At 41.1% G+C, this 53,732-nt stretch overlaps 3 protein-coding genes across 4 annotated transcripts in view; 1 reads left to right on the top strand and 2 right to left on the bottom strand.

The window, feature by feature from the left end:
• Positions 1–5,795: 5,795 nt before the first annotated feature.
• LOC133551884 (ATP-sensitive inward rectifier potassium channel 15-like) lies at positions 5,796–24,991 on the bottom strand. Its single transcript, XM_061899065.1, has 3 exons — positions 24,851–24,991; positions 24,698–24,781; positions 5,796–14,803 (listed from the first exon to the last, which is right to left on the bottom strand). The coding sequence occupies exon 3, from the start codon at positions 14,743–14,745 to the stop codon at positions 13,735–13,737; it is 1,011 nt and encodes a 336-aa protein (XP_061755049.1). The 5' UTR covers positions 14,746–14,803; positions 24,698–24,781; positions 24,851–24,991; the 3' UTR covers positions 5,796–13,734.
• Positions 24,992–30,502: 5,511 nt separating this feature from the next.
• Positions 30,503–45,093, bottom strand: LOC133551883 (nonsense-mediated mRNA decay factor SMG8-like). Its single transcript, XM_061899063.1, has 5 exons — positions 44,353–45,093; positions 35,934–36,837; positions 35,732–35,877; positions 33,537–34,421; positions 30,503–31,236 (listed from the first exon to the last, which is right to left on the bottom strand). Exons 1-5 carry the CDS (start codon positions 44,968–44,970, stop codon positions 31,030–31,032), a joined length of 2,760 nt encoding a protein of 919 aa, XP_061755047.1. The 5' UTR covers positions 44,971–45,093; the 3' UTR covers positions 30,503–31,029.
• Positions 45,094–52,043: 6,950 nt separating this feature from the next.
• The window catches only part of LOC133551882 (protein phosphatase 1E-like), a 291,522-nt gene continuing 289,833 nt past the window's right edge, over positions 52,044–53,732 (top strand). For both annotated transcript variants that reach the window (XR_009806578.1, XM_061899062.1), the window contains exons 1-2: positions 52,044–52,272; positions 52,400–52,593. Coding sequence is in view for 1 of the 2 variants with exons in the window: in XM_061899062.1 (XP_061755046.1) it covers positions 52,412–52,593 (182 nt within the window). In the remaining variant the exon portion in view is untranslated. The remainder of the gene's footprint in view (positions 52,273–52,399; positions 52,594–53,732) is intronic.

Below are 53,732 nucleotides of genomic sequence, written 5' to 3'. Positions count from 1 at the left end.
GACATATTCTCATTTAATCACATTAGATATTTTGCACGTATTCTTGTTTAATCTCATAGGAAAATCTGGACATATTCTCATTTAATCCCAAAGAACAGTTGAACATATTCTAATTTTATCACATAGAAACGTTTGGACATATTCTCATATAATCCCAAAGAAAAATCTGGACATATTCTCATTTATTCCCATAGAAAAGTTTGGACATATTTCCCTTTAATCACATAGGAACATTTGGACATTCTCATTTTATCCCATAGAAAAAATTGGACATCATTTAATCACATAGGAAAGTTTGGACATATTCTCATTTAATCCCTTGGAAAAGTTTGGACATATTTCCATTTAATCACATAGAAAAAAATGGACAGATTCTCATTTAATCACTTATGAAAGTTTGGACATATTCTATTTTAATCACATTAGAAATGTTGATTATATTCTTGTTTAATCACTTTAGAACGTTTGGACATATTGTCATTTAATCCCATAGAAAAAAATTGGACAGATTCTAATATATTCACATATGAAAGTTTGGACATATTCTCATTTAATCCCATTGAAAAAATTGGACAGATTCTCATTTAATCCCATAGGAAAGTGTCGACATATTCTCTTTTAATCACATTAGAAATTTTGCACGTATTCTTGTTTAATCGCATAGGAAAGTCTGGACATATTCTCATTTAATCCCAAGGAACAGTTGAACATATTCTAATTCAATCACATAGAAACGTTTGGACATATTCTCATGTAATCCCAAAGAAAAATCTGGACATATTCTCATTTATTCCCATAGACAAGTTTGGACATATTGCCCTTTAATCACATAGGAACATTTGGACATCCTCATTTTATCCCATAGAAAAGTTTGGACATATTTCCATTTAATCACATAGGGAAATTTGGACATATTCTCATATAATCCCATAGAAAAAATTGGACAGATTCTCATTTAATCACTTATGAAAGTTTGGATATATTCTCATTTAATCCCATAGAAAAAATTGGACATATTGCCCTTTAATCACAAAGGAACATTTGGACATCATTTAATCCCACAGAAAAAATTGGACAGATTCTCATTTATTCACATACAAAAGTTTGGACATATTCTCATTTAATCCTATAGAAAAATTTGGACAGATTCTCTTTTAATCTCATAGGAAAGTCTGGACATATTCTCATTTAATCCCAAAGAACAGTTGAACATATTCTAATTTTATCACATAGAAACATTTGGACATCCATCCATCCATCCATTTCCTACCGCTTATTCCCTTTTGGGGTTGCGGGGGGCGCTGGCGCCTATCTCAGCAACAATCGGGCGGAAGGCGGCGTACACCCTGGACAAGTCGCCACTTCATCGCAGGGCCAACACAGTTTGGACATATTCTCATTAAATCCCAAAGAACAGTTGAACATATTCTAATTATATCACATAGAAACGTTTGGACATATTCTCATGTAATCCCAAAGAAAAATCTGTACATATTCTTATTTAATCCCAAAGAAAAATCTGGACATATTCTCATTTATTCCTATAGAAAAGTTTGGACATATTACCATTTAATCACAGGAAAATTTGGATATATTCTCATTTAATCCCATTGAAGGATTTGGATATATTCTCATTTAATCCCATTGAAGAATTTGGATATATTCTCATTTAATCCCATTGAAGAATTTGGATATATTCTCATTTAATCACTTATGAAAGTTTGGACATGTTCTCATTTAATCGCACAGGAAAGTTTGGACATATTCTCATTAAATCCCAAAGAACAGTTGAACATATTCTAATTTAATCCCATAAAATGTTTTGGACATATTCTCATTTAATCCCAAATAAAAATTTGGACAGATTCTCATTTAATCACATAGGAAAGTGTGGACATATTCTCATTTAATCACATTAGAAATTTTGCACGTATTCTTGTTTAATCGCATAGGAAAGTCTGGACATATTCTCATTAAATCCCAAAAGAACAGTTGAACATATTCTTGTTTAATCACATCGAAACGTTTGGACATATTCTCATGTAATCCCAAAGAAAAGTCTGGACATTCTAATTTAATCCCAAAGAAAATTTGGGACATATTGCCATTTAATCACATAGGAAATTTGGACATGTTCTCATTTAATCCCATAGAAAAATATAGACATATTCTCATTTAATCACATAGGAAAGTGTGGACATATACTAATTTAATCACATTAGAAATGTTGATTATATTCTTGTTTAATCACGTTAGAACGTTTGGGCATTTTCTCATTTAATCCCATGGAAAAAAATGGACAGATTCTCATTTAATCACATTAGAAATTTTGATCATATTCTTGTTTAATCACGTAAGAACCCTTGGACATATTCTCATTTGATCACAAAGAAAAATTTTGGACATATTCTCATTTAATCCCAGGAAATTTTGGATATATTCTCATTTAATCCCATAGCAAATATGGACATATTCTCATTTAATCCCATAGAAAAATGTGGACATATTCTCATTTAATCCCTTAGAAAAATGTGGACATATTCTCATTTAATCCCATAGAAAAATGTGGACATATTCTCATTTAATCCCTTAGAAAAATGTGGACATATTCTCATTTAATCCCATAGAAAAATGTGGACAGATTCTCATTTAATCCCATAGAAAAATGTGGACAGATTCTCATTTAATCACATAGAAAAATGTGGACATATTCTCATTTAATCCCATAGAAAAATGTGGACATATTCTCATTTAATCCCATAGAAAAATGTGGACATATTCTCATTTAATCCCATAAAAAATGTGGACATATTCTCATTTAATCCATAGAAAAATGTGGACATATTCTCATTTAATCCCATAGAAAAATGTGGACATATTCTCATTTAATCCATAGAAAAATGTGGACATATTCTCATTTAATCCCATAAAAAATGTGGACATATTCTCATTTAATCCCATAGAAAAATGTGGACATATTCTCATTTAATCCCATAGAAAAATGTGGACATATTCTCATTTAATCCCATAGAAAAATGTGGACATATTCTCATTTAATCACATAGGAAAATGTGGACATATTCTCATTTAATCCCTTAGAAAAATGTGGACATATTCTCATTTAATCCCATAAAAAATGTGGACATATTCTCATTTAATCCCATAGAAAAATGTGGACATATTCTCATTTAATCCCATAGAAAAATGTGGACATATTCTCATTTAATCCCATAAAAAATGTGGACATATTCTCATTTAATCCCATAGAAAAATGTGGACATATTCTCATTTAGTCACATAGGAAAGTGTGGACATATTCTCATTTAATCCCATAGAAAAATGTGGACATATTCTCATTTAGTCACATAGGAAAGTGTGGACATATACTAATTTAATCACATTAGAAATGTTGATTATATTCTTGTTTAATCACGTTAGAACGTTTGGACATATTCTCATTTAATCCCATGGAAAAAAAATGGACAGATTCTCATTTAATCACATTAGAAATTTTGATCATATTCTTGTTTAATCACGTAAGAACCCTTGGACATTTTCTCATTTGATCACAAAGAAAAATTTTGGACATATTCTCATTTAATCCCGGGAAATTTTGGATATATTCTCATTTAATCCCATAGCAAATATGGACATATTCTCATTTAATCACATAGGAAAATGTGGACAGATTCTTATTTAATCCCTTATAAAAATGTGGACATATTCTCATTTAATCCCATAGAAAAATGTGGACATATTCTCATTTAATCCCTTAGAAAAATGTGGACATATTCTCATTTAATCCCATAGAAAAATGTGGACAGATTCTCATTTAATCCCATAGAAAAATGTGGACAGATTCTCATTTAATCACATAGAAAAATGTGGGCATATTCTCATTTAATCCCATAGAAAAATGTGGACAGATTCTCATTTAATCCCATAGAAAAATGTGGACAGATTCTCATTTAGTCACATAGAAAAATGTGGACATATTCTCATTTAATCACATAGGAAAATGTGGACATATTCTCATTTAATCCCTTATACAAATGTGGACATATTCTCATTTAATCCCATAAAAAATGTGGACATATTCTCATTTAATCCCATAGAAAAATGTGGACATATTCTCCTTTAATCCCATAGAAAAATGTGGACATATTCTCATTTAATCCCATAAAAAATGTGGACATATTCTCATTTAATCCCATAGAAAAATGTGGACATATTCTCATTTAATCACATAGGAAAGTGTGGACATATTCTCATTTAATCCCATAAAAAATGTGGACATATTCTCATTTAATCCCATAGAAAAATGTGGACATATTCTCATTTAATCACATAGGAAAGTGTGGACATATACTAATTTAATCACATTAGAAATGTTGATTATATTCTTGTTTAATCACGTTAGAACGTTTGGACATATTCTCATTTAATCCCATGGAAAAAAAATGGACAGATTCTCATTTAATCACATTAGAAATTTTGATCATATTCTTGTTTAATCACGTAAGAACCCTTGGACATTTTCTCATTTGATCACAAAGAAAAAATTTGGACATATTCTCATTTAATCCCAGGTAATTTTGGATATATTCTCATTTAATCCCATAAGAAATGTGGACATATTCTCATTTAATCCCATAGAAAAATGTGGACAGATTCTCATTTAATCACATAGGAAAATGTGGACAGATTCTTATTTAATCCCTTATAAAAATGTGGACATATTCTCATTTAATCACATAGAAAAATGTGGACATATTCTCATTTAATCCCATAGAAAAATGTGGACAGATTCTCATTTAATCCCATAGAAAAATGTGGACATATTCTCATTTAATCACATAGAAAAATGTGGACATATTCTCATTTAATCCCATAGGAAAATGTGGACAGATTCTCATTTAATCACATACGAAAATGTGGACAGATTCTCATTTAATCCCATAGAAAAATGTGGACAGATTCTCATTTAATCCCATAGAAAAATGTGGACATATTCTCATTTAATCACATAGAAAAATGTGGACAGATTCTCATTTAATCACATAGGAAAGTGTGGACATATGAGTTTTGTTGATGTTATTGACCTATGTGGAGTGTGCTAATCAGACATATATGGTCACGGCATGACTGCAAGCTAATCGATGCTAACATGTTATTTAGGCTAGCTGTATGTACATATTGCATCATTATGCTTCATTTGTAGGTATATTTGCATCCAGCCTTTCCCTCCTCCCTCATTTAATGCCAAACAAACACATACCAATCGTTGGTTGGAAGGTGATCACCAAATTCGTCCTCGCTTCCTCCCGTGCCGCTGTCTTCAATTTCGTTTTCGCTACCTGCCTCCACACTCCAACCATCCGTTTCAATACATGCGTGATTTGTTGAATCGCTTACGGCGCTGAAATCCGAGTCTGAATCCGAGCTAATATCGCTATACCTTTCTGTGCTATCCGCCATGTTTGTTTCTGTGTGATCACGCTGTGACGGGCGGATATAACGACGGTTAAAATCAGGCACTTTGAAGCCGTTTTTCGGGATACTGCGTGATGGGTAAAATTTTGAGAAAAACTTGGAAAAATAAAATAAGCCACTGGGAACTGATTCTTATTGGTTTTAACCCTTCAGAAATTGTGATAATGTTCCCCTTTAACACGATGAGTAATTAGTAATTCCGCTGGTAATCACAGTGTTAAAAATAACGTTCAAAATATAAAACATTCTCATGCATTTTAATCCATCCATTCGTTTCTATTGGACCTGTTCAAGAAGTCGCATTAATGGTCAAAAGTGTTTTATTTATTATTGGTTACCTTCAGAGTAAAAATGTTGTTCAAAAGAATAGGAGATGCACACATTTCTGATTCGCATTCTGATTTAGTTGTTGGAATCCGGGAAAGTCCAAATAAAAGAGGAGGCGTAGAATTCTCTTGTCAGAGCGTGGGACGACACTACAAGGGTACAGGTCTACTCGTTTTCTCCTCATTGAGCTAAATTGAATCCGGTCTCTGTTTGATTCCTTGCTTCTTGTCTGTTTAATAAATCTCATCAGTGGTTGAACACGGAAATACATTTTAAAATATTTGGCCATCATGGCTCTCTCAGTCAAAAAGGTTCCCGACCCCTGGTTTACTACAACCACGACCACACACAGGAAGTTCTCTCTTTGAGGAAGCTTATCCACCAGAGAATTGCAAGTCACACGCCAGCTCCGGCAGAAGAGCTATAAACAAACCACACAAGCTAAGTGATGCGAGAGTACATTCCAGCCTTTAGAGCAGTGGTTCTTAACCTGGGTGCGATCGAACCCTAGGTGTTCGATGAGTCGGCCTCGGGGGTTCGGCGGAGGTCAAAACACACCCGACTCATCGTATAAATACAAACTTCTCCCTATCGACGTATTACGGATACAGCAACAGCTGACTGATTTGCAGGTGTGTCATTTGTTGTGAGTTTATGCACTGTGTTGGTTTTGTTGTTTGAACAAGGTGATGTTCATGCACGGTTCATTTTGTGCACCAGTAAAAAAAAAACATGGTAACACTCTAGTACGGGGAACATATTCGCCATTAATTAGTTGATTATTAACACCCTCTAACCCTGACCCTAACCAAATAACTCTAAATTAAGTCTTTGTTACTTAGAATATGTTCCCCTAGTGTCCAAATAACTCTAAATTAAGTATTTTTAACTTAGAATATGTTCCCCTAGTGTCTAAATAACTCTAAATTAAGTATTTTTAACTTAGAATATGTTCCCCTAGTTTCCAAATAACTCTAAATTAAGTCTTTATTACTTAGAATATGTTCCCCTAGTGTCCAAATAACTCAAAAATTAAGTCTTTTTAACTTAGAATATGTTCCCCTAGTGTCTAAATAACTCTAAAATACGTCTTTGTTACTTTGACTATGTTCCCCTAGTGTCCAAATAACTCTAAATTAGGTCTTTGTTACTTAAATATGTTCCCCTAGTGTCCAAATAACTCTAAATTAAGTCTCTATTACTTAGAATATGTTCCCCTAGTGTCCAAATAACTCTAAAGTAAGTCTTTTTAACTTAGAATATGTTCCCCTAGTGTCCAAATAACTCTGAATTAAGTCTTTTTAACCTAGAATATGTTCCCCTAGTGTCCAAATAACTCTAAATTAAGTCTTTTTAACTTTGAATATGTTCCCCTAGTGTCTAAATAACTCTAAATTAAGTCTTTGTTACTTAGAATATGTTCCCCTAGTGTCCAAATAACTCTAAATTAGGTCTTTATTACTTAGACTATTTTCCCCTAGTGTCCAAATAACTCTAAATTAAGTCTTTGTTACTTTGAATATGTTCCCCTAGTGTCCAAATAACTCTAAATTAAGTCTCTGTTACTTAGAATATGTTCCCCTAGTGTCTAAATAACTCTAAATTAAGTATTTGTTACATAGAATATGTTCCCCTAGTGTCCAAATAACTCAAAATTAATTCTTTTAAACTTAGAATATGTTCCCCTGGTGTCCAAATAACTCTAAATTAATTCTTTTTAACTTAGAATATGTTCCCCTAGTGTTCAAATAACTCTAAATTAAGTCTTTGTTACTTAGAATATGTTCCCCTAGTGTCTAAATAACTCTAAATTAAGTGTTTGTTACAAAGAATATGTTCCCCTAGTGTCCAAATAACTCTAAATTAAGTCTTTTTAACTTACAATATGTTCCCCTAGTGTCTAAATAACTCTAAATTAAATCTTTTTAACTTAGAATATGTTCCCCTAGTTTCCAAATAACTCTAAATTAAGTCTTTATTACTTAGAATATGTTCCCCTAGTGTCCAATTAACTCTATATTAGGTCTTTGTTACTTAGAATATGTTCCCCTAGTGTCCAAAAAACTCTATATTAGGTCTTTGTTACTTAGAATATGTTCCCCTAGTGTCCAAATAACTCTAAATTAAGTCTTTTTAACTTAGAATATGTTCCCCTAGTGTCTAAATAACTCTAAATTAAATATTTTTAACTTAGAATATGTTCCCTTAGTGTCCAAATAACTCTATATGAGGTATTTGTTAATTACAATATGTTCCCCTAGTGTCTAAATAACTCTAAATTAAGTCTTTTTAACTTAGAATATGTTCCTCTAGTGCCTAAATGACTCTAAATAAAGTATTTTTAACTTAGAATATGTTCCCCTAGTGTCCAAATAACTCTAAATTAAGTCTTTGTTACTTAGAATATGTTCCCCTGATTTCCAAATATTTTTAAATTAAGTCTTTATTACTTAGAATATGTTCCCTTAGTGTCCAAATAACTCTAAATTAAGTCTTTTTAACTTAGAATATGTTCCCTAACTTAGAATATGTTCCCCTAGTGTCTAAATAACTCTAAAATACGTCTTTGTTACTTTGACTATGTTCCCCTAGTGTCCAAATAACTCTAAATTAGGTCTTTGTTACTTAAATATGTTCCCCTAGTGTCCAAATAACTCTAAATTAAGTCTCTATTACTTAGAATATGTTCCCCTAGTGTCCAAATAACTCTAAAGTAAGTCTTTTTAACTTAGAATATGTTCCCCTAGTGTCCAAATAACTCTAAATTAAGTCGCTATTACTTAGAATATGTTCCCCTAGTGTCCAAATAACTCTAAAGTAAGTCTTTTTAACTTAGAATATGTTCCCCTAGTGTCCAAATAACTCTGAATTAAGTCTTTGTTACTTAAAATATGTTCCCCTAGTGTCCAAATAACTCTACATTAAGTCTTTTTAACCTAGAATATGTTCCCCTAGTGTCCAAATAACTCTAAATTAAGTCTTTTTAACTTTGAATATGTTCCCCTAGTGTCTAAATAACTCTAAATTAAGTCTTTTTTACTTAGAATATGTTCCCCTAGTGTCCAAATAACTCTAAATTAGGTCTTTATTACTTAGACTATTTTCCCCTAGTGTCCAAATAACTCTAAATTAAGTCTTTGTTACTTAGAATATGTTCCCCTAGTGTCCAAATAAGTCTAAATTAAATCTCTGTTACTTAGAATATGTTCCCCTAGTGTCTAAATAACTCTAAATTAAGGGTTTGTTACATAGAATATGTTCCCCTAGTGTCCAAATAACTCAAAATTAATTCTTTTTAACTTAGAATATGTTCCCCTGGTGTCCAAATAACTCTAAATTAATTCTTTTTAACTTAGAATATGTTCCCCTAGTGTCCAAATAACTCTAAATTAAGTCTCTGTTACTTAGAATATGTTCCCCTAGTGTCTAAATAACTCTAAATTAAGTGTTTGTTACAAAGAATATGTTCCCCTAGTGTCCAAATAACTCTAAATTAAGTATTTTTAACTTAGAATATGTTCCCCTAGTGTCTAAATAACTCTAAATTAAATCTTTTTAACTTAGAATATGTTCCCCTAGTTTCCAAATAACTCTAAATTAAGTCTTTATTACTTAGAATATGTTCCCCTAGTGTCCAAATAACTCTATATTAGGTCTTTGTTACTTAGAATATGTTCCCCTAGTGTGCAAAAAACTCTATATTAGGTCTTTGTTACTTAGAATATGTTCCCCTAGTGTCCAAATAACTCTAAATTAAGTCTTTTTAACTTAGAATATGTTCCCCTAGTGTCCAAATAACTCTGAATTAAGTCTTTGTTACTTAAAATATGTTCCCCTAGTGTCCAAATAACTCTACATTAAGTCTTTTTAACCTAGAATATGTTCCCCTAGTGTCCAAATAACTCTAAATTAAGTCTTTTTAACTTTGAATATGTTCCCCTAGTGTCTAAATAACTCTAAATTAAGTCTTTGTTACTTAGAATATGTTCCCCTAGTGTCCAAATAACTCTAAATTAGGTCTTTATTACTTAGACTATTTTCCCCTAGTGTCCAAATAACTCTAAATTAAGTCTTTGTTACTTAGAATATGTTCCCCTAGTGTCCAAATAACTCTAAATTAAATCTATGTTACTTAGAATATGTTCCCCTAGTGTCTAAATAACTCTAAATTAAGTATTTGTTACATAGAATATGTTCCCCTAGTGTCCAAATAACTCAAAATTAATTCTTTTTAACTTAGAATATGTTCCCCTGGTGTCCAAATAACTCTAAATTAATTCTTTTTAACTTAGAATATGTTCCCCTAGTGTCCAAATAACTCTAAATTAAGTCTCTGTTACTTAGAATATGTTCCCCTAGTGTCTAAATAACTCTAAATTAAGTGTTTGTTACAAAGAATATGTTCCCCTAGTGTCCAAATAACTCTAAATTAAGTCTTTTTAACTTAGAATATGTTCCCCTAGTGTCTAAATTACTCTAAATTAAATCTTTTTAACTTAGAATATGTTCCCCTAGTTTCCAAATAACTCTAAATTAAGTCTTTATTACTTAGAATATGTTCCCCTAGTGTCCAAATAACTCTATATTAGGTCTTTGTTACTTAGAATATGTTCCCCTAGTGTCCAAAAAACTCTATATTAGGTCTTTGTTACTTAGAATATGTTCCCCTAGTGTCCAAATAACTCTAAATTAAGTCTTTTTAACTTAGAATATGTTCCCCTAGTGTCTAAATAACTCTAAATTAAATATTTTTAACTTAGAATATGTTCCCTTAGTGTCCAAATAACTCTATATTAGGTCTTTGTTAATTACAATATGTTCCCCTAGTGTCTAAATAACTCTAAATTAAGTCTTTTTAACTTAGAATATGTTCCTCTAGTGCCTAAATAACTCTAAATAAAGTATTTTTAACTTAGAATATGTTCCCCTAGTGTCCAAATAACTCTAAATTAAGTCTTTGTTACTTAGAATATGTTCCCCTGATTTCCAAATATTTTTAAATTAAGTCTTTATTACTTAGAATATGTTCCCCTAGTGTCCAAATAACTCTATATTAGGTCTTTGTTAATTACAATATGTTCCCTTAGTGTCCAAATAACTCTAAATTAAGTCTTTTTAACTTAGAATATGTTCCCCTAGTGTCTAAATAACTCTAAAATACGTCTTTGTTACTTTGACTATGTTCCCCTAGTGTCCAAATAACTCTAAATTAGGTCTTTGTTACTTAAATATGTTCCCCTAGTGTCCAAATAACTCTAAACTAAGTCTCTATTACTTAGAATATGTTCCCCTAGTGTCCAAATAACTCTAAAGTAAGTCTTTTTAACTTAGAATATGTTCCCCTAGTGTCCAAATAACTCTGAATCAAGTCTTTGTTACTTAAAAGATGTTCCCCTAGTGTCCAAATAACTCTACATTAAGTCTTTTTAACCTAGAATATGTTCCCCTAGTGTCCAAATAACTCTAAATTAGGTCTTTATTACTTAGACTATTTTCCCCTAGAGTCCAAATAACTCTAAATTAAGTCTTTTTTACTTAGAATATGTTCCCCTAGTGTCCAAATAACTCTAAATTAAGTCTCTGTTACTTAGAATATGTTCCCCTAGTGTCTAAATAACTCTAAATTAAGTGTTTGTTACATATAATATGTTCCCCTAGTGTCCAAATAACTCAAAATTAATTCTTTTTAACTTAGAATATGTTCCCCTGGTGTCCAAATAACTCTAAATTAATTCTTTTTAACTTAGAATATGTTCCCCTAGTGTCCAAATAACTCTAAATTAAGTCTCTGTTACTTAGAATATGTTCCCCTAGTGTCTAAATAACTCTAAATTAAGTGTTTGTTACAAAGAATATGTTCCCCTAGTGTCTAAATAACTCTAAATTAAGTGTTTGTTACAAAGAATATGTTCCCCTAGTGTCCAAATAACTCAAAATTAATTCTTTTTAACTTAGAATATGTTCCCCTAGTGTCCAAATAACTCTAAATTAAGTCTTTGTTACTTAGAATATGTTCCCCTAGTGTCCAAATAACTCTAAATTAAGTCTTTGTTACTTATATGTTCCCCTAGTGTCCAAATAACTCTAAATTAAGTCTTTGTTACTTAGAATATGTTCCCCTAGTGTCCAAATAACTCTAAATTAAGTCTTTGTTACTTATATGTTCCCCTAGTGTCCAAATAACTCTAAATTAAGTATTTTTAACTTAGAATATGTTCCCCTAGTGTCCAAATAACTCTAAATTAAGTCTTTGTTATTAAGAATATGTTCCCCTAGTGTCCAAATAACTCTAAATTAAGTCTTTTTTAACTTAAAATATGATCCCCTAGTGTTCAAATAACTCTAAATTAAGTCTTTGTTACTTAGAATATGTTCCCCTAGTTTCCAAATATTTTTAAATTAAGTCTTTATTACTTAGAATATGTTCCCCTAGTCTCCAAATAACTCTATATTAGGTCTTTGTTAATTACAATATGTTCCCCTAGTGTCCAAATAACGCTAAATTAAGTCTTTATTACTTAGAATATGTTCCCCTAGTGTCCAAATAACTCTAAATTAAGTGTTTGTAACTTAAAATATGTTCCCCTGGTGTCCAAATAACTCTAAATTAAGTCTTTGTTACTTAGAATATGTTCCCCTAGTGTCCAAATATTTTTAAATTAAGTCTTTATTACTTAGAATATGTTCCCCTAGTGTCCAAATAACTCTATATTAGGTGTTTGTTACTTAGAATATGTTCCCCTAGTGTCCAAATAACTCTAAATTAAGTCTTTGTTATTAAGAATATGTTCCCCTAGTGTCCAAATAACTCTAAATTAAGTCTTTTTTAACTTAAAATATGATCCCCTAGTGTTCAAATAACTCTAAATTAAGTCTTTGTTACTTAGAATATGTTCCCCTAGTTTCCAAATATTTTTAAATTAAGTCTTTATTACTTAGAATATGTTCCCCTAGTTTCCAAATATTTTTAAATTAAGTCTTTATTACTTAGAATATGTTCCCCTAGTGTCCAAATAACTCTATATTAGGTGTTTGTTACTTAGAATATGTTCCCCTAGTGTCCAAATAACTCTAAATTAAGTCTTTGTTATTAAGAATATGTTCCCCTAGTGTCCAAATAACTCTAAATTAAGTCTTTTTTAACTTAAAATATGATCCCCTAGTGTTCAAATAACTCTAAATTAAGTCTTTGTTACTTAGAATATGTTCCCCTAGTTTCCAAATATTTTTAAATTAAGTCTTTATTACTTAGAATATGTTCCCCTAGTCTCCAAATAACTCTATATTAGGTCTTTGTTAATTACAATATGTTCCCCTAGTGTCCAAATAACGCTAAATTAAGTCTTTATTACTTAGAATATGTTCCCCTAGTGTCCAAATAACTCTAAATTAAGTGTTTGTAACTTAAAATATGTTCCCCTGGTGTCCAAATAACTCTAAATTAAGTCTTTGTTACTTAGAATATGTTCCCCTAGTGTCCAAATATTTTTAAATTAAGTCTTTATTACTTAGAATATGTTCCCCTAGTGTCCAAATAACTCTATATTAGGTCTTTGTTACTTAGAATATGTTCCCCTAGTGTCCAAATAACTCTATATTAGGTCTTTGTTAATTACAATATGTTCCCCTAGTGTCCAAATAACGCTAAATTAAGTCTTTATTACTTTGAATATGTTCCCCTAGTGTCCAAATAACTCTAAATTCAGTCTTTGTTACTTAGAATTTGTTTCCCATAATAAAGTATAACCAAAAACATATAACTTTGTCTTGAATTTGAAAAAAAAAACATTTTATTTTTCACAAAAGAAGGGTTCGGTGAATGTGAATATGAAACTGGTGTGGTTCGGTACCTCCAACAAGGTTAAGAACCACTGCCTTAGACCTCAACTGGCGTAGCATTTCCCGATTCAGTCCCTATCTCTTGTAGTCCTCCTCCAGTTTTAGCTTCTCGCCGTTGTTGGGGAAGGTGGCGTCGGCGCTCGCTTGCACTTTATCGAAGAAGTTGAAATCGGCCACGTAGCGGCCACTGGGGGTGCTGAAGAGCACGGGCTTGAACTCGTAGCCCCACAGGATCTCCTGGGGGATGTAGGACGTGCGGCTCTGGCACGTGGCGGCGGTGGACTCCATGGTGCCGTTGAGGGTCACCAGCAGCTCGAAGTCTCGACTCTGCAGGTTGTCGGCGGTCAAGTCCGCCAGCGGGCTGCGCTCGTCCAGAATGTGGTAGAAGGTGAGCGGCAGGATGAGGAAGGGGCACTCGCTGCTGGAGTCCATGAAGAAGTCCAGCGAGGTTTGGTGCACCTGGGTCTTCTCGCCCTCCTGGGTGACGTAGGAGTGCAGGATCTTCCCTGTGAGCTGGCACTGGATCAGCAGGCTCTTCCTCATGTTGGCCACCCTCACCATCAGGCACAGCTGGCCCTGGCGGCGGCAGACCACCGCCGACTGGCTGAACTTGATGGTCTCCGCCCGCTTCTTGGGCCGGGCCAGCTTGGCCAGGAAGGCTCCGGTGACGAAGATCTCGGCCAGACCCGTGATGACCAGCTGGGCCACCAGCGTGAAGATGGCCAGCGGGCACTCCTCCGTGATGTAGCGGAAGCCGTACCCTATGGTGGTCTGCGATTCCAGCGAGAAGAGGAAGGCGCCGGTGAAGGTCTTGACGTTCTCCAGACACGGCGTGTGGTTGGAGGGCAGCGTGGCCTCCAGGTCCCCATTGCCCATGCTGATGAAGTAGAAGAGCACGCCGAAGATGAACCAGGTGATGACGAAGGTGGAGGCGAACAGAGTGAGCTTGTAGCGCCACTTCATGTCCACCACCGTGGTCCAGATGTCGTGGAGGTACAGCTTGACCATGCCCTCCACGTTGTCGATGTGGACCTGGTTGCGTCCGTCTTTGGACACGATCCTCCGCCGCACCTTCTTGACCGCCATCACGCTGCTTGTCTCAGAGGGACCTCCCGCTTTCACTTCCGCATCGTCCGAGCACTGACTGACCAACAAGAAGACCACGTGAGTCCACACCACACACACTGCAAAAAGTGAAATCTAAGTACAAACCCCGTTTCCATATGAGTCGGGAAATATAAACGGAATACAATGATTTGCAAATCCTTTTCAGCCCATATTCAGTTGAATGCACTACAAAGACAAAGATATTTGATGTTCAAACTCATACTTTTTTTTTTTTTTTGCAAATAATAATTAACTTAGAATATCATGGCTGCAACACGTGCCAAAGTAGTTGGGAAAGGGCATGTTCACCACTGTGTTACATCACCTTTTCTCTTAACAACACTCAATAAACCTTTGGGAACTGAGGAAACTAATTGTTGAAGCTTTGAAAGTGGAATTCTTTCCCATTCTTGTTTTATGTAGAGCTTCAGTCGTTCAACAGTCTGGGGTGTCCGCTGTCGTATTTTACGCTTCATAATGCGCCACGGTGGCAGAGGGGTTAGTGCGTCTGCCTCAATACGAAGGTCCTGCAGTCCTGGGTTCAAATCCAGGCTCTGGATCTTTCTGTGTGGAGTTTGCATGTTCTCCCCGTGAATACGTGTGTTCCCTCCGGGTACTCCGGCTTCCTCCCACTTCCAAAGACATGCACCTGGGGATAGGTTGATTGGCAACACTAAATTGGCCCTAGTGTGTGAATGTGAGTGTGAATGTTGTCCGTCTATCTGTGTTGGCCCTGCGATGAGGTGGCGACTTGTCCAGGGTGTACCCCGCCTTCCGCCCGATTGTAGCTGAGATAGGCGCCAGCGCCCCCCGCGACCCCGAAAGGGAATAAGCGGTAGAAAATGGATGGATAATGCGCCACACATTTTCGATGGGAGACAGGTCTGGACTGCAGGCAGGCCAGGAAAGTACCCGCACTCTTTTCAATCAATCAATGTTTATTTATATAGCCCCAAATCACAAATGTCTCAAAGGACTGCACAAATCATTACGACTACAACATCCTCGGAAGAACCCACAAAAGGGCAAGGAAAACTCACACCCAGTGGGCAGGGAGAATTCACATTCAGTGGGACGCCAGCGACAATGCTGACTATGAGAAACCTTGGAGAGGACCTCAGATGTGGGCAACCCCCCCCCTCTAGGGGACCGAAAGCAATGGATGTCGAGCGGGTCTAACATGATACTGTGAAAGTTCAATCCATAGTGGCTCCAAGACAGCAGTGAGAGTCCCGTCCACAGGAAACCATCTCAAGCGGATCAGCAGCGTAGAGATGTCCCCAACCGATACAGGCGAGCGGTCCATCCTGGGTCCCGACGAGCGGTCCATCCTGGGTCTCGACTCTGGACAGTCAGTACTTCATCCATGGTCATCGGACCGGACCCCCTCCACAAGGGAGGGGGGGACATAGGAGAAAGAAAAGAAGCGGCAGATCAACTGGTCTAAAAAGGAGGTCTATTTAAAGGCTAGAGTATACAGATGAGTTTTAAGATGAGACTTAAATGCTTCTACTGAGGTAGCATCTCGAACTGTTACCGGGAGGGCATTCCAGAGTACTGGAGCCCGAACGGAAAACGCTCTATAGCCCGCAGACTTTTTTTGAGCTCTAGGAATCACTAATAAGCCGGAGTCTTTTGAACGCAGATTTCTTGCCGGGACATACGGTACAATACAATCGGCAAGATAGGCTGGAGCTAGACCGTGTAGTATTTTATACGTAAGTAGTAAAACCTTAAAGTCACATCTTAAGTGCACAGGAAGCCAGTGCAGGTGAGCCAGTACAGGCGTAATATGATCAAACTTTCTTGTTCTTGTCAAAAGTCTAGCAGCCGCATTTTGTACCAACTGTAATCTTTTAATGCTAGACATTGGGAGACCCGAAAATAATACGTTACAGTAATCGAGACGAGACGTAACAAACGCATGGATAATGATCTCGGCGTCTTTAGTGGACAAAATGGAGCGAATTTTAGCGATATTACGGAGATGAAAGAAGGCCGTTTTAGTAACGCTTTTAATGTGTGACTCAAAGGAGAGAGTTGGGTCGAAGATAATACCCAGATTTTTTACAGAGTCACCTTGTTTTATTATTTGGTTGTCAAATGTTAAAGTTGTATTATTAAATAGAGGTCGGTGTCTAGCAGGACCGATAATCAGCATTTCCGTTTTTTTGGCATTAAGTTGCAAAAAGTTAGCGGACATCCATTGTTTAATTTCATTAAGACACGCTTCCAACTGACTACAGTCCGGCGTGTTGGTCAGCTTTAGGGGCATGTAAAGTTGGGTGTCATCAGCATAACAGTGAAAGCTAATACCGTATTTGCGTATGACGTCACCTAGCGGCAGCATGTAGATGCTGAAGAGTACAGGGCCAAGGACCGAACCCTGGGGAACTCCACACGTTACCTTAACATAGTCCGAGGTCACACTGTTATAGGAGACGCACTGCATCCTATCAGTAAGATAAGAGTTAAACCATGACAGGGCTGAGTCTGAAATACCAATTCGTATTTTGATACGCTCTAATAAAATATTATGATCGACGGTATCGAAAGCAGCGCTAAGATCGAGGAGCAGCAACATAGATGACGCATCAGAGTCCATCGTTAGCAATAGATCATTAGTCAGTTTTGCGAGGGCTGTCTCAGTCGAGTGATTTGCCCTGAAACCGGATTGAAAGGTTTCACATAGATTGTTAAACGCTAAGTGCTCATTTAGCTGCTCTGCAACAATTTTTTCGAGGATTTTCGAAATAAAGGGAAGGTGAGACACCGGTCGGTAGTTTACCATGAGGTCTGGATCGAGGTTAGGTCTTTTAAGGAGAGGATGAATAACCGCTTTTTTGAATGCAACGGGAACAGTGCCCGAGGAAAGTGATAAGTTTATAATATTTAGCACTGATGGACCTAATAATACAAAAAGTTCCTTGATAAGTTTCCCAGGAAGTGGGTCAAGTAAACATGTTGTTTGTTTTATTCCATTTACACGTTGTAACAATCCTTCTAATGTTATTTCATCAAAACGAGAGAAACTATTTTGGATATTTGCAGTATCCGCCGTATATACAATCGTATCTGTGTTACTATAACCCCGTTGTAGCTGGGACGCATTGTCTTTAATCTCCTTTCTAATAAGTTCAATTTTCTTATTAAAGAACTTCATAAAGTCATCTGCCGAATGGGTGGAGCTACTGGAAGGAGTCCCTTGTTGGGTTAGCGATGCTACTGTACTAAACAAAAATTTTGGATCGTTTTTATTAATGCGGATGAGATTTGAGTAATAATTAGTTTTAGCTAAGGTAAGCATGCGTTTATAAGTTATTAAACTATCACTCCATGCTTGATGGTGCACCTCAAGTTTAGTCGTGCGCCATTTGCGTTCCAGCTTTCTACATAATAATTTCTGAGCTCTAGTTTCTTCAGTAAACCATGGCGTACGCCTTTTTGGAGCCTTTTTTAACTTCAGCGGTGCTATACTATCAATGGTTTCGCGCAGGGCGTTGTTAAAGTTGTTAGTGAGGTTATCAATAGAGCCCACATACTTTGGGAACGGTGCCATTACCGAGGGCAGTAGGTCCGCAAGAGTCGTCGTTGTGGCAGCATTAATGTTGCGGCTGCTATAGCAGTTATTATTATTATTAGCTTGCCGAACATGAGTCTGAACTTCGAATTTTATAAGGTAATGATCGGACATTACTTTAGTATAAGGGAGTATCGTAACTTTTGAGACGGTGATACCTCTGACAAGCACTAGGTCTATCGTATTACCGCTGCGATGCGTCGGTTCATTTATTATTTGTGTAAGACCACAGCTATCAATTATAGTCTGGAGCGCCACGCACGGTGGGTCCAATGGGGTATTCATATGGATATTAAAGTCCCCCATTATAATTATATTATCGGCGTGCGTCACTAGATCAGCAACAAACTCTGAGAATTCACTAATAAAGTCCGAATAGGGCCCTGGGGGGCGGTAGATAACGGCCAGGCACAGAGGCAGAGGTGTGGCAGACTTCATAGAAAGCACCTCAAACGATTTATATTTATTATTTAAGTTAGGACTAAAGTTAAAGTTTTCGTTGTATATTAGTGCGACACCCCCTCCCCTTTTGAGGTGACGGGCAATATGCGCATTCGTATAGTTAGGAGGGGATGCCTCATTTATCGCAAAAAAGTCGTCTGGTTTAAGCCAGGTTTCGCTAAGACCGATGACGTTAAGGTTGTTGTCTCTAATGACCTCATTGACTAATAACGTTTTGGGAGACAAAGATCTGATGTTTAGAAAGCCCATATTATAGGTAGTGGGCTGTTTTAAGGAGTTGTTGATAAAATTATCCGTAGTAGCAATATTAATAATGTTGCGTTTATTATGCGCAGTGTACTTAAAATAATTACGACCATATCTAGGAATTGATATGACGGGAATTTTCAGATTATCTACTTGGCGCTGCGATAAACTGAACGCATCATAATTTGCCACCTCAGTAGAACGCATGTCTAACTCTGACGAAGTCATAGACACAGTAGAAAAAACATTTTGTGAGTTGTGTATTATTCTACGAAAATTGCTATGTGTACAGGGATCATCCAGCCTGGCGCTGGCTAGTTCTAACTTAACTGACTCCATACCCAGGCTAGCAGGCTCTGTAATTGCCTGTGACCGGGCTTGCTCTAGTGCAGTTAGTCAAATGTGGCTCAATGCGAAGTCTATGTTCCGAGACAAGAGGATAGCGCCTTCCTGGTTAGGGTGAAGGCCGTCTCTCCTCAGCAAGCCAGGTTTGCCCCAGAAAGAGGGCCAATTATCAATAAACGTAAATCCCTGTTGTCTGCAGAAGCTATCCAGCCACCTGTTAAGAGAGACTAATCTGCTATATCTCTCATCATTGCCTCTCCCAGGCAGGGGGCCAGAGACAATTACTCGATGCCTGGACATCTTTCTGGCGAGATTACAAGCCCTGGCTATGTTTCTCTTTGTAATCTCTGATTGTCTCATCCTAACGTCATTGGAGCCAACGTGTATTACTATATTCGCATAACTAGTGGTGCGGTTAGCCTGCCGTACGTGTTTACTAGACCTGCTGCGAGTTAGCTCCCTAAGATTAGCTTCAATGTCAGGTGCTCTGCCCCCGGGAATACACTTAATTGTGGCTGGTTTGCTAAGCTTTATGTTTCGGGTGATGGAGTCCCCTATAACTAAAGTGTGGTGCCCGGTAGACTGGGGTGTAGGACTAGCTAAAGGGCTAAATCTATTATGCGTCTCAACCGGTACACCGTAGCTTGTAGGCCGGTTAGGGCTGCTACAAGCTGGGCTAGTTAGCTCGCTACAGCTAACGCTAGCAGATGTGTCCGCAACATCTAAAGTTACGAAATTACACTGCTCTAACTGGCGGACACGGCTCTCTAGCAAAGCCAACCTATCCATGAGTAAAGTGCACGAAGCGCAGGAAGCCATACTCACAGAAACTTTCCGTCGCCGAGTGGAGTGCCAGCTGTCTTACTACGAAGCCACGCTGATGTAACACTTGTCTTGCTGAAATAATCAGGGGCGTCCATGATAAAGTTGCTTGGATGACAACATATGTTGCTCCAAAACCTGTATGGACCTTTCAGCATTAATGGTGCCTTCACAGATGTGTAAGTTACCCATGCCTTGGGCACTAATACACCCCCATACCATCACAGATGCTGGCTTTTGAACATTGCGCCTATAACAATCCAAATGGTTATTTTCCTCTTTGTTCCAGAGGACACCACGTCCTCTGTTTCCAATTATAATTTGAAATGTGGACTCGTCAGACCATAGAACACCTTTCCACTTTGCATCAGTCCATCTTAGATGAGCTTGGGCCCAGCCAAGCCGGCGGCGTTTCAGGATATTGTTGATAGATGGGTTTGGCTTTGCAAAGTAGAGTTTTAACTTGCACTTACAGATGTTGCAACCAACTGTAGTTACTGACAGTGGTTTTATGAAGTGTTACTGAGCACATGTGGTGATATTGTTTACACACTGATGTGGGGTTTTGATGCAGTACCGCCTGAGGGATCAAAAGTCTGTAATATCATCGCTTACGTGCAGTGATTTCTCCAGATTCTCTGAACTTTTTGACCGTAGATGGTAAAATCCCTAAATTCCTTGCAATAGCTCGTTGAGAAATGTTGTTCTAAAACTGTTCGACAATTTGCTCACAAATTGGTGACCCTCACCCCATCCTTGTTTGTGAATGACTTAGCATTTCATGGAAGCTGCTTTTATACCCAATCATGGCACCCACCTGTTCCCAATTAGCCTGCACACCTGTGGGATTTTCCATATAAGTGTTTGATGAGCATTCTTCAACTTTATCAGTATTTATTGCCACCTTTCCCAACTTCTTAGTCACGTGTTGTTGGCATCAAATTCTAAAGTTAATGATTATTTGCAAAAAAAAAATGTTTATGAGTTTGAACATCAAATATGTTGTCTTTGTAGCGTATTCAACTGAATATGGGTTGAAAAGGATTTGCACATCTTTGTATTCCGTTTATATTTACATCTAACACAATTTCCCAACTCATATGGAAACAGGGTTTGTAAGATGAAATAGCTCAAATAAGGGGGATATTTGCTTATTTTCTGTCCGGTAAGATCATTCTTCTCACTAAGCAGATTTTATGTTAGAGTTTTACTCGTTTTAAGCGTTTAGGTCCTAAATGATCTCAGTAAGATATTACAGCTTGTTGCTGAGATTTGATGACCTATATTGAGTATAAAACATGCTTGAAAATAGAATATCAACTGTAGCAAAGCTGTGTCGTCAACACTCCCGAGTATAAAACTGCTTTTTCAAAGTAAAATTTCTTAATTTCAAGCATGAAATAAAATAAAAAAAATCATGATTTTGACACAATTGTGTCTCATAATTAAAACCGATGCGAGCCAAATGGACTTTGCGGTTTTATTTTCAATTAACAATAGAAAATACGTACTCATAGTACAGTTGGCACAGTACAGTAAACTGACGGTTAATATCTAAACATTTAACATGTGTCATTTCAAACTATTGTGAACAGAAATAGTTCATGCACATTTAAGTAAATTATTCAAATATGTGCCACACTCTGAAACCCACACCAAACAAGAATGACAAACACATTTCGGGAGAACATCCGCATTGTAACACAACATAAAAACCAGTTCAAATCCCGGCTGAGTCATACCAAAGACCATAAAAAAATGGGACCCATTACTTCCCTGCTTGGCACTCGGCATCAAGGGTTGGAATTGGGGGTTAAATCACCAAAAATGATTCCCGGGCGTGGCCACCGCTGCTGCTCACTGCTCCCCTCACCTCCCAGGGGGTGATCAAGAGAATAATTTCGCCACATTTAGTGTGTGTGTGACAATCATTGGTACTTTAACTTTAAGTACTTTAACTACAAAATACTTTTACTGTCATATTTACCTTTTTGTGCTTTTTAAATTGTCAATTGGATTTGAAAATGTATGTTTGCATACAGTACAAAAAATATATTGTATATGTATATAAGTATACACTGTATATGTTTACAGTGTATCACAGCTTATAGTATGATTATTTTTAACGCTACAAGAATAATTTCTGTCGATCACTGACAAGGTCTTTAGAGCAGTGGTCCCCAATAATAATAATAATAATAATAAAAAAATAATAAAAATATTTTATTTTTTATTAAATCAACATAAAAAACAATATACACTTACAATTAGTGCACCAACCACAAAAACCTCCCTTTTTCATGACAAAGAAGAAAAAAAAAAATAGAACAGAATAGAATAAAAACACGTACAAAATACACTATGTCTACAATATACTAGCATGAAAGCACCTATAAAAGATACTGTCTAGAATATAATATAATAAAAGCACCTATAAAAGACACTGTCTAAAATATAATAGAATAAAAGCACCTATAAAAGACACTATAGAACAGAATAGAATAAAAACACCTATAAAATACACTGTCTAGAATAGAGTAAAAGCACCTATAAAAGACACTATAGAACAGAATAGAATAAAAACACAAAATACACTGTCTAGAATATAATAGAATGAAAGCACCTATAAAATGCACTAATAAAAGCACCTATAAAAGACACTATGTCTAGAATAGAATAGAATAAAAGCACCTATAAAAGACACTTATGTCTAGGATATAATAGAATAAAAACACCTATAAAAGACACTATAGAACAGAATAGAATAAAAACACTTATAAACGACATTATGTCTCAAATAGAATAGAAGCACCTCTAAAAGACACTAATAAAATCACGTATAAAAGACACTATAGAACAGAATAAAAACACATATAAAAGACACTATGTTTAGAATAGAATAAAAGCACCTATAAAAGACAATATAGAACAGAACTATAAAAGACACTATAGAACTGAATAGAATAATAACACATATAAAAGACACTATGTCTCGAATAGAATAGAATAAAAGCACCTATTAAAGACACTTATGTCTAGGATATAATAGAATAAAAACACCTATAAAAGACACTTGTGTCTAGAATATAATAGAATAAAAGCACCTATAAAAGACACTATAGAACAGAATAGAATAAAAACACTTATAAACGACATTATGTCTCGAATAGAATAGAAGCACCTCTAAAAGACACTAATAAAATCACGTATAAAAGACACTATAGAACAGAATAGAATACAAACACATATAAAAGACACTATGTTTAGAATAGAATAAAAGCACCTATAAAAGACAATATAGAACAGAACTATAAAAGACACTATAGAACTGAATAGAATAATAACACATATAAAAGACACTATGTCTCGAATAGAATAGAATAAAAGCACCTATAAAAGACACTTATGTCTAGGATATAATAGAATAAAAACACCTATAAAAGACACTTGTGTCTAGAATATAATAGAATAAAAACACCTATAAAAGACACTATAGAACAGAATAGAATAAAAACACTTATAAATGACATTATGTCTCGAATAGAATAGAAGCACCTCTAAAAGACACTAATAAAATCACTTATAAAAGACACTATAGAACAGAATAGAATAAAAACACATATAAAAGACACTATGTTTAGAATAGAATAAAAGCACCTATAAAAGACAATATAGAACAGAACTATAAAAGACACTATAGAACTGAATAGAATAATAACACATATAAAAGACACTATGTCTCGAATAGAATAGAATAAAAGCACCTATAAAAGACACTTATGTCTAGGATATAATAGAATAAAAACACCTATAAAAGACACTTGTGTCTAGAATATAATAGAATAAAAGCACCTATAAAAGACACTATAGAACAGAATAGAATAAAAACACTTATAAACGACATTATGTCTCGAATAGAATAGAAGCACCTCTAAAAGACACTAATAAAATCACTTATAAAAGACACTATAGAACAGAATAGAATAAAAACACATATAAAAGACACTATGTTTAGAATAGAATAGAATAAAAGCACCTATAAAAGACACTATAGAACTGAATAGAATAATAACACATATAAAAGACACTGTCTCGAATAGAATAGAATAAAAGCACCTACAAAATACACTATGTCTAGAAAATATAATAGAACAAAAGACACTAATACAAGCACCTATAAAAGACACTATAGAACAGAATAGAATAAAAACACATATAAAAGACACTATTTCTAGAATTGAATAAAAGCACATATAAAAGACATGATAAAATAGAATACAAACACCTATAAAAGACACTGTCTGGAATAGAATAGAATAAAAGCGCCTATAAAATACACTGTAGAATAGGAAAATATAAAAACACCTTTAGAATACACTAGTTTATCTAGAATTTAAAAAAAATATATAAAATGTATATATGTGTATATATACATATATAAAATGTATATATGTATGTGTGTGTGTGTCATCTTACCTACTGTCAGGTGTTTTTTTTTTTTGCTCTTGTCCACCACAGTGCACCCGTAGACGACTTCAGGTCTTGTTTGTGTTAAGTGAACTTTAGCACAGGAGAATTGGATGTGTTGAATATGAGGACAGACTCATCGAAGCCCTGCCCCTCGCTCACCTGTCCACTAGTCCGCCGGTGCCTCAAGTCTTGTTGCTGCTTCTTTTAAAGTCTGTTGTGGCTTGACACACTCGCCCAGATTTATGGAGCCAATTGTTCTCTGAAGGTCACCTGTGTTCAGTTTGGCACTGGCGAAGAAGAAGGTTGCACAGAAAGACCACATTCACACACTAGTGTTAGTCACAAAGTCACAGTGAGAACATGCAAACGCCACACAGAAAGACCCAGAGCCCGGGGATCGAACCCGGGATCTTCTTATCGCGAGGCACGTGCACACTAACCCCTGTTTCACCGGGATAACCATAGAACGTTTCAGTTTGACTTTGACCTGGTTGCCTTATAAAGGGGGAGAACATTCTCTCAGAGACAAGAGAATATGTTACAATGTTATGGAATGGTGGCGGCATTTTCACCCCGGAACAGACGGTTTGTGGTCCCGTTTCTTTTCTATATTTCCAAAAAGTCTTAAGAAGCGATACTAGACTTCAGATGGGGCTCGGTATGCAGGAAGTTGTTACTTAATCACTTTCAGGCTTTGTTATTAACTGTATTGTTATTGCACACATTCCTTTAGGCTAGGTGTGTGTGTGTGTGTGTGTGTGTGTGTGTGTGTGTGTGTGTGTTTGTGTGTGTGTGTGTGTGTTCTGGCAATGCTGACTTAATGGGGACATCGCTCTGTTTAAACAGTCACCTTTAGGGGACCTCTGACGGTATGAGGACAAAAAAACAGGTCCCCTAAAGCAGTGTTTTTCAACCACTGCGCCGCGGCACACAATCAATCAATCAATCAATGTTTACTTATATAGCCCTAAATCACTAGTGTCTCAAAGGGCTGCACAGACCACTACGACATCCTCGGTAGGCCCACATAAGGGCAAGGAAAACTCACACCCAGTGGGACGTCGGTGACAATGATGACTATGAGAACCTTGGAGAGGAGGAAAGCAATGGATGTCGAGCGGGTCTAACATGATACTGTGAAAGTTCAATCCATAATGGATCCAACACAGTCGCGAGAGTCCAGTCCAAAGCGGATCCAACACAGCAGCGAGAGTCCCGTTCACAGCGGAGCCAGCAGGAAACCATCCCAAGTGGAGGCGGATCAGCAGCGCAGAGATGTCCCCAGCCGATACACAGGCAAGCAGTACATGGCCACCGGATCGGACCGGACCCCCTCCACGAGGGAGAGTGGGACATAGAAGAAAAAGAAAAGAAACGGCAGATCAACTGGTCTAAAAAGGGAGTCTATTTAAAGGCTAGTGTGCCGTGGGATACAGTCTTGTGTGCCGTGGGAGATGATCTAAATTCACCTATTTGGGTTGAAAATATTTTTTGCAAACCAGTAATTATAGTCAGCAAATATTCAATCAATCAATCAATGTTTACTTATATAGCCCTAAATCACTAGTGTCTCAAAGGGCTGCACAAACCACGACACAAACCACTACGACATCCTCGGTAGGCCTACATAATGCGTTGTTGTTGTTGAGTGTCAGTAACCGTGTAATACTTTTCCATATCAGTAGGTGGCAGCCGGTAGCTAATGTCTTTGTAGATGCCGGGAACCGCGGGAGGCAGTGTGCAGGTAAAAAGGTGTCTAATGCTTAAACCAAAAATAAACAAAAGGTGATTGCCCATAAAAAATGGCATTGAAGCTTAAGGAAGGCTATGCAGAACCAAACTAAAACTGAACTGGCTACCAGGTAAACAAAAACAGAATGCTGGACGACAGCAAAGACTTGCTGTGGAGCAAAGACAAAGCGTGTCTAGACATGACATGACAGTCAACAATGTCCACTCAAAGAAGGATAAAAACAACTGAAATATTCTTGATTGTGAATTGTGAATTATATTTATATAGCGCTTTTTCTCTAGTGACTCAAAGCGCTTTGCATAGTGAAACCCAATATCTAATTTACATTTCAACCAGTGTGGGTGGCACTGGGAGCAGGTGGGTAAAGTGTCTTGCCCAAGGACACAACGGCAGTGACTAGGATTGCTAAAACAAAGTAGATGCGGGGAATATCGCTCAAAGGAAGACATGAAAATACCATACAGGAAAATACCAAAAAAAAAGAGAAAAAGACACCAAAATCTGAGCGCAAGACAAGACGTAAAACAGGAAAAGAGCAAAAAAGTGCAATTAAGTCAGGGTGTGATGTGACAGGTGGTGCCAGTACACCTACTTTGAGACAAGAGCTATAGTCATGCATGCTTGCTTATGCTCTAAAGTCATATCCAACAATTGCAACGACGACTTTTTACTGTCAACTCAGTTTCTTTTTTTAATGATTTCTACTGGTGGTGTGCCTCCGCATTTTTTGAATCACAAAACATGTGCTTTAGCTCAAAAAAGGTTGAAAAACACTGCCCCTTTTTAAATGAGTGCTGTATTCTGAGGATCATGTCATATTTAATTTGAACTTTTTTTTTTTTTAAATGGTCCTCAGTAGTCGCGTAGAAATTTGTGTGACTTGTGCCAAATTATTTTCACCAAACTTGGCACACACAACAGGACTGGCAGAAATTGTGATCTAGTGAAAAAACCAAACCTTAAAACTCAAAATTGCGCTCTATTGCAATTTTTGAAAGAAACACAGAAAAAACTGCTCCTAGGAAGAGGAAACGGATAAAACTGCTTGTAACTTCTGGTAGGAACGTTGGACAGACATGAAACAAAAACCTATATGTAGGTCTCACTTAGACCTACATTTTGATAGGTGGCATCTTTCAGTTAAAATCAACAGGAAGTTGGCAATTACCTCTTCAAAATAAAAGTTTTGTAAAAAGCCGTCACCTTTTTCCAGACAAAACTGCTTGTAACTTCTGTTAGGAATGTCGTAGAGACATGAAACAAAGACCTCTATGTTGGTCTGACTAAGATCGGGACTCGGGACACGGCGGCGGCGGCCAACGGCGGACCCGACCAACGCTGCTTGCAGCTTTAATTTAAATTTGGTCCCCATGAACCATATAAACTCTTTTTTCCCCCAGGCTCCCCACTGAGTCTGATCAGCACATTACTTCAGACGTGTATGAGCTAACTAATTTTACCTCATTTTTTTATGCCTCCACAACCTGTAAAAGAAAGAAGAAATTCTTTATTTGTCCATTCCAACATGTACAAGACACATCAGAACTGAAATTACATTTTCGGCAAGGGTGGTCCCCACCAGTCATGATCAAAAACTTGGTCTCCATTTCAAATGATAACCAGTGTGTGTGTGTGTGTGTGTGTGTGTGTGTGTCACGATGCTTTTAGATTGACCCATTTCCTTGTTGCTTATCACATCCACTGGAACAAGGTGCCCTGTAACATTTTAACACAACAATATATTCACAGGAAAGTACATGAAACGAGGCAAGTGAGTGTTTTGATATGCACCACGTTAAAAAAGTTAAAGTACCACTGATAGCACACACACACACACACACACACACTAGGTGTGGTGAAATTACCCTCTGCATTTGACCCCTCCCCTTGACATCTAATACGTTGTTGTATGTGACATACAACAACATAATAGCTGTCATATATTACATTGTTGTATGTGATATATCACATACAACAACTTAAGATATGTCATGACATCTATTACGTTGTTGTAATAGATGTCAACAACGTAATACAACATCATCAATCAATCAATGTTTATTTATATAGCCCCAAATCACAAATGTCTCAAAGGACTGCACAAACCATTACGACTACAACATCCTCGGAAGAACCCACAAAAGGGCAAGGAAAACTCACACCCAGTGGGCAGGGAGAATTCACATCCAGTGGGACGCCAGTGACAATGCTGACTATGAGAAACCTTGGAGAGGACCTCAGATGTGGGCAACCCCCTCACCCCCCTCTAGGGGACCGAAAGCAATGGATGTCGAGCGGGTCTAACATGATACTGTGAAAGTTCAATCCATAGTGGCTCCAACACAGCCGCGAGAGTTCAGTTCAAAGCGGATCCAAGACAGCAGCGAGAGTCCCGTCCACAGGAGACCATCTCAAGCGGAGGCGGATCAGCAGCGTAGAGATGTCCCCAACCGATACAGGCGAGCGGTCCATCCTGGGTCTCGACTCTGGACAGCCAGTACTTCATCCATGGTCATTGGACCGGACCCCCTCCACAAGGGAGGGGGGGACATAGGAGAAAGAAAAGAAGCGGCAGATCAACTGGTCTAAAAAGGAGGTCTATTTAAAGGCTAGAGTATACAGATGAGTTTTAAGGTGAGACTTAAATGCTTCTACTGAGGTAGCATCTCGAACTGTTACCGGGAGGGCATTCCAGAGTACTGGAGCCCGAACGGAAAACGCTCTATAGCTCGCAGACTTTTTTTGGGCTCTAGGAATCACTAATAAGCCGGAGTCCTTTGAACGCAGATTTCTTGCCGGGACATATGGTACAATACAATCGGCAAGATAGGATGGAGCTAGACCGTGTAGTATTTTATACGTAAGTAGTAAAACCTTAAAGTCACATCTTAAGTGCACAGGAAGCCAGTGCAGGTGAGCCAGTACAGGCGTAATGTGATCAAACTTTCTTGTTCTTGTCAAAAGTCTAGCAGCCGCATTTTGTACCAACTGTAATCTTTTAATGCTAGACATGGGAGACCCGAAAATAATACGTTACAGTAATCGAGACGAGACGTAACAAACGCATGGATAATGATCTCAGCGTCTTTAGTGGACAAAATGGAGCGAATTTTAGCGATATTACGGAGATGAAAGAAGGCCGTTTTAGTAACGCTTTTAATGTGTGACTCAAAGGAGAGAGTTGGGTCGAAGATAATACCCAGATTCTTTACCGAGTCACCTTGTTTTATTATTTGGTTGTCATCTATGATGTTGTTGTACGTGATAGGACATACATTACATTGTTGTATGTGATATATGGCATTGATTACATTAGATAGTACTTTATTTATTCCGTCAGGAGAGTTCCTTCAGGAAAATTACAATTTTCAGCACAATCCCATTCAAGATCAGACAAACATTACAGGGAGACAGAACAGGATCGCTGACGGGTCTGCCGGCTTCCAGCGCCCCTTACAAAAAAGATGACATACAGGTAAACAGGGGGGGGTGGGGGGGGGGAGGGGGGATGGGAGAAAAGAATAGAAGATTAAAATAAAATTTAAAAAAAAATCGGTCTTAGCCTGGGCCCTGGAGTGGGGGTGCAGACTGAGGCCAAGGGGGAAAAAAAAAAAAACGACTCATAGCCATAGTACACATCCCTCTCACATGTGTGTAAGAGGGAAACATCAAACATCAAAGAACACAGAGGACATTAAAGATTGTGATATGACATATATTACATTGTTGTATGTGATAAATGACATCTATTACGTTGCTATAATAACATTGATTGGAATATGACATCTATTACAGTATATTGTTGTATGTGATGTATGACATCTATTGTTGTGATATATGACATCTATTGTTGTATGTGATATATGACATCTATTGTTGTGATATATGACATCTATTGTTGTATGTGATATATGACATCTATTGTTGTGATATATGACATCTATTGTTGTATGTGATATATGACATCTATTTGTTGGACAAATGCACAATTAGTGCACTATAGTGTTTGTAAAAAGGGGATCTAGTGGACAGTAAAGATACAGACACACTAAATGGTGTGTAATTGTTCATAGAAGGGTTTATTATCTACATTTCAAAACAATTCTAGGACCAATATTTAGAATGTACGAAATATAGTGTAATATTGGAAAGAAAAAAACACGCACATGGTTGGAATCCTGGCAAAAAAAAACAGAGTACTTTGATGTACCTTCTTAAACTGGCTGAGTTTCCTGAGCTTCTTCTTGAGGGCTCACGTCATTAACCGCCCTCTGCTGGCCGTTTGTAAGAACGCATGGCAGGCTACAAATTTCGATCTGAAGTCAGACTGTGTGTCCTTCTAAAGAGTCGTATACACACACGTCAAATATTGTAATACTGTGGTACCTCAACTTATGAGTACCTTGCGATACGAGTGGTTATGCTTTAAATTGCGAACATTTCCACCGTTGGTCGGAGGAATATTTCTAACGGGACCGTTTGAGCATTGAAGAGTTGACATGTTGTTGTTCCTAACTAACTGACAGGAGGTTCTTGGAGTTGCCAACGATCAAAACTCCTGCTCGAAAACTGCAGGGGAGTTTTGTCATTGAGGGTTGGCCGTGGTGGCTTTAAGGATCCCTCGCAGCACCTTGTAGTTGTTGAGGGGCTGGTTCTCCTTGGGGGGGTAGCAGGGTCCCAGCTCGGTGGCGTAGGCGAAAGGGAAGCGCAGCACCCAGAAGCTGTCGGGTGGCAACACCAGATCGGTCTGCTCGGGATGGAAAAGCGGACAGGGGGACGGACCTGGCTGGACCTGCAAAGAGTTTAGGATGAATACTGATGAGTTGTTCTTTAAAGGCCTACTGAAACCCACTACTACGCAGTCTGATAGTTTATATATCAATGATGAAATATTAACATTGCAACACATGCCAATACGGCCTTTTTAGTTTACTAAATTGCAATTTTGAATTTCGCGCAAAGTATTCTGTTGAAAACGTCGCGGTATGATGACGCGTGCGCGTGACGTCACGGATTGTAGCGGACATTTTGATCCGGCACCGATACCAGCTATAAATCGGCTGCTTTAATCGCATAATTCCACAGTATTCTGGACATCTGTGTTGCTGAATCTTTTGCAATTTGTTCAATTAATAACGGAGACGTCAAAGAAGAAAGATGTAGGTGGGAAACGGTGAATTGCGGCCGACTTTAGCAACACAAACACAGCCGGTGTTTCCTTGTTTACATTATATTATATTGTATTGTACCATATGTCCCGGCAAGAAATCTGCGTTCAAAAGACTCCGGCTTATTAGTGATTCCTAGAGCCCCAAAAAAAGTCTGCGGGCTATAGAGCGTTTTCCGTTTGGGCTCCAGTACTCTGGAATGCCCTCCCGGTAACAGTTCGAGATGCTACCTCATTTAAGTCTCACCTTAAAACTCACCTGTATACTCTAGCCTTTAAATAGACCTCCTTTTTAGACAAGTTGATCTGCCGCTTCTTTTCTTTTTTCTCCTATGTCCCCCCCTCCCTTGTGGAGGGGGTCCGGTCCGATGACCAAGTACTGGCTGTCCAGATTCGAGACCCAGGATGGACCGCTCGTCGGGACCCAGGATGGACCGCTCGCCTGTGTATCGGTTGGGGACATCTCTACGCTGCTGATCCCCTCCGCTTGGGATGGTTTCCTGTGGACGGGACTCTCGCTGCTGTCTTGGATCCGCTTTGAACTGAACTCTCACGGCTGTGTTGGAGCCACTATGGATTGAACTTTCACAGCATCATGTTAGACCCGCTCGACATCCATTGCTTTCGGTCCCCTAGAGGGGGGTGGGGGGGTTGCCCACATCTGAGGTCCTCTCCAAGGTTTCTCATAGTCAGCATTGTCACTGGCGTCCCACTGGATGTGAATTCTCCCTGCCCACTGGGTGTGAGTTTTCCTTGCCCTTTTGTGGGTTCTTCCGAGGATGTCGTAGTCGTAATGGTTTGTGCAGTCCTTTGAGACATTTGTGATTTAGGGCTATATGAATAAACATTGATTGATTGATTGATTCCCAAAAGCTGACGGTGAAGCTTTACTATGGAACAGAGCGGTCAAGCGAACATGGTTTCCCTACCACATGTCAACCGGCAGGTTTCGGTAAGAAAATGGTGGTAATAAGTCGGCTTTTATTGTAGACATGAGCGGAGAGTTTGCGTCGTTCTTCCTGCAGCTGCTTACTCTCTTGCCTCCTCCCACCAGCCGCCCCCGATCGTCGGATGCTTACACCGTGGAGGAGGGGGAAAAAAAAAAATCTCACCCCGGCTGCCTTGCCTCGTCGAGAAACATGGCTTCCCTCTGAGACACTGGCGGTCACCACACCCGACTTTCAGGTATAACTATATAATCTCACTAAAACACTAGTAACACAATGTTTTAATCGCATAATTAGCTCGGTTGGTAGCGCGGCCGTGCCAGCAACTTGAGGGTTCCAGGTTTGATTCCCGCTTCCGCCATCCTAGTCACTGCCGTTGTGTCCTTGGGCAAGACACTTTACCCACCCGCTTCCAGTGCCACCCACACTGGTTTGAATGTAACTTAGATATTGGGTTTCACTATGTAAAGCGCTTTGAGTCACTAGAGAAAAAGCGCTATATAAATATAATTCACTTCACAATAAGCAGATAAGGGATTTTCCGGAATTATCTTAGTAAATGTGTCTAATAACATTTGAACCGCTCCCACTGCCCTCGTCTTTTTATTTATTTATTTTCTAGTCCTTCACTCTCACTTTCCTCATCCACGAATCTTTCATCCTCGCTCAAATAATGGGGAAATCATCGCTTTCTCGGTCCGAACCGCTCTCGCTGCTGGTGGCCATGATTGTGAACAACCCGTTTACAACCCGTGACGTCACGCGCACATCAGGCAAGGCTTTTTTATTAGCGACCAAAAGTTGCGAACTTTATCGTGGATGTTCTCTACTAAATCCTTTCAGCAAAAATATGGCAATATCGAGAAATGATCAAGTATGACACACAGAATGGACCTGCTATCCCCGTTTGAATAAGAACATCTCCTTTCAGTAGGCCTTTAAATGTGTTGACAACTGAGGAGTGTTGGTTTGTGTTACCTGAGGATTGAGGGTCACTTCCAGCGGAGCCTCTGGTACCACGATAAAAAGGCGCATCAGCTGAGAAAAGTGAGGCTTCACGCCGCGGCCCTGAGAGGGCGACGGGATGTACAGCGGCATGTCGGTGTTCAGCACCCTGCTGGCAGGGTCCTTGGCGCCACCCGGCCCGAGCACCTTCACAACCTTATCAGGACCCGAGCTGATGAAGCGTCTCCCCCTGCCATCTTCGTACTCGAACCCCATGAAGGCCCGCGCTGTGTCATCCCTCCTGCGGCCCCTACCGAGGCTCCCGACGTTCCCCCGCTTGCTTACGAGGGTCTTGTTGGGGACCGGCCATGAGGAGGCGCCCCCGTCCAAAGCCTCCAGGACGGCCTCCTCGTCAGTGCGGGAGCGGATCACCAAGTCCCACGGCAGGAGGAAGGAAGAGCCGGGGAGGAAGCCCGGTTGCTCCAGACCCGTGTGGCAGTTGTAGAACTTGGCCGGGCCCAGCTTGACCAGGGACCAGCTGGAGAACTTGGGCAGCAGGCCCTTAGGGCAACCCGAGTGCATCATACCTGGGAGGTACTCCACAGTGGAGGGCTGGCGGTCCGCCAGGCTCGGACGCTTCTGCTGGACTTGGCTTTCAGCTGCTGCCTCCCCGTCGCCGTAAGGACCCAGACTGTCTGTGGACTGGCCCAGGCTGAGGGCCAAGCTCAGGCTGGTGTCCCCGGGAGTGTGGCTCTGGGCGGTGCTGGGCTCCCTCAGCCGGTCTGCGTCACCTGCCGCGGACGCTTCGTTAGCGGGGCACTGGACCTGGTTGCTGGCCGGGGCCGGGTCGGGAGTACTCGGCTGGAAGATGGGAAAGTTGATCCTCTCCAGCTTACTGCAACATTTGTCCTCCAGCAGCTACAAAAGGGAGCCAGGGTTAGACGTACAGATGCAAGTACAGTGGGGCAAAAAAGTATTTAGTCAGCCAAAGATTGTGCAAGTTCTCCCACTTAAAATGATGACAGAGGTCTGTAATTTTCATCATAGGTACACTTCTACTGTGAGAGACAGAATGTGAAAAAAAAAATCCAGGAATTCACATTGTAGGAATTTTAAAGAAATTTTTTTGTGGTGGAAAATAAGTATTTGGTGAACCATTCAAAGCTCTCACTGATGGAAGGAGGTTTTGGCTCAAAATCTCACGATACATGGCCCCATTCATTCTTTCCTTAACACGGATCAATCGTCCTGTCCTCTTAGCAGAAAAACAGCCCCAAAGCATGATGTTTCCACCCCCATGCTTCACAGTAGGTATGGTGTTCTTGGGATACAACTCAGTATTCTTCTTCCTCCAAACACGACAAGTTGAGGTTATACCAAAAAGTTCTATTTTTGTTTCATCTGACCACACGACATTCTCCCAATCCTCTGCTGTATCATCCATGTGCTCTCTGGCAAACTTCAGACGGGCCTGGACATGCACTGGCTTAAGCAGGGGGACACGTCTGGCACTGCAGGATTTGACTCCCTGTCGGCGTAGTGTGTTTCTGATGGTAACCTTTGTTACTTTGGTCCCAGCTCTCTGCAGGTCATTCACCTATTCCCCCCTCATGATCATTTTGACCCCACAGGATGAGATCTTGGGTGGAGCCCCAGATCGAGGGAGATTATCAGTGGTCTTGTATGTCATCCATTTTCTGATAATTGCTCCCACAGTTGATTTTTTCACACCAAGCTGCTTGCCTATTGTAGATTCCCTCTTCCCAGTCTGGTGCAGGTCTACAATTCTTTTCCTGGTGTCCTTCAGCAGCTCTTTGGTCTTGGCCATTGTGGAGTTTGGAGTCTGACTGTTTGAGGCTGTGGACAGGTGTCTTTTATACAGATAACAAGTTCAAACAAGTGTTATTAATACAGGTAACGAGTGGAGGACAGAAGAGCTTCTTAAAGAAGTTGTTACAGGTCTGTGAGAGCCAAAGATCTTCCTTGTTTGAAGTGACCAAATACTTTTTTTCCACCATAATTGACAAATAAATTCTTTAAAATTCCTACAATGTGAATTCCTGGATTTTTTTTCCAAATTCTGTCTCTCACAGTTGAAGTGTTCCTTTGATGAAAATTACAGACCTCTGTCATCATTTTAAGTGGGAGAACTTGCACTATCGGTGGCTGACTAAATACTTTTTTTGCCCCACTGTAGATCTTCAAGTCCTGGAAGAAGGATTCCAGACCTGGTAGAAGTCATAATTCGCTGCCTGTATGTCAAATGGATCCTCGCGTGGCACCTGCTTCCTCCCACAGTTGCAGGAGCTGGTGTAGCGCCCCCTGCTGTTGTGGCTAAGAATGGGCGGGTTGTGATCCACGTCCGTCTTCTCCCCTGCAGACATCACAGGTAAATAAAAGAAAAATGTGTCCTCGGTCTAAGATGCTCACCTGGCTGCGGCAGAAGGTGGAACTTATGTACGCAGTGTTGGTCGGAGAGGCTGCGCTCCTCGCACAGTTGGTGTCCGTTGCTCCAGAACTTATAGCAGTCCTCGTGAAGCTGCAGGGCGTAGCGCTGGAACGCCACGCCGCGGGCGTGCTGGCTGTAGACCCGCAGCGCCTGCGTCAGCTGGTTCTTGTGTACGGTGGTGGTGTAGTTGTGGGGTAGGTTGGACTGGTAGGCGCTGTGGGCCAAAGGCAGCGCCTTCTGGCATCGGTTCTCTGAGAACTTGGTGTCGGCGTCCAGGAAGGCGTCCAGCACCTTCAGCTGGCTCTGCACTTTCGCCGCCGTCTCCACGTCGTCCTCCTCCTCGGCGCCGCCCACGAGGACTTGGTGGAGTCTTAAGGCGACCTGGGCCCACTTGCGGTAGGTCGGCAGCTCAAAGTGCGAGGGCTGAGGGTTGCGTCCGACGCTGTCGTCAAAGCCCTTCTTGGTCAGCACCAGCTCCACGTGCTGCCACAGGAACTCCTTCAGGCTACAGTCCACCAGCTGACCGCCCGCCGACGCCCCAAACAGGTCCACGCCGGTGCCAGATTGGCGGACCGAGCGCCGCATCTGCTGGTACCGCCTAGGCCCGCTCAGCTGCATGCTGGAATCCTGCTCGCACAGCATGCAGTTGGACCGCAGCTGGCCCAACAGGGAGCCCACAGGGTCCTCGTCGGCGCCCGGCACCACGTAGACGAACGCCTGGTTGGCGGGCACGGTGAACAGGCAGTTGCTGCTCTGATTGGTCAGGACTCGACTTTTGCGGAAGATGCGGTAGATTTGGTCCTCCAGGGCGTGCTGCAGGCGCCTCCTGGGGGAGTGCTTCTTAAGCTTGTCAGAACTAGAACCTGACTCGGAACCGTTTGACACCTTTAAAGAAACAAAGTCATAACAGGTTTGTTTGATGTATACCAGGGGTCAGCAACCTTTACCACTCAAAGAGCCATTTTGATCCGTTTCACAAAATAAAGAAGACAACGGGAGCCACAATACTCTTTTGACATTTAAAATGAAATAACACAGCATAAAGAGTTTTTTTGTTGTTGGTCTGTGCTATGTGTATACCAGAGGTCTTAGACACGTGGTCCGCACCTTGATAAGAAGATTTAATGTTAGTGCGGCCCGCGACTTTTAGTATGAATGCCGCTTGACCGCATTACGCTTGTCAACCCTCCCAAGTTTTTCGGGAAAATCCCGAATTCTCAAAGCAACTATTCTCGCTATTATCTGCTGATGGTCACCCAGAAATCAAAACTAAGGGCGAGATATGAAGCCACTGTTTTAGAATCCTTCTACAACATGTACAAATGGCTTGCCAGCCCAGTAGCATGTTGTATGTGGCTTCCGCAGATACACATACTCGTCTGCAAGGCATAGTTGCTCAACGGTCATACAGGTTACACTGAAAGTTGTGATATAAACAACTTTAACACTCTTACAAATATGCGCCACACTGTGAACCCACACCAAACCAGAATGACAAACACATTTCAGGAGAACATCCTCACAGTAAGACAACATAAACAGAACAGAACAAATACCCACAATCCCATGCTTCCGTGACTCGTCCTGGCTATATTATACATCCCGCTAGCACCAAACCCCGCCCCACCATCCCCCCCGTCTAATGATAATGTCAATGAGGGATTTTTAATCACTACTATGCTGAAATTATAACCAATATTGATACTGTTGTTGATAATATTCATTTTTTGTTTCACTACTTTTGGTTTGTTCCGTGTCATGTTTGTGTATCCTCCAAATTGCTCTGTTTATTGCAGTTCTGAGTGTTGCTGGGTCAGGTTTGGTTTTGGAATTGGATTGCATTGTTATGGTATTGCTGTGTATTGTTTTGCTGGATTGACAAAAAAAAAAAAAAAATTGATTTTTTTTTTTTTTTTTTAATATGAGAATTGATTTTTTACCACACCCCTACGCTGAGGTTCTTACTAGAGATGTCAGATAATGGCTTTTTTGCCGATATCCGATATTCCGATATTGTCCAACTCTTAATTCCGATATCAACCGATACCGATATATACAGTCGTTGAATTAACACATTACTATGCCTAATTTTGTTGTGATGCCCCGCTGGATGCATTAAACAATGTAACAAGGTTTTCCAAAATAAATCAAATCAAGTTATTGAAAAAAAGTTGAGGTGGGGGGTTAGGGGGTAGCGGTGGGTGTATATTGTAGCGTCCCAGAAGAGTTAGTGCTGCAAGGGGTTCTGGGTATTTGTTGTGTTGTCAAAGTTAAAGTTAAAGTACCAATGATTGTCACACACACATTCGGTGTGGTGAAATATGTCCTCTGCATTTGACCCATCCCCTTGTTCACCCCCTGGGAGGTGAGGGGAGCAGTGGGCAGCAGCGGTGGTGCGCCCGGGAATCATTTTTGGTGATTTAACCCCCAATTCCAACCCTTGATGCTGAGTGCCAAGCAGGGAGGTAATGAGTCCCATTTTTATGGTCTTTGGTATGACTCTGCTGGAGTTTGAACTCCCAACCTACCGATCTCCAGGCTGACACTCTAACCACTAGGCCACTGAGTTGGTGTTTGTGTTGTGTTACGGTGCGGATGTTCTCCCGAAATGTGTTTGTCATTCTTGTTTGGTGTCGGTTCACAGTATATTTGTAACAGTGTTAAAGTTGTTTATACGGCCACCCTCAGTGTGACCTGTATGGCTGTTGACCAAGTATGCATGCATTCACTTGTGTGAGAAAAGTTGTAGATATTATGTGGGCCGGCATGCAAAGGCAGTGCCTTTATGGTTTATTAGCGCTCTGTACTTCTCCCTACGTCCGTGTACACAGCGGCATTTTAAAAAGTCATAAATTGATTTTTTGAAACTGATACCGATGATTTTTAAACTGATAATTTCCAATATTAAATTTTAAAGCACTTATCGGCCGATAATATCAGCAGCCCGTAATTATATACATGCACCTGGGGATAAGTTGGTTGGCAACACTAAATTGGCCTTAGTGTATGATTGTGAGTGTGAATGTTGTCTGTCTATCTGTGTTGGCCCTGCGATGAGGTGGCGACTTGTCCCGGGTGTACCCCGCCTTCCGCCTGATTGTAGCTGAGATAGGCTCCCGCGCCACCCGCGACGCCAAAGGGAATAAGCGGTAGAAAATAGATGGATGAAAAGATGTATATATATATATCAGTGGTTCTTAACCTTGTTGAAGGTACCTTAATTTAGAGTTATTTGGACACGAGGGGAACATAATCTAAGTAACAAAGACTTATATTAGAGTTATTTGGACACTAGGGGAACATATTCTAAGTAATAAAGACTTATATTAGAGTTATTTGGACACTAGGGGAACATATTCTAAGTAATAAAGACTTAATTTAGAGTTATTTGGACACTAGGGGAACATATTCTAAGTAATAAAGACTTAATTTAGAGTTATTTGGTAAGGGTTAGAGGGTTAGGGTTATAACAAGGCCATGTCGAATAAGGCATTAATAAGTACTTAATAATGACTAGTTAAGAGCCATTATGCTACTAATTTGCATGTTAACAAGCAACTAATTAATGGCGAATATGTTCCCCGTACTAGAGTGTTACCATGTTTTTTTTTTACTGGTGCACAAAATGAACCGTGCATGAACATCACCTTGTTCAAACAACAAAACCAACACAGTGCATAAACTCACAACAAATGACACACCTGCAAATCAGTCAGCTGTTGCTGTATCCGTAATACGCCGATAGGGAGAAGTTTGTATTTATACGATGAGTCGGGTGTGTTTTGACCGCCGACGAACCCCTGAGGCCGACTCACCGAACCCCTAGGGTTCGATCGAACCCAGGTTAAGAACCACGGCTGTGTGTGTATATATATATATATATATATATATATATATATATATATATATATATATATATATATATATATATATACATACACACACACACACACACACACACACACACACACACACACAGTGGGGCATAAAAGTATTTAGTCAGCCACAGATTGTGCAAGTTCCATCCATCCATCCATCATCTTCCGCTTATCCGAGGTCGGGTCGCGGGGGCAGCAGCCTAAGCAGGGAAGCCCAGACTTCCCTATCTCCAGCCACTTCGTCTAGCTCTTCCCGGGGGATCCAGAGGCGTTCCCAGGCCAGCCGGGAGACATAGTCTTTCCAACGTGTCCTGGGTCTTCCCCGTGGCCTCCTACCAGCTGGACGTGCCCTAAACACCTCCCTAGGGAGGCGTTCGGGTGGCATCCTGACCAGATGCCCGAACCACCTCATCTGGCTCCTCTCGATGTGGAGGAGCAGCGGCTTTACGTTGAGCTCCTCCCGGATGGCAGAGCTTCTCACCCTATCTCTAAGGGAGAGCCCCGCCACCCGGCGGAGGAAACTCATTTCGGCCGCTTGTACCCGTGATCTTATCCTTTCGGTCATGACCCAAAGCTCATGACCATAGGTGAGGATGGGAACGTAGATCGACCGGTAAATTGAGAGCTTTGCCTTCCGGCTCAGCTCCTTCTTCACCACAACGGATCGATACAACGTCCGCATTACTGAAGACTCCGCACCGATCCGCCTGTCGATCTCACGATCCACTCTTCCCCCACTCGTGAACAAGACTCCTAGGTACTTGAACTCCTCCACTTGGGGCAGGGTCTCTTCCCCAACCCGGAGATGGCACTCCACCCTTTTCCGGGCGAGAACCATGGACTCGGACTTGGAGGTGCTGATTCTCATTCCGGTCGCTTCACACTCGGCTGCGAACCGATCCAGTGAGAGCTGAAGATCCCGGCCAGATGAAGCCATCAGGACTACATCATCTGCAAAAAGCAGAGACCTAATCCCGTGGCCACCAAACCGGAACCCCTCAACGCCTTGACTGCGCCTAGAAATTCTGTCCATAAAAGTTATGAACAGAATCGGTGACAAAGGACAGCCTTGGCGGAGTCCAACCTTCACTGGAAACGTGTCCGACTTACTGCCAGCAATGCGGACCAAGCTCTGGCACTGATCATACAGGGAGCGGACTGCCACAATAAGACAGTCCGATACCCCATACTCTCTGAGCACTCCCCACAGGACTTCCCGAGGGACACGGTCGAATGCCTTCTCCAAGTCCACAAAGCACATGTAGACTGGTTGGGCAAACTCCCATGCACCCTCAAGAACCCTGCCGAGAGTATAGAGCTGGTCCACAGTTCCACGACCAGGACGAAAACCACACTGTTCCTCCTGAATCCGAGGTTCGACTATCCGGCGAAGCCTCCTCTCCAGTACACCTGAATAAACCTTACCGGGAAGGCTGAGGAGTGTGATCCCACGATAGTTGGAACACACCCTCCGGTCCCCCTTCTTAAAGAGAGGGACCACCACCCCGGTCTGCCAATCCAGAGGTACCGCCCCCGATGTCCACGCGATGCTGCAGAGTCTTGTCAACCAAGACAGCCCCACAGCATCCAGAGCCTTAAGGAACTCCGGGCGGATCTCATCCACCCCCGGGGCCTTGCCGCCGAGGAGCTTTTTAACTACCTCAGCGACCTCAGCCCCAGAAATAGGAGAGTCCACTACAGATTCCCCAGGCACCGCTTCCTCAAAGAAAGACGTGTTGGTGGGATTGAGGAGGTCTTTGAAGTATTCCCTCCACCGATCCACAACATCCGCAGTCGAAGTCAGCAGAACACCATCCGCACCATACACGGTGTTGATAGTGCACTGCTTCCCCTTCCTGAGGCGCCGTATGGTGGTCCAGAATCGCTTCGAAGCCGTCCGGAAGTCGTTTTCCATGGCTTCCCCGAACTCTTCCCATGTCCGAGTTTTTGCCTCCGCGACCGCTAAAGCTGCACACCGCTTGGCCCGTCGGTACCCGTCCACTGCCTCCGGAGTCCTATGAGCCAAAAGAACCCGATAGGACTCCTTCTTCAGCTTGACGGCATCCCTCACTGCTGGTGTCCACCAACGGGTTCTGGGATTACCGCCACGACAGGCACCAACAACCTTGCGGCCACAGCTCCAATCAGCCGCCTCGACAATAGAGGTTCGGAACATGGTCCACTCGGACTCAATGTCCCGCACCTCCCTCGTGACATGTTCAAAGTTCTCCCGGAGGTGTGAATTGAAACTCTCTCTGACAGGAGACTCTGCCAGACGCTCCCAGCAGACCCTCACAATGCGCTTGGGCCTGCCAGGTCTGTCCGGCATCCTCCCCCACCATCGCAGCCAACTCACCACCAGGTGGTGATCGGTAGAAAGCTCCGCCCCTCTCTTCACCCGAGTGTCCAAAACATAAGGCCGCAAATCCGATGACACAACTACAAAGTCGATCATGGAACTGCGGCCTAGGGTGTCCTGGTGCCAAGTGCACATATGGACACCCTTATGTTTGAACATGGTGTTTGTTATCGACAAACTGTGACGAGCACAAAAGTCCAATAACAAAACACCACTCGGGTTTAGATCCGGGCGACCATTCTTCCCAATCACGCCTCTCCAGGTTTCACTGTCGTTGCCAACATGAGCGTTGAAGTCTCCCAGTAGGACAAGGGAATCACCCGGAGGAGCACTTTCCAGTACTCCCTCGAGTGTACCCAAAAAGGGTGGGTATTCTGAACTGCTGTTTGGTGCGTAAGCACAAACAACAGTCAGGACCCGTCCCCCCACCCGAAGGCGAAGGGAAGCTACCCTCTCGTCCACTGGGTTGAACTCAAACGTACAGGCTTTGAGCCGGGGGGCAACCAGAATTGCCACCCCAGCCCGTCGCCTCTCACTGCCGGCAACGCCAGAGTGGAAGAGGGTCCAGTCCCTCTCGAGAGAACTGGTTCCAGAGCCCTTGCTGTGCGTCGAGGTGAGTCCGACTATATCCAGCCGGAACTTCTCTACCTCGCGCACTAGCTCAGGCTCCTTCCCCCCCAGTGAGGTGACGTTCCACGTCCCAAGAGCTAGCTTCTGTAGCCGAGGATCGGACCGCCAAGTGCCCTGCCTTCGGCTGCCGCCCAGCTCACAATGCACCCGACCTCTATGGCCCCTCCTATGAGTGGTGAGCCCATTGGAGGGATGACCCACGTTGCCTCTTCGGGCTGTGCCCGGCCGGGCCCCATGGGAACAGGCCCGACCACCAGGCGCTCGCCATCGTGCCCCAACTCCGGGCCTGGCTCCAGAGCGGGGCCCCGGTGACCCACGTCCGGGCGAGGGAAATCTGGGTTCATTTCGTTGTAAATCCATAGAAGTCTTTGAGCTGCTCTTTGTCTGATCACTCACCTAGGACCTGTTTGTCTTGGGAGACCCTACCAGGGGGCATGAAAACCCCCAGACAACATAGCTCCTAGGATCATTGGGACACGCAAACTCCTCTACCACGGTAAGGTAGCAGCTCAGAGAGGAGGATTGTGCAAGTTCTCCCACTTAAAATGATGACAGAGGTCTGTAATTTTCATCATAGGTACACTTCAACTGTGAGAGACAGAATGTGAAAAGTAAATCCAGGAATTCACATTGTACGAATTTTAATAATTTATTTGTAAATTATGGTAGAAAATAAGTATTTGGTCAACTTTTCAAAGCTCTCACTGATGGAAGGAGGTTTTGGCTCAAAATCTCACCATACATGGCCCCATTCATTCTTTCCTTAACACGGATCAATCGTCCCGTCCCCTTAGCAGAAAAACAGCCCCAAAGCATGATGTTTCCACCCCCATGCTTCACAGTAGGTATGGTGTTCTTGGGATGCAACTCAGTATTCTTCTTCCTCCAAACACGACGAGTTGAGTTTATACCAAAATGGATACATGGATGATACAGCAGAGGATTCGGAGAATGTCATGTGGTCAGATGAAACCAAGACAGAACCTTTTGGTATAAACTCTACTTGTCGTGTTTGGAGGAAGAATACTGAGTTGCATCCCAAGAACACCATACCTACTGTGAAGCATGGGGGTGGAAACATCATGCTTTGGGGCTTTTTTTCTGCTAAGGAGACAGGACGATTGATCCGTGTTAAGGAAAGAATGAATGGGGCCATGTATCGTGAGATTTTGAGCCAAAACCTCTTTCTATCAGTGAGAGCTTTGAATGGTTGACCAAGTACTTCTTTTCTACCATAGTTTACAAATAAATTCTTTCAAATTCCTACAATGTGAATTCCTGGATTTTTTTCCCACATTTTGTCTCTCAAATTACAGACCTCTGTCATCACTTTAAGTGGGAGAACTTGTACAATCGGTGGCTGACTAAATACTTGTTTGCCCCACTGTGTGTATATATATATATATATATATATGTATATATATATATATATATATATATATATATATATATATATATATATATATATATATATATATATATATAAAAATATATATATATATAGTGTTATGATCGTCAGAATGAATACTGAACCTTGAGAGTTCCGTTCATCTGGAAGATGAAGAGAAGTCTTGGAGGACATGGCCGACAGTTCAGCTTCCACTCTTTTGACACCGGGCAGTCCTTGATGGCCGCCCGGACAAGGGGCAGCACCTTCTGCCGCAGGGCGTCCAAAGCTCGGAAGAGTCGGTCGTAGGTGACGTCGAAGGTGTGGTTGGGGTGGACGAGCAGGAGGACGTGGCACACGGAGAACATGTACAGCAGGTGGAGGCAGTGCTGCCTATCCAGGCCCTTCCACAGGTCGTGGGAGTCGGCGTGGCCGGCCCCCGCGCTCACAGTCCGGCAGGCCCGCAGCAGCTGGCCGCTGTCACTCACGGAAGTGAGCAGCATGTACAAGACGCGGTTGTCCCGGCTGTAGAAAGCCTGAATGCCGCCGCCCTCCTCCGGCCCGCCGAACACCGAGAAGACGGGCTTGTCCGCCACGTTGTTGACCAGCGACTCTTTCAGCGCGCCCACCTGCATGTTGCTTTTCCCGAAGATGCCCACCACGCACAGGCCGTCGTCGCCGTGCTCGGCGTCCTCCGACACGGCGGCCCGCAGGAGCTTCTCCACGCTCGCAGCCGCAGTGGTGGCCATGTTGGCCTCCTTCATCTTGGACACAAGCAGGGGAATCAAAATAGTGACGTACCGTCTGTACTTCCGGTGGTAACTTTAGGGGGCGATGTTCCCATGGCGTTGTCACGACAAATTCCTTCCCCCCCTACAAAAACCTTCCCCCCCGCCATTTACTTCCGGAGTCATGATTAATACAGACGTTTTGTTAACGTTTTTTTTTTAATAAAAATACAGACGTTTTGTTAATGCTATATTAGAAAATAAAAATAAAAAAACAATTTACAAACACAAGCTATGGGATGACGCATTTACTTCCGGGGTCACGTTTCCTCTTATGTCATCCCATGGCTCCATCCATTTTCTACCGCTTATTCCCTTTCGGGGTCGCGGGGGGCGCTGGCGCCTATCTCAGCTACAATTGGGCGGAAGGCAGGGTACACCCTGGACAAGTCGCCACCTCATCGCAGGGCCAACACAGATAGACAGACAACATTCACACACACATTCACACACTGATGGAGGGAGCTGCCATGCAAGGCGCTAACCAGCACCCATCAGGAGCAAGGGTGAAGTGTCTTGCTCAGGTCACAACGGACGTGACAAGGTTGGTACTAGATGGGGATTGAACTAGGGACCCTCGGGTTGCGCACGGCCTCTCTTCCACTGCGCCACGCCGTCCCAATGTTGTCTGTCTATATGTGTTGACCCTGCGATGAGGTGGCGACTTGTCCAGGGCGTACCCTGCCTTCCGCCCGAATGCAGCTGAGATAGGCTCCAGTCACCCCAAAAGGGACAAGCTTGTAGTAAATGGATGGATGTGCATACAAAAGTAAACATTGACAGGTGCAAAGGCAGCAATATACTATAAAATCCCATAGCTCGTGTTTGTAAATTGTTTTTAATTTTTTTTTTATAATATAGCGTTAAAAAAACGTCTGTTTTTTTATAATATAGCGTTATATTTTTATAATATAGCGTTAAAAAAATGTCCGTGTTAATCATGACCCCGGTTGTAGGGAGAAGAAATTTGGCGTGACAACGTATGTTTGATGGTTAAACAGCAAGGCCTAAGTCAGGGGTAGGGAACCTATGGCTCTAGAGCCAGATGTGGCTCTTTGGACGACTGCATCTGGCTCTCATATAAATCTTAGCTGACATTGCTTAACGCGATAATTATGAATAATTTCGCTGGTAATCACAGTGCTAAAAATAACGTGCAGAATATCAAACATTCACATGCATTTAAATCCATCCATCCGTTTTCTACCGCACCTGTTCAAGAAGTCGCATTAATGGTAAGAAGTATTTTATGTCACAATGGGGGGGTCGCAGCTTGCTGCAGGGTCGTTCTCCCAGGAAGGCAGACGGACTACTCGGGACATGGCATTTAGGTAAAAACATGATTTAATTTAAACTAAAAAAAGATACAAACAAAAATCGCTCACAGTGGAGGCACAACTTGGGCTAAGGAACAAAGCTAACGCATAAACAGACTAAGAACATAAATCAAACAAAACTTACTTGGCATGGCATGAAGCACGAAACTATGGCAATACGTGAAAAGATCACATTGACGCCAGGGCGACTGACTGGCAAAGACAAGCTTAAATACTGCCTCTGATTAGTGCTCGGGAGGCAGGTGAGCGGGCATTTTGTCCACCAGAGACAGGTAGACGAAATGAGTAACCAAGGAAACAAGACAAGGGAGTGGAAAAAACAGGAACTTAAAGAGTCCAAAGGACAAACAGCACATGGCCAAACAAAAACATGATCAACAGACATGACAATTGATTTATTATTGGTTAGCTTCCGAATAACAATGTTATTAAAAAGAATAAGAGACTTATTATACTGTAAAAATGTTGGTCTTACTTAAAAATGCACACATTTAGTTGTATTCAGTGTCAAATAATATGATATGACTCTCACGGAAATACATTTTGAAATATTTGGCTTCCATGGCTCTCTCAGCCAAAAAGATTCCCGACCCCTGGCCTAAGAGGAGGAGAAGAAGAACGCTTGCGTAAATGGCGTAAACTATCCTGAAATTCTGACAACTGACGTTTCATTCCATGATAGTTTTTAATCCGGAAAATGTATGTGTGTGAGCAAGAATCAACAGCTGATGCAATGGACTCATATTATAATGAAAGTAAGTCATTGATTTCAAGATAATGTGTAAATTATTAATGCTGAAATTCTGACAACTGACGTTTCAGCATTAAGGATAGTTTACGCCATTTACGCAAGCGTTCTTCTCCTCCTCTTTGGCCTTGCCGTTTAACCATCAAACAAACGCCTTCGGAACATCGCCCCCTGGAGCAGGGACTCAAAGTCAGAAAAGGGCAGGACATTTCTATTTTGGTCCTTTACACCAGTGGTCCTCATAACATAACATTCTCATGTAATATATTATACTCTTACTTTGCATTTGGCTATTCAGCATTTCACTGTAATGATGACAATAAATTGAATCTAATCTAATCTGCATACCAGTTAACATCATACAGTTGTGATCAAAATTATTCAAACCCCCACACAATTTTGGTGTTTTAGCAAGTTGGACATTTATTCCGTATTTTGTTTATAGTCATATCAAATAAAGATGTGTCAAATAGACAAATGTAACTTAAATTGTAACACTGTATTTTACAAAATACCAAAAAAGGACATTTTTCTTAATATTTCATTGACAAAATGATTCAACCCCCTAGTTCCATGCATCTTTAGTACTTAGTAGAACACCCTTTGGCAGTAATGACATCCTTCAAAGGTGATACATAAGCGGACACAAGCTTCTTGCAACCATCTACAGGTATTTTAGCCCATTCCTCTTGGGCAAAGGCCTCCAGTTCATTCATATTCTTGGGCTTGCGTGCTGCAACTGCCTTCTTCAAGTCCCACCACAGCTTTTCTAGAGGATTTAGGTCTGGCGACTGTGAAGGCCACTCCAGAGTCTTCCAGCCCTTCTTCTGCAACCACTCTGATGTTGATTTGGAGGTATGCTTGGGATCCTTGTCCTGTTGGAAGGTCCAACGTCTCCCAAGCCTCAGCTTCGTCACTGACTTCATGACATTTGCAGCTAATATATCCTGCTAGGAAATAGAATTCATAATGCCTTGAACGCGCTGGAGATTCCCGGTACCTGAGGCAGAGAAACAGCCCCAGAGCATGATTGACCCCCCACCATGCTTAACAGTAGGCAAGGTGTTCTTCTCTATGTAAGCTTCATTTTTTTCTCCTCCAGACATAACGTTGATTCATAGTCCACTCCATAGAACAGTTTCCCAAAACCTTTGGGGTTTGTCCAGATGGTTCTTGGCATACTGGAGTCTATTTTTCTTGTGCCTGGTAGTCAGAAGTGGGGTGCGCCTGGGAGTTCTGGCATGGAGGCCTTCATCTCGTAGTGCGCGCCTTATTGTCTGGGACGAAACCTGCGTTCCCCTCTCTGCAATGTCCTGTTGTAGTTCCTCAGCTCTTTTCACCACTGTACGCTTCAAATCCCGGACAGCAGTTGCACACAGCATCCTCTTTCTACCACGCCCAGGTAGTGTTTCCACTATGCCTTTAGCTTTAAACTTGCGAATTATGCTCCCAACTGTGTCTCTTGGAATGTGTAATGTCTTTGCTATTTTCTTATATCCATATCCTTTCTTATGAAGAGAAATGACCTCCTCTCTTGACTTCTTTGACCACTCCCTGGACTTCACCATGTTGCAAATACACCACTGACCATCTACAAGAAGCTGAGCGTCACAGTCTTTTTCAATCAGTTTAATTGTTGCTCGTTATGGTTCTAATCACATCTACAGGTGTTTTCAACACCTGATTGAAAAGACATTATTCAAATTCTGTTCTTAAGAGTTATGATCTTCAAGGGGTTGAATAATTCCGTCAATGAGATATTAAGAGAAATGACACTGTTTGGTATGTTACAAAATATAATGTTGTAATTCAAGTTTCATTTGTCTATTTAATGCATCTTTATTTGATATGACTATAAACAAAATACGGAATAAATGTCCAACTTGCTAAAACACCAAAATTGTGTGGGGGTTGAATAATTTTGATCACAACTGTACATACTGTATATCTCTTTGGTTTTTCATCTATTATATAATTTCATTTTCTTCCTGGAATCATATGTTTTTATTATTAGTCTGTAATACTCAATGGTGTCACATACTCCTCTCTTCAACTACAGACACTGTTGTGAGAGTTGAAGCCCAGTCTGTGGCTGAGGAGATTGGATCCTATCGTTTTTGCATTTGTACAGCCATCCATGGTATGACATTCTCAGCCAGATCCAGTATGTGAGTAAACTCATGCAGTCGCCCTCCACGCAGCTCGATGTAACTGTCGACTTGATGAAGAAAACCAAAGATTCCCTCACCAGCAACAGAAACACTGGATTTTCTGATGCACAGACAACGGCAAAGGAGATGTGTGAAGAAACGAATGTGGAGACTGAACTCAAACAAAAGCGATTGAGAACCACCAAAAGGCACTTCGGTTATGAGTCTCCAGATGAGCCCATACAAGATGCACTTAAAAAAAAAATGGAAAGCACATTTTTTAATGTGGTAGTGGATACAGCCATCTCTTCACTTGATGAGAGATTTCAGAGCCTTGGAGAGGTGAATGACAAGTTTGGAGTACTCCTCAATTTCCACAACTTACAAAAAGAAGAGCTGCTACAGCAGTGCCAAACCCTGAGGACTACTCTGACCCATGACATTAATGGCACAGAACTTGCAATGGAAATGCAGAATTTCCCACCATTGCCATCAAAGAACATGACAAACGTGGAACTCTTGACCTTCCTGCATGAGAAGAAGCTGGCAGAAATGTACCCCAACATGTGGGTTGCTCTGAGAATCTCTGCCACTCTTCCTGTTACAGTGGCTGCTGCTGAAAGAAGCTTCTCTAAGCTCAAACTCATTAAAACCTACCTGAGATCTACTATGATGCAAGAATCTCTCAGTGGACTTTCCATCATAAGCAGAAATCATGTGGTCTCAAATCAGTTTGTCATACGATGGTGTTGTAGATGACTCTAGCCTTTAAATAGACCTCCTTTTTAGACCAGTTGATCTGCCGCTTCTTTTCTTTCTCCTATGTCCCCCCCTCCCTTGTGGAGGGGGTCCGGTCCGATGACCATGGATGAAGTACTGACTGTCCAGAGTCGAGACCCAGGATGGACCGCTCGTCGGGACCCAGGATGGACCGCTCGCCTGTATCGGTTGGGGACATCTCTACGCTGCTGATCCGCTTCAGATGGTTTCCTGTGGACGGGACTCTCGCTGCTGTCTTGGAGCCACTATGGATTGAACTTTCACAGTATCATGTTGGACCCGCTCGACATCCATTGCTTTCGGTCCCCTAGAGGGGGGGGGGTTGCCCACATCTGAGGTCCTCTCCAAGGTTTCTCATAGTCAGCATTGTCGCTGGCGTCCCACTGGATGTGAATTCTCCCTGCCCACTGGGTGTGAGTTTTCCTTGCCCTTTTGTGGGTTCTTCCGAGGATGTTGTAGTCGTAATGATTTGTGCAGTCCTTTGAGACATTTGTGATTTGGGGCTATATAAATAAACATTGATTGATTGATTGATTGACTTTGCTGCAAGAAAGACTAGGAGAGTAAGGCTGTAGCAGGTCAATCAATCAATCAATCAATCAATCAATCAATCAATCAATGTTTACTTATATAGCCCTAAATCACTAGTGTCTCAAAGGGCTGCACAAACCACTACGACATCCTCTGTAGGCCCACATAAGGGCAAGGAAAACTCACACCCAGTGGGACGTTGGTGACAATGATGATTATGAGAACCTTGGGGAGGACCACATACGTGGGCACCCCCCCCCCCAGGGCAGTGGTTCTCAACCTTTTTTCAGTGATGTACCCCCTGTGAACATTTTTTGAATTCAAGTACCCCCTAATCAGAGCAAAGCATTTTTGGTTGAAAAAAAGAGATAAAGAAGAAGTAAAATACAGCACTATGTCATCAGTTTCTGATTTATTGAAATGTATAACAGTGCAAAATATTGCTCCTATGTAGTGGTCTTTCTTGAAATATTTGGAAAAAAAGATGTGAAAATAACTAAAAAGTTGTTGAAAAATAAACAAGTGAATCAATTATAAATAAAGATTTCTACACATAGAAGTACTCATCAACTTAATCTTTGGGGATCGTAATACAGATCCATCTGAACTTAATTCTAAACATTTCTTCACAAAAAAAATAAATTTTTAACATCAATATTTATGGAACATGTCCACAAAAAAAATCTAGCTGTCAACACTGAATATTGCATTATTGCATTTCTTTTCACAGTTTATGAACTTACATTAATATTTTGTTGAAGTATTATTCAATAAATATATCAAGGATTTTTGAATCGTTGCTATTTTTTAGAATATTGAAAAAAAATCTCATGTACCCCTTGGCATACCTTCAAGTACCCCCATTTGAGAACCACTGCTCTAGGGGACCGAAAGCAATGGATGTCGAGCGGGTCTAACATGTTACTGTGAAAGTTCAATCCATAGTGGATCCAACACAGCCGCGAGAGTCCAGTCCACAGCGGAGCCAGCAGGAAACCATCCCAAGCGGAGGCGGATCTTGCCTAGGGCGCCAGATTGGTTGGCAAGTATGCATATATGTAATATTTACCTAATATATATATATATATATATATATATATATTATATAATATATACAGATATATTATATTATATTACAGTTACATAATATATACAATATATAACAAATCCCAATTACCATGTACAATATTACAGTATATGTAACAGCTGCAGAAAATAAATAAATGTATACCTCATAATTAGGACTTTCTTATTTTATAATTTCGACTTTTAATGACATTCATCACTAAATATTGACTTTATCTCATAATTATGACTTTTATCTAATAATAATTATGATTTATCATTGGGGTATTTTTTCAGCGTCGGAAACGGGCTTCCATACAAACGCTACAAAATATTCGAACATTACTGTTTACAATTGTTACAAAAATGTCATTGATTTATTCCAAAAATAAGTTCCAAAGAAGGAAAGCCGTGCGTGCGCGTTCACGTCCCTGACGTCAACGTCCCCCCCGTGACGTGCCCGCCTCCGGGTGAGACGAAATCCCTGACACTAACTCGAGCGGCACTCGCTCCCACTCGGCGGTGAATGGGGGAAGTACAACTCCGAACGTTCTAGTCCGGTACAACCCTCGTCTCTTCGGTCTGACACGTCTGAGACACGCCGGTAGTCGACGGTCACGCTTCGCCACAACCACCGGGAAGACTCCAGCGCTGCTAAGCTAGCTAGGTCGGTATAGCTCCCGCCTTTCCACGGTAGTCCCCGAGTTGGTCTCAGTTTGTGCCGAATCTTCCCGAAGACGATCGGCGAGTTTCGGGCGGAGCTGTCGAGGTGACTGTGCGTGTGTTGTGTCCAGGAATGAGCAAGGATGGCCGGCTCTGCAGCAGAGGAGAAAAACTTCCGACGGTTCCTGGAGCTCTTTCTCCGGGAGATGAGCCCGCCTCTGCAGGACAGCGACCCGCTCCCTGCGCGCCCCTTGACGGACCTGGTGTGTGAGGACGAGGTGGAGGGGGAATGCCTCGACTTGTGTCTGCAGCACCTCTACAAATAGTTAAGTAACCACTCATAATGTTATTCTGTTTTTTTTTTGCGGGGATGCTGATTGGCATGCCCGCTAACCTCCCACCACGCTGGGTGTGTCCAAACTAATCTTTTTTTCATTCGCCAAACATGCATATTTTGTACAGTCTCTATCCGTTTTTTTGTTGCACATCTGTACTGCAGGTAGACTTAAAAAAAAAAAAAAAAAAAAAAAAGAGTGAACCCCCGATTTTGCGTAACAGGCCGACGTCATCATTGCATAGGCGGGGGAGGAAGCCAGCGCCATCGCTCTTGACCAGCCTCTTTCAGGCTAAAAATAACCACAGTTATGTTGTTTGCCACAATGTAAATCACACACAGAATGGTCGGTTAAAATATTCAGTCATGGACGGGATGCAAATGAACAAGCTTATACACGGTGTGGGTGCGTTCTTGTATTTGTCCCCTTCTTGAGACATCAACAGGGAAAAGTACCTTCCATAAGAGGACCGGTGAAGAAGTTAGGACCAAAATCAAGGTCCTATTACGGAAAACAATTGCCTCTAATAGAGAGCCAAATACATAGAGTCCGTGAACATTGCTCCAAAGTCACGATTTTTGTTGTTGTTGATTTAAATGCACCTGTGGATAGGTTGATTGGTAACACTAAATTGGCCCTAATGTGTGAATGTGAGTGTGAATGTTGTCTGTCTATATGTGTTGGCCCTGCGATGAGGTGGCGACTTGTCCAGGGCGTACCGCGCCTTCCGCCCGAATACAGCTGAGATAGGCTCCAGCGACCCCAAAAGGGACAAGCGGTAGAAATGGATGGATGGATGTGCATACACAAGTAAACATTGACAGGTGCAAAGGCAGCAATATATGATAAAACACAAGGAGGACTTCCCTATTCATCCCCCTCTGGTCAACATATGAAATAACAAGTGTGGCTAAAAATTTGAAGCCCCCCCCCTCTGGCCAACGTATGTAATAACAAGTGTGCTCTTGACCAGCCTCTTACAGGCTACAAATAACCACAGTGATGTTGTTTGCCACAATGTAAATCACACACAGAATGGTCGGTTAAAATATTCAGTCATGGACGGGATGCAAATGAACAAGTTCATACACGGTGTGTGCGTGTTCCTGTATTTGTCCCCTTCTTGAGA

This window comes from Nerophis ophidion, linkage group LG04, assembly GCF_033978795.1.
Source record: "Nerophis ophidion isolate RoL-2023_Sa linkage group LG04, RoL_Noph_v1.0, whole genome shotgun sequence".
In the NCBI taxonomy this organism is placed as follows: Eukaryota; Metazoa; Chordata; class Actinopteri; order Syngnathiformes; family Syngnathidae; genus Nerophis; species Nerophis ophidion.
The sequence above is the reverse complement of the archived record's forward strand: the minus strand, read 5'-3'. Positions and strand labels throughout refer to the sequence as shown.

Excerpts from the sequence above, each read along its gene's own strand:
- LOC133551884 (XM_061899065.1), bottom strand. The coding sequence starts at position 14,745 with ATGGCGGTCAAGAAGGTGCGGCGGAGGATCGTGTCCAAAGACGGACGC.
- LOC133551883 (XM_061899063.1), bottom strand. The coding sequence starts at position 44,970 with ATGAAGGAGGCCAACATGGCCACCACTGCGGCTGCGAGCGTGGAGAAG. Across the intron at positions 36,838-44,352 it reads AGATGAACGGAACTCTCAAG|GTGTCAAACGGTTCCGAGTC; the intron begins GTTCAGTATTCA and ends GTTTCTTTAAAG. Across the intron at positions 34,422-35,731 it reads CGAATTATGACTTCTACCAG|CTGCTGGAGGACAAATGTTG; the intron begins GTCTGGAATCCT and ends TCCCTTTTGTAG.